Source organism: Spea bombifrons, chromosome 6 (genome assembly GCF_027358695.1).
Source record: "Spea bombifrons isolate aSpeBom1 chromosome 6, aSpeBom1.2.pri, whole genome shotgun sequence".
Taxonomy (NCBI): Eukaryota; Metazoa; Chordata; class Amphibia; order Anura; family Pelobatidae; genus Spea; species Spea bombifrons.
Window position 1 is genome coordinate 14,288,111 of NC_071092.1, and position 72,089 is coordinate 14,360,199.

Below are 72,089 nucleotides of genomic sequence, written 5' to 3' on the forward strand. Positions count from 1 at the left end.
TTATAATAAAGCAGTACAATATGTGCAGAATGGCGTTTTCACCTTTTTGTACAAAGCACATTTTCACATTTTTACCTACAAGAAATTTGCAAACCTTAAAACGTAGATGTTCTTTTAGGAATTAAAGCTCCTACCTGCTCCCTTCGGTGTCCCTATGCTCTGAACTAGAGGACTGCATCGGGATTGTATTACATTTGTGAACATAGTTTCAAAAGAAAGCCCTACCTGCAGTTTGCATTTTGTATCACTCTTGGCAATAAAATGTATATTTTTAATCTACCAGTAATAAAATGTAGGTTAAAATACCAGGCATTCTTACATAATCATCTGTGGCATAGAATGGGTTAATACAAATGTTGTGAATTCTTTGGTAATGCCTATTGCAGATGGACTGCTGAGCCAGCAACCAATCAATATATATCACTGCAGTGGGACTGTGGCATTCTGCAGAGGCCACTGTAGCAAACCAGGGGACCAATATAGAAATAGCTCACATGCTTTTAATTCCTCAGCCACTTTGGTCTCAGGCTTTTAACTTGACAGTTGGAAAAGTGATCCTGCTAGCAGCCTGCCAGCCACTCAGGCTCCTGTAACACTTGCCATCAACAATTATTATAGTTATATTATGTTGTAGTTATATTATGATAGAAAGGTCATGTAATTAAAGAGTATTAAACCAGAAGATTCCTAGAAGGTGTTTGCTCCTTTTTTCCTACATATTCTTTTTGATGTTGGTTTATTAGCATCTAAATAATGTCTTATGGAATATGTCTTTATTCTTAAAAGTAGAGTCATCAGTGGTATAGTCTGGCCAAGGCTGACTAGGTCAGGGGGAGAGGCATCCCCTCTGCCACAAAAGAAAGATTACTCTATAACCTGCTGCTTCTCGATGTGACGGTTACAGGGGAGATCTCTGATCTCTGACGCTGGACAACTTAAACTATGGAAGAATGTGCCAAACTGGTACAGGCATACCCCACATGAATGTACATATTGGGCCCAGAACATGTATGTAAAAGGAAAATGTACTAATGTAGTGAAGCACTGCCTTTTTTCAGTTTTGAATGCATGTACTGCCCTGCAATCCTCAGGTCATTTCCTCCACGAAACACGAAATTCTCAAAAGACAGACAGACTGTTATGTGTCTTGCGTAGTGAGTGTACATGAACAGGGGAATGGCTGTGCTGTAACTATAAAGTTACATAAAGTGAAGGTCCTTAAAGCGAGGTATGCCTGTGTAGCCTCCAAAGCACACTATATCCTGTACCTCAAAATAGGAACATGAAATCGGACAACCAATGCGCAAACATATATCATGGAAGTATTCACCCTGCAACTGAATGCCCGATAGTGAACTAAGTTCCTTATCAATTCCATCATTAACTGCCAGGTAACATAGATGATGAATCAGGCGATATTTCCCCCACTCTTTCTTGGTTATCAAACCGAGCAGTGAAACCCTGATATTTTTAAATGGTGGGGAAGGGGCCCGCAACCCTACCTGCCAAAACCTCCTTCATCAACTTGTCAACCACAACCGAACTCAAATTTCCAGCAAAACTAATAGCAGAATAAATAGAATCCAAAATCCTATACTAAAATCATTCCTTAATAAAAGGGCCTATGTTACTGTTCTAGCCATGGGAGTATCTTTTTGACACTCACTGACATCCTTGTCTCTTCCAGAGTTCTCCTTACTACCCTGGTTAGCTGATGAAAGCTTTTCTTTCTTGATACAACAGACTTCTGGGTGGGCTTCCCCACAAAATGAGCACTCATGCATAAATCTACAGGAGCTTCTCGGCCTCGCACACCAGCAGACCTGATCCGGGAGAACTCTTGCAGCACCATCCGAGTACTTCTTCATGTTGAATGGGTAGGATTAGTGTTTACCCTGCGAAGGAGGCCTTGGTCTCCTGGCCCTCTGTCACGGAGCTGGATAGTCCGACTGACTACCTCCGCTGACTTGTGCTCCCTTAGCCGGGACCAACACACTCTTTCCCCTGTTTCCCAGTCACTAGCCGAGACTCAGTATAGGGTATAACCAAAACGAAGACTACTTTATTTTTCACACACGTAGCTGGATAAAGCTAGCAAAGCACACATTAACATAAATCAAGATATTGGAATACAATAGGTACACAACTGCACCCTTAATCTCCCTCCCAGAGAAAACAGGGTCAGTAATGGGATTAACAACACAGTGGAGTCCCAACCTCCACTATCTATTACTGGCCAAAATAAGTTCCAGGGACGGCTTGGCCGGGGTAAATGTCTGTAGTCGTAGAACTGGGGGGGAGGGGCTGTGCCCTTCCCAGGATCTACAGCAGGGCGGCACTGTCATTTTCAACTATGTATTCTTTTACCAGGGACTCAATTTGAGCATCCACTGCTGTAGTACAGGATTCCGGTCCAGAAGGAGCTAGACAGGACAAAGGTCCACCTTTATCCTCTGCAGATCTGCATTCTTGCACCCACCAATGTTAGGACTGCTGGCATACCCATACTCCATGCCTAGGCCAGCAGTCATATTCACACTTTTCTAACTGCCCCGGGGGGGGGGGCTTAATTCACCATATTTTATACAAACTTTAACATACAGTTTTCACACAAACTTTTTTTCAGTTAAGAAATTGCATCAGTTTCTCAAAAGAGAGAAAACATAAACAGCCAGTTACACAGAGTGAGGCCTTTACCTGGAGACAACCTTATTCACTATTTACTACTGCATTAACCCCCTAAAACTAATAAAGATAAGAGTTTTCTTTATTTTTGTAATCATACTTATAAATAAACAAAAAAGCTCCAGATTGCCAACTAAATTGTGAATAGTCTCCAACGTGGATCTCCTCTGTAAATTTGGCCACTGCTTCGCCACTACAGCTTCCACAGTATAAGAGGGGACAATAAGAGGGAGAGAAAGCCATGTCTCCCAGAGAGAAAGGGAGCCCCCACCTCTAAACTACTTCATCAACTCTGACATAACTATGTCAGACACCGTGGTGTCCACAATTTGAGGAAGGCTTCATAAATATCTTCCCCTTTCAGCCTTTAGTGACCCTTCCAGCCTTTAGCAATAATAATTGTTAGAGGCTTTTTTAGGGATCCTGAACTGATTTATTCAATTATTACCGTATTTGCTTGATTATAAGACAAGTTTTTTTTTTAGAGTTTCTTGTTATTCCAAATAAAATGAGTCACTAATCTCTGAAGAGAGACTAGCATTGAACGTGGAAAAAGCCACTGGCAGAGACCAAAAGAGGCATAGGAGTTTGGGAAGCAATGTCATATTCCAAGCTGACAGGATACCCAACCATTAAATATTTAATTTTGACCATTTAATAGAGACATTTAAACAAGTGGATAATGTACGGTGTATAAATCTGAAAATATTAATACCTAATATTTGAACAAAGGAACAGAGCCGCTTAAACTCAAAATTTATATGATATCGTTTTCTGTCTATGCAGGAAGAGAGATGGCGCAGTGCATGAGAGATTAAATTTAAAATCCATCATATTATCTGGGCTTCCTGTTGTTGAATAAAACCCACCTGATCTCATAGACTTAGCTTCATTTAATTTCTGTGGCACATTTGAAATGTGTTTGGGTGTGTTATAACAAACTTCTTATATTTCCTAATGAGAGTAAATGAAATAACCAGGCAGAAGGTTGGGGCCAAAATATGTTGTGGTTAATGTTGGTTGATTTGCCTAGGAACAGATCAGCTGGTTAAATTAAGAATTGTAATTATTCACACATATATATAATTTCTGCCTGTGTTAGGATTTTGTTAACCAGGCAATGTATCAAATAACGGTCAAGTTTCTGATTTCCATTCATCAATAATTCACAAAAAATAAATATATAATTTTGCTGGGTTATCCATACATTTGATTGAATAACCTATAACACAGGTATGGGGGGGATTCACACACAGTCACACACTGACATACCCAGACACACACAGTCACCACACTAACATACCCAAACAAACATAGGCACACACTAACAAATATGCAAACTAACAAACCCAAACGCCAGGACCTAAACTAATGAGAGAGGAGAGAGAGGAGAGAGAGAGAGAGAAGAGAGAGAGAAGGATGAGAGGGAGATGATATATATATGGTATATAAATACCTCAATGTTTCAGGTTATTTTATCAATGGAATACGACAGAATGACAACCATACCTTATTAATGAAGAAATCATGTGAGATGAAAAAGTGATTAAGTGAAGAATGATTATTCACCCATACCTACTGACAGGACAATGCACGAACATCACCTAGTAGTCAGGGGAGTGCAGCAAAAAAAACTTTTATTTAATTCTGTACACCCTCTGTTGTCAGAGTGGTTTGGTCTGCTCTCTTCCTCTACCTCTAGATAGTCTCCTCATCTTCACTCTGGCAGCTGCTCCTTTACAGATACAGCCTGAGCAGAGACACAGTTTGATGCTGGAGACACAAGGTAGTTTAGTCCAAACATGAATTGCAGATTGAGACTTAATTTCAGCCAGTCTGGTATGTTAAGCATCATCGGAAAGTGAGTACCCAACAACTGGAGTGCCAAAGGTTAGCTTTTATATCATTTTGGATTGGTACTGCAGCTGCTGTGTAATGCCCATCTCATGATTCTAACTCTAACTAAATGGTAGGTACTTCTAGTGACAAATGTTAGCTACAACTCAGGGCTGGTGCATGGATTTTTGCCACCCTAAGCAAAACTTGTATACTGCCCTTGGGGGTGGAGTCATGTGAATGCATTATACACATGACCTGCCCCCCCTGTTGACGGCACCTACATTGCAGGCATAGATCACAGGTCACACACCTGTCATATATATATGATAACCAAAATGCAATTGGTGGTATATATCTATACATTCATGCATCTACTGGTTTGTTTGAGCTCCATGAGATTTAAATATACAACAAAATTTGTCCCTACCTAATGCATAGTTAATGGTAGTAGATTCTTGAATAAGATTCTTACAAATATAATATGCGAGGCTTGCTCAGCCTTCACTCAGCATAGTGAATTCGGCAAACACACATTTTAGTGAATCCATAAATGTGGACAATTAGATCAAAGAATAATTACATTGTAAAAGTAAACAGAGGCTGGCCAGATGCTCAGGTGCTGTTTATTTCATTATCGTTCACATTCGGGGGAATATAGAGAAGTGGTAAAAGTGAAGATTACAAGTAAAGGTATATTTTACACCTGCACATGTTCGGTGGTAGGAAGCAGAGCTTGTTTTCTGGAAAATCTTGATACTTCACATATTCACAATGATTTTAACAGTAAAAAGATGGTATGAACATCGCTCCGCGTTCAGGGTGGTGCCTGCATCTCTTGGGCTGAAGCTTCTTCTAAAGTTGTTCATATTATTGTTTTCTTTCAGCAAATGGATACATATTAAAGTACTTACAAAGTAATTTAATATGCATTCTTCATTGCTGTGGCTGCATGCGGCAGTGAAGTGTCCCTTTAAGACTGCTACCTTCATGACAAGGTCATACACTGTAACGTTATATAGACTCATCGATAAGACCGGCTGTACAATTTATACTGCTGAGTCACCAAGGTTTAACTGCTGTCAAGGAATTAGTCATCACAAGGCTATCCCACTACAAAACTCAGATCTAAATATTAAGTAATTACGTTGATATTTGTGGTTAATTGTCCTTAGAACTTCATATTGAGGTGTTTTAGGTTTGTTCGAAGCACTGAAATGAAAACATCACCTCCCAAGTAAAAAGATTAAACAATTAAAAAGACATCAACGTAAGCAAAACTGATACATGGTATCGATTTTTGCAAGTGATGATGTAGATGATGATATTGCAATATGCAGGCACTATTAATAATGAATCTGAGTATATAAACTTCACTTTAAAAAACAATAAAGCTCATGTGTAAACTCAGCCAAAATGGATTGGTTATTTATTGACAGGGGTAGACAACAACAGGTTTTGTGGCAGACATTTCGGTAAATATCAAACACTTGCACAAGTCTTGAATGGACCATGGTGTCCAGTGTTGTTTTTCCCTTTGGAGCTGCCTTAGGGCTGAATCAGGCCAGCAGCAGCTTTTGATGCAGTCTATGGAGACCTGTAATAAAATATGCTAAGCCATTTGGTTTGTCATCTCCCTAACTAAAAGGTCATCTCACAAAACAATGTGCATCAACATCATGCCCTCTGATGATCATACATAAGGAAGCTTGTAGACCATCACAGACGTTTAGAGGCAACCATGATGTTTGAAAGGAGGTATTTTACAGTATCTGCCTTTACAACTGTAGAAAAAAAAATATCTGTATGATATCAACATAGACTAAAATAAATGTAACATATTAAATGTACACTTTTCCATTATGGTGCACTTTATTGGAAGGTTGGAAAAATATAATAGGGTGAGAAATCAGGGTGAGAAAAAAAGACCCCTAGTTGTTATAGATCCTGCTGTTATTAAGCATGCTTTATAGTATTTTGCTACCCTATGCGATGCATTCTAGGAGTGGTACCAAAAAAAAAACAGGGTGCAAATGACAATGGTGTAAATAATAGTTTGATATATACCGTATTGGCTCGGATATAGGCCGCCCCCGTATATAGGCCGCACCCTAAAAGTTTGGTGCTTTTTTAAAGAAAAAGTTTTTTTTCTTTAAAAAAGCACCAAAAAAAACATGCTGCCACTTTGTCCCCCCCCCAGATATGCTGCCACTGTCCTCCCTCCCCGACATACGCTGCCGCTGTCCTCCCTCCCCGACATACGCTGCCACTGTCCTCCCTCCCCGCGATACGCTGCCGCTGTCCTCCCTCCCGCGATACGCTGCCGCTGTCCTCCCTCCCCGCGATACGCTGCCGCTGTCCTCCCTCCCCGCGATACGCTGCCGCTGTCCTCCCCGAGATACGCTGCCGCTGTCCTCCCTCCCCGAGATACGCTGCCGCTGTCCTCCTCTGCCCCCCCCCCTCGACTTACCGGAGCAGACTCCCGGGTGTCTTGCGGGGGCGGCGAGGGACATCTAAGCAATACGCGTATGCAACTTCCGGTACCGGTACCGGAAGTTGCATGCGCGTATTGCGTAGATGTCTACCCGCCGGCCCCGCAAGACACCCGGGAGTCTGCTCCGGTAAGTCGGGGGTGGGCAGAGGTAAAACGCTTAGATAACCTCCCGTGCCGGCACCCCCCCCCCCGTGGGAAGTGCTGGCAGGGGAGGCTGTCTGAGCGTATCGGGGAGAAGGATGCAGGTCCCCTGCACCGCTGCGGGGGATCTGTATCTTAACCCCGCTGCCTGCCCGGCGCCCGGGACTGCATGTCCCGGGCGTCGGGCGCTAGACCCCGAATATAGGCCGCACCCCCACTTTAAAAACTTAAAGTGGGGGAAAAAAGTGCGGCCTATATTCGAGCCAATACGGTAATATAAAAGCACATAAGACTGCCTCGCAGAGAAGAACCTTGCTGGTCAGGGAGAACTGGATAGTATTTGAAGACCACAATATTTTGAATCTATCTACATATCTGACATTCTATGCCAGTATTGCCAACCATATTTCTTGTCTAAGCTCCAGCTCATCTGAGGGGAGTAATACCACTACTCAGTGGAACAAGAGGACCAGAGTAGTACAGGGACATCCCACCTTACCGTAAATATATTATTATTGATTGATTTATATAGTGCTTTCACGTTTCCTGAAACTCAATCTCTCCAAAACCGAACTTCTCATCTTCCCTCCCTCCAACGCTAAAATTCCCCCATCATTTTCCCTCAATGTTAATGGTGCTATCATCTCCCCATCTCCTCATGCCCGCTGTCTTGGTGTCACCCTTGACCTTTCGTTCACCCCCACATTTATTCTGTCTCTAAGATCTGCAGTCTCCATCTTAAAAACATTGCCTATGGTGTAAATACACCCTAAATCCCTATAGATTGTCAACTCGTTTGAGCAGGGCCCTCCTCACCTGTTGTCTCTGTAAGTCAAATTGTTATGTTACATACTACTTGTTGTGTCCTGTCCTCCCATTGTACAGCGCTGCGGAATCTGATGGCGCTATATAAAACAATAAATAATAATATTTAACAGTGCTGTACAGTTGGTAACCAGTTGTGAATCACATTACAATTTGTACTGCAAAGCTTGCAATCTAGAAAGTGTTTCTTCTACTTAAATTCCATGTCTTTAGGGCAGCACAGCTACACAGAGTCCATCTTTAGGGACCTATAACAAATCACTGATATGTCCAACAACCACTGCCATTTGTGTTTTCACAATGCATGTTTAATAGCCACGAGGATGAAGGACTGAGGCTGCCTCACATAATTAAACCTGTGCAGGGCCAGCTCATGCCTTCTTACAATTTACCCTCCATAATGCAAACTCCCCACATTAACTAGGTATCATGAAATGCCAACTCAACCATACCTAGGGCTGGATCTTTATAACCTATAGTGAATTTAGTAAATATGAAATGTTTAGCTCATCTGCATGTTTCACGCTTGCTCAGCCATTTCTAGACCCTTATATATTTGTATGTAAATGTTTGCTGTGCAGATGGCTATTATCAGGTTAATCTTAAAGGTTTAGCAACACTTTAACATGACTAGAAGTGGCAGTCAAATAAAGGACTTCACATCTGTGCATGTCAGGTGGTACTTACTTACTCTACTTCTGTGGGGTATCATACATTTAATACAGTACAATATTAATCTACATTAAGCTTATACAATATGAAGCCTAGTCTCATGCGGTGGACGTTAATTTAAAAGTTATATAATACTGCAAACACTGAGTCGGGTTTCATTTGGAGGCTTCTGAAAAACAGTTGAGGGGGCTTTTGGAAACTGGTGGACAAGGTCATAAATAATGCTTCATAAAAAAAACATAATATTAATTTAAAAAATAAGATCCAGTAAATGAATTGAGCATGACATATGCTGCTGAACTGTTAATTTGCTGCAATATATTGTGGTCATATTTAATGACATAAAATAATTCCCTGGACAATATTTAGGTACTTTTTAACTTATGTACCATGAAATTAGAGCAAAAGTGAACTTGTATTTACCTTTTTAACTGAGTAAGCTCCATGAATATTTTTTTCAATTGATTCCAACCCAGTTTTAATGGTTCCTTAAGATAACCATAATTTCTATTTAAATCAGAACTATAATCTGAAATAAATCTAAATCAAGAGTAGATGGGTGGAAGTGAACTCATAGTGACTTGGCATTAGCCATTTCAAAGTGTTGCACTCCAATTGCACAGTATCTTTAGCACCCTATAGATGTATAAGGGACACCAATACCTAAAGCAAATTATTTCACTCCAAATAACGTTGCCTTTATCAAGATTTTGCTCTATCTACCTAACATTGTCTGTGCCTAGCGTACTTTGCCTCCAATACATTCTGCAGACTTGGCATCTGACTACAATGTCATATTTTTAGGTATGCAGCCAAAAAGAGCCAAAATGCTTTATGAATCCCATCACCTAAGTGGAGAAATGGACTTGAGCTGAGTAGATTGTCCTAGCAGCAACCACAAAATCTGATACATCCTATTATGTATGAGTTGGAGAAAACTATAATTAATTAGATGCTTCATTCCCTGAATTGTCTATGCCGAAAAATGTAAATGATTGTTTAAGCTTTGAAATAAAGATCCCAGAGAATTTAGATAAGATTTTAAGTATCATCCTATCATTTTTTTTATAAATGCTGAAAAAAAAACCCAAATCAAGGTGTGTTTAGTGTATTCCCAAATCAAGTCCAGTTATGTGTTAATGGGGGAAGGGATTGCAATTGCTATTTATTGCCTTGCTGCTCCCAGAGAGTCACAGTATCAGATATTGTAGACCACATTCCATACCTATTTTTAATCTGTCTAATGACACTAGGAGGAATCCATCCTGCGCTAGAGCACTATTGATATCCATTAGACCTCTCATAGTTCAGAGTGCAATTCCATGTTTGCTACAATTAACTGAATAAAGGGTTCAAGTCAAAACAGCTTTCTTCGTTAGTGCAAATCCATTAGGCTTTTATGAATGTAGCCATAATTAACATTATTAATGCATTGCATAACACTTAGAAGATGGTGATAGATATTATACATCACTTTATTATTTTATTTATAGATAATCCATCCCAGATTCAATTTATGCATATGTCTGATATGTGTAGCTGTGTGGAAATAATATATGCAGTTTAGATGTTGTATCTACAAGCATCTCTTCTTCTCTTTGAGTTCAGTCTTGTGTGGGTGTTCAAAGCAGTCATGCATGCATTTTACATCCATTTAACCACTCGTTTTCTAGAAAGAAATCATCGGTAACTGCTGGAGACGTCCTTGCATCAAATGAGTCTGGCAGTATGCATGCTAGTGCATCAGGGGATTTAAACCTTCTAATCCTAGTGTGGCCGCGAAGGGACAAACCTGTCTAGCCGGTAAAGCGATTTGATTTTTAGGTAATAGCTGTGGTGAGGGTTGCATTATGGACTTTACACATACAGGTACTAATGATAACAGGATATACATAACAAAGAAGGGCGTGTATTGATGATGCGGAGAGTTCATGTCTAATACATCCACTAAACCTCCCAAAGCTAGAGCCTGCCTCCCCTCCCCTGGCAGAGACACAGAGAGGTGCATGTTGGTACTGATTGCTGAGGATCATGCGGCGCATCTACGGCGTGTGTGTATCTGGGGTCTCCCCAAGCCGTTTTCCTGGCTCTATGACAGCACGGTGGGTGGGAGGATCAGTCTGAGAGACCCCCCTCCTTTCCGACACAAAGCAGCCGAGACAGCAGAGAATAGGCTTCAGCAGCAGGGAGATCACCAGCTCCCGGCCACCTGGGACATGACAAGCCCTGGCCATCCTAGCAGGGCAAAGGAGGAGAGGCTACAACTGGCCTGGGGAGGTGGGCAAAGGTGGGGAGGGGGAAGTAGAGAATTAATTAGGGGCAGGTGCCACTGGAAGACAGCATGGTAGGGAGATCAAGATGAAGAGGAGGAGGAGGAATAGGGGAGGGGGGTATCCATCCTTCAGTGTGCAGTATAATATTACCATCTGCCTAGGACCAAGTGAAAAGAGGCTGCACACGCGAGAATCATCAGTGCTGGATTTAGAAGACATGGACACATATGTTTATACATAGTCTTTTGAATTAACCAGTAGGGTGGTTGACATACAAACCATTTTTACCACTGCAATTGCCCTTGTCGGTTTTATTGATGCCTCTGCCCTACTGCCCCCGACCGAAGCACCAATTATGGGCTGTCTCCAGAGCCTCACCTGCAAGTCCCGCATCAGGAGGGAGAACATCATAGTTTATGATGTGTGTGCCACTATAGACCAGTGCCCTACCTCCATAGAGGAGAACTCACCCATTGTCTTAAGGTATAAAACCCCCTACTTTAAAGCCTCGGCCCGAGTAGTCATGCCACCCTTGCCCAGGAACGAGACCTGGGTGGTTGGATGGATACAAGCCTGCAACCAAATGGAATTCTTCAACATCTACAGCGACCTGGGAATGTAAGTCACCCTTTTTGTCTTTTGCCAGGGTGGGATGGGTGCTGTGGGACAATTTGACAAATGCCCCAGTTCTGCTCCATCAAGGTTAGGTTCTTGGGGTAGTGTTTTTAACCCCTTAAGAGCCAAAGGTACTCCGATAATTTAATGCTACATGATCTTTTTATTCTGAATGTAAAAACATAATTGTACGATAGCAATTGACAATGATTTTTTTATATAAATACCGCATTTTGCTAGATCAGTATAGTCATTTTGCCTATTTTTTTTAATTGTATTACATTTGAAAATCACAGTAGGTAGGTCATGTTTTTTTGTTATTCAAATATATACTAAAAACAATAATGAAATATCAGTTGAAAGTTGAAGTAATTTTCTGATTTTGATGCATACAGAGGATAATATTAAGCTGATCACTATTATACATCAATTAATTAACAATCGTTGGCACTAAAGGACAATACATTCATAACCAAATGGTAATTATATTCTAATATTCTCAGTATTAACTGCAGATAAGCATATGTAAAAGCTGTTTCAGGCTAAGGACAAATAAACAATTTAGGTTTCAGTAAATATATTTTATGTTTTCAAGGTTCTAATATCTGCATTCTGTAATCAGCAGATTCTTTTAGTTGCAGAAAAATAATTCTATGGTTATAAGATACTGGAAATGGTGGCATTTTGAAGTAGAAATTATATAAATAGGTCCTTGTGTTTTATGATGGTCAGAAGGGTTAAATACTGAAAAAGAAGTTGAAAGTGGGTTTAAGTGTTTCTAGTAGTTTAAGTCTTTCATGGCTGGTGTGACCTAACATACTCTTTTCTGCAGTGTGTTGTGGGGGTTAATTATGATCAACACACAAGTATTGTCTGTCTGTCTGTCTATCTATCCATTCATTCATCCACTTACCTGGTTAACACATGCACATATAATGTGTCAGAACTATGTATCATAGTAAACACTTTAAAATGGTCTAATTTGTACCATGATTTAAACGCATACATCACTTAATATGAATTTTAATGTACACATTACCAAAGAGAATTTGTTAAACTTAAAAAGTGAAGTCTAATTTTCCAAACAGCCTCACCAATAATTAATGCATACTAAAATACTCTGTAGGTACTTTAATAAGCATTTTTCTGTTACTCACCCTATCTGCCGCTCCAGCCTGCCCACATGTTCTTGATTTCTATGGTAGCACTTTCTTGCCACTGACTGGCTGCTTCAGCAGCCAATCAGAAGCACAAAACATTGGGACACAGAGGAGATGTTCAGCTGCAGATCTGGAGCTGCAGCTTGTCCTACAGTTACATTATTATTTTTTGTTTGTTTTTTCCTAGGTTTCAAATATGAATATTTAAGCACTTACTTATTCTTTGTTGAATATACAGTATGAGACACTGGTGTGTCCTCTAAATGCTTCAGCTCCAGAACTCAAAGCAGCCAGTCAGTCACTAACAAGAAAGCTATCATAATGATATCCAAATGTGCCTAAACAAGTGGGTTTTGTTAGACCCCTGGAAATTTCATCTGAGCCAGCACCGGAATTAGCAGGGGTTGAGCATCCAACTGTGCACAATAGTAAGCAGTCCATTGAATGCATCTCCTGCAATGCACATTGCTGGGGGGGGGGGTATTTGGATAAAAAAGTAAAATACCAGGTGACACAGCTATCATATTCTTTAAAGTACATTGTTTTTATTACTCTAAAATGCAGATGTACTTAGAGGTACCCTAATTGTAATATTGTAATATACATAAGCCTCACTGCCTATTTACATATTTATTTAAAGTTTGAATATTACCAATACTCTTCTTGGCATTCTGATGTTTATAAACTACAGCTTCCATAATGCTCAGTCAGGTGCTATGACTGAACAGCTGGAATGCCACATGTTTCATATCTCTTCGCTGAATGTGGGCATCTGATGTGATACACGTTGTAGATGCAAATTTTCTGATCCTTTCAAGACTAATTCACAAGCTCATGTTTGCTGGCCATCAGTAGTCCCTATAACATTTTAAGTTGGCCCTCAGGAAGAGTCATTGGGTTTGAAAGAGATAGCATTTTTCTGTCTATGGGGAGCACTTTTGTATATATCCTTTTTCGCATGATTGCATTGCTTGTTGCACAGAGCATGTGTGTTTTTCACCTTTTGATTTTTATGAAAATTTTATTGATATTGTTTTTTGTACACTGAACAGCCAAGGTGGAGCTGGCTCACCTAAAAAGGCCCATTTTTTCTGGTGAGATGGGGAGTTAGGTAGCTCTTCTTGTGACTGCTCCAGTAGAAGATCCAGGACCCCCAGTAGGTCTTAAGGAAGGGGCTGCATATCCTTGAGTGTGACCCCTGAAGAAAATGAAGAAGGGGACATGGTGTCTACCACGGCCTTATGGCACGTTGGCACTAGCCACTTTTTTCTTCACTTTGGAGCCACTGACCCCAGGGCTCAAACAAAAAAAAAGATATGTTTTGTTTTCAATTCATGCTATCCCTATTTATTTTGTTTTTGGACCATTCATCATATAGGATAGAGTCAACTGTTTTATGCCTATTAACTTCAGTCATTTCTCAAGTTAATAGGCATAAAACAGTTTGATAGCTAACACTATTTCAAAATGTACATGGAATTGCCTTACTTCAGCGAATGAAAATAAACAGGTACATTTTTTGAGTATTTAGAAAGTCCCAAATATGAAAAGGACACATGTTTCATAGGAACTTGATTGTTTAACCCCTTAATGACAAAGCCCGTACATGTACGGGCTCAAAATGCATTGTTTTCAATGGGTTTAGGGACCGCCCATTGTCCTTAAGGGGTTAATATTGTTGCATAGTTTCCCCTATTTTGCCTTGAATCATAAATGGTGTTGAGCTGGTGTGGTCTGCACTGGCTCACCAGGAGCGGAGAACTACGAGCCAGAAGGTAGAAGCAACACTTGCTCCACTTCTCTCCTTGGGTCTATACATAAGTTCAGGATGCCTGTTCTGAAATGTGTGTGTATCTGAGAGTTACACTAGATAATAAGTTATACGGTATATACAAAACTACCATGTTTACTTGGTGAGTCAATCCCTGGTTTGTTCCGAATTCCATATAATGAATGCACTAAACCACCAAGAAAAAAAGGCAGAAAAGAAAAAAAATTCTTACATGGTGATTTTGCAAAAACAATACTCAATAAAATCAAATATACCGTTGGGGGATCCAGTCAGAAACGTCTTTGTGAATGGCAGGTTGACTTTGAGCTACAGTAGAAATAAAAACCTGTTGGAAACCCACATGAAAAATGAAATGTTCCTTCAAAAGCATTATTGTATGTATTGTTAGGAGGACCCCTGCTCTGAGCACTTTATCATAAAAAGTGCTACTATACAGCACGGGTGGCGAAAATAGAAGTTTTGTCTTTTAGATGTATTTATGAAACCTGGAGTTTTCACAAAATACATTTCACATTTCAGCACCCTGTTATCACAAAGTCTTATGAAGAACCAGCTGCTAAAAGTTGGACTTGTGTGATTAAAATGGATATTCGGTCAAGGAAATATTCCAGCCATCATAATGCATATGACAGCTGAGTGGTCCCTTTACATTTTCATGTTTTCCGTTTGAATGGTAATTCTTCAAATGCCCCATATGCATTTACCCCTCAGCTGCGTACATGTGATATACTCCAGGAAACGCTGGTCAGACCTTGTGCGCATTGCTTTAAATGGGAGTATTTCCTGCCACTGATTGTTTCAAACAGACAATCAGTGGGAATAAAAGTCAGACCATAGAGGGGAGGACAGCTGCTGCAGCAGGGCTGCATATTCTGTGTCAAGTAAGTACTTTATTTTTTGTCTTAGAAGAATGCATATTAAAGTACTCATAGACTACTTTAATATGCATTTTTCTGTAGAGAGGGTGTCAACAACATTAAAGTCTATCTTTAAGCTCCATTGCATACTCCCAATTTAATAACTACAAGCAATCTTTTGCAATTCAATTTGAGATATAATCATTTTACCCAAATGTGTTCTAGCTAAGGTAAAACAAATACAGAAGGTGTTTGCCTGTTGTGTTCTCAACAACTCTATACCACTGTGCCTTACCCAGGGTAGTGCCCCCAGGCCAATGTCCTCTATGCTGAATGCAGACATATGACATCATATGCCAGCGCACTGCATTTTAAGGATGCAAGGTGCAGAGTAACATGCTATGCAGGTTATGCTGGCTTGGCACAGTCTTCCATAGTGTAAATGGAGTTACAAGAGATATCTCTGATATACCCAACTGCGCCATGGTGCAGTGACACACCAAGAAGCCTGATCACCCCGGTTATGCTGCAGAGGAGCTGCACCTCCTGGAACTGTTGCCACAATACATCACTGGCAAATGAGAAAATCTGTTTGCATAAGCTGGGTAAGAAAAGTAGACTTTGATTAAGTACAGTCATAACGTTGTGTGGGTGAAATTTAACTGTTGCCATCGCAGCTTTTTAGCAAAATATAAATCTGGAGGTTTTTTGGAAATATTTCCATGGGGAAGCTGAGACCTGAGCACAACTCGCATTGGGTAACTAACAACTAACAACTTTTACAGGAGAGAGGAGTAAATGAGAAGGATTAATCATGCAGCTGCTGTGAACAGACAGTTAATATGGGTGATCTCCTGGAATACACATTTAGTCCCCGTACATCACTTATTTTAACATGTAACTAGCGTCACATTTGTTTATTTGGTGTATAAAACTAGAACATTTAGGAAAAGTAGAAGATCCGTTTGAAAGCCAGACCAAGAAATTACTATTTGCTTTCCCGAAACTTCACATAGAAATCAATGTGTATTTGTTAAATATATTATTGAGTAATACATTTTTCTTAAAGCAGTCAATCAGTCTCAGGGTAGCAGCCAATTAAGTTACTCCAAATTAATTTATTAAATCCACCTATAGCTCGTACTTCGTCTTTTGGAATTCTGCAATTGTTTTGGTGATATTTGCATTTGTTATGATGTTATATGCGGCAAAATGTAGCAAAACTACAATGTCTTCTCAACTTCCTACCGTGAATTTTATGGGAATTCCCACCATTTTTATTAAACCTAGCATCAGATTACATGTCCAGATTATTGTACGGTTTTCCTTTTTCTGTTTTCTAGATTTTGTTCCTAGGCGGTTGCCAGCTATTTATATGTGTTCTATCTTACTGAGTGATCTACTAGACTAATACCCTAAGCCCTTATCATACAGTCTCTGGTAAATGATAGAATGCCTCACACTCTGGAAGAAAAGACTTTATTAGCATTGCTGTATAGAATCACCTCAGTGTGGTGTCTGAGCAGAAAAAGTCACCTAAATATCATGCGACTAACAACAATGGCAGCCTCCAGGTCTGTAGATGAAGGACTTTTATTGGAGCAAAATAAGATAAAACCAAGAGTTTTGTCAGAGCTCACCTATATTACTGTATACAGCACAATGTTTTGTGATTAAGGGGAAAAATAATTCCCCCCTGCAAGACTTTTATAAATAATCATGCGAATCAAAGTTAAAATGGCCTCTTCCATGGTGTGGACATAACACGGATTTTTTATATATATATATAAGCTATTTTATAATAATCTGTACCCATGTGTAAACATAGGGTTATTAACCCCTTAAGGACAATAGGTGGTCCCTAAATCCATTGAAAACAATGCATTTTGAGCCCGTACATGTACAGACTTTGTCATTAAGGGGTTAAACTGAAATGTAAAATGTAGTATTTTGGAAAATGACATATGCACTATGAATGTGGCAAATAACTGATCCAAAGCTGAAGGAAAACACACTTATCCAGTGACCTGCAGAGCGTGCCGGACAATTCTATAAGGAGATGAGGAGACAGACAGCAAGTGTGAGAACAACATTCCTTAGAACACCCAAAGAAATTTGCGGAATGTACAAAGCAGCTTTGGAATTTGCTGTCACCTTTAAAATTCTACTTGAAATGAGCATTTGAGCAGCTGATCCTCACATACTCTGATGTGCCCTGGAATTTTTGTAAACTGTCCTGTGATAATTCACGACAATGTTTCTAAAATGAGGTCTCAAACAAGTGGTTTTAGTTTAAAATAGGATGTTGTCATTTTAAAAACAAATATCCCTTTACAGTTGTTTTTTTTTTATTTTTACACACGCTCGTCTATTGTGTAAAAGCAGATTATCATTCCTATGAAAGCATCCAGAGTTGAATGCCTTAAAATCTCATTAATTTGGACTGAGTATATTTCCTTGTCTTTTGGTATTTTTGAAATTAGCATGATTTAGATTGTGGTGGATGAAAGAGTCCCAGGCACCATTGTGTTTTACCAACTGCAGATATTTTTTTGTGAGGGGACCATGTTCATATGTTCATGATCTCAGAATGTGTAGGGCATGTTGGCTAACACTAAGTCGTTGACCACACACTATATGCTAAATTAGAACTCTTTAATAATCCAAAAATGTATACCAGCATATTTTCAGACTGTAACAGAAGATAAGGAAATATATTCAATAAGCAGCTGAGTAGGTAAATATTTAGGTTGGACACTTCCCCTGACTTAAGTCTACCTCTGGATCTGCCTTGTGCCAAGCACTTTGTGTTCTGGGCGGCAGGGCGTCATTTCCCAGCCCTCCACCTCAGACAGATGTTCCAAGTACAAGAAACTACGGACAGTATGCCAGCTAGACAGAGACCCCCATAGTGTAAATAGGCCTGTTATAAGGGAGATCTCCTCAGGTAGCCCCAGTGGTACAATAGGGTGATTTGCGTCCGTGTTAGGCAACATAGGCCCATGTACACTGCTACAGGAGAGTTTGCAGGAAATTTGTGGAGTACAGCTAAACTTGCAGCAAAAACTCACTGGTTTTGCACCTTTATAATCTACAGTGAAGTTGATAAATTGAAACTCCAACTCTCCTGCCAACTCTCACTTTAGTGAATAAACTCCAAATTATTTGAAACAGTGAGCTAGAACAAACCATTTATTTTGTACTTTTTATTATCTAAAGCATTTCCTGAGCAGGACATGCATGGAAAAGATAACAAGTGTTTGAAATGTTTCATGTTCTTTCAGTGTATAAACACTTTCACAAAATCTGGTTTCACAAAAAAACACATATATATGATTTCTATATTTGTAATTGTTTCTTTCAATTTTAAGAGCAAAAATGGCCACAAATTAAGTGTCTGTTTTACACCTCACATTTACACATTTTTTGCTGATTCGAATTGCAATTTGTAGTTTATTTTGTATGGTAATACATAATTATATTTTTGATATTTTTTTTTTTTAAAAAAGAAATTTGCGGAATGTACAAAGCAGCTTTGGAATTTGCTGTCACCTTTAAAATTCTACTTGAAATGAGCATTTGAGCAGCTGATCCTCACATACTCTGATGTGCCCTGGAATTTTAGTAAACTGTCCTGTGATAATTCACGACAATGTTTCCAAAATGAGGTCTCAAACAAGTGGTTTTAGTTTAAAATAGGAACGCCCAATGACTTAAATGCAGCCAACGGCTGGATATGTACAGCTGCACCTTACATTTTTATGCTTCTGTAGTGTGCAGCCGGGTATATCCAGCTGCCCATTGTAGATGGCAGATCTGGTGAGTATGGGGCGATGTCAGCCAGCGGCCAATCAGGCATCTGCCTTGTCTGCCAGGTGGCCAGTCAGGGTCTAAATCTTAGCATAGAAAGCCACTCTAAGATGACTATATGGCAACATAACTTAAGTATATTTAAAATTAACCTAATTCTAGTTAGTAGAAAACACAACAGCACAGCAAAGTAAATGAACTGTTTGTATAATTCTATAGAGAGACTCAAACACTGTATATAAAAACAAGGCAAATCATACATATTGATGTATATGTATCAATTGCTTCTGACTCCCTGGTGTCTAGTGGGGGCAGCCGATGGAGGTCTGCGTGATGCGCGTAGACAGCCTCTGCTGCCCGTTAGCTCCGCCAGAGCTTCTATAACTGAGCACTGGAAGGTCATGTGATGCCGGTGCTCCATCATAGAAGAGAGCAGCATTCAGGTCCCCAGGGGAATCTTCCTTTCTGGCAGCCGGTGAAGGTCTCCGCTGCTGCCAGCACTTCCGGAGGGCTTTTATGATCATACCGGCGCTCTGTCATAGAAGCCCGGGTACCCTGCAGCGCTGCAGGAGATCTGGATCTTAGTCTTGTAGTCAGACTTTGTATTATAATCAAGCAAATACGGTAATAGTGGGTGTTATACCACCCTTAGTGTCTGGCTTACTATTAAATGATGCGGCTACACAGTACCATTGTCAGTGTCTGGTTTGCTATATATTGATGGGCGGTATGCTGTACAACAGTCATTGTCTGGCTGAGTTAATGGAATTTATGCAGTACAACGATCAGTGTCTGGCTGAAATTATGGTAATGGGATTTATGCTGTACCACATATGCCAGGCTCACTATGAGCTGCACAGTATCATATGTACGTCTGGCTAATTCTATGCTGATGAGGGGTATGCTATAACGCCTGTGCATGCATAAAGGGGATTATAGTTCACATCCTCTAGGTTATTTTACTGTCCCATTGTATGTAATGTCCCATTAAGCTTATACAAAACACTTTGTTCACACCACGACCAGCACAAAATGTGAATAAATCACTGGTTTTGGGGAAGTTTTCTTACCTTATTTTTTTAATTCTCTAATTTAGTTCTAATATCATTTATTTCCTTATTATGTTCACCTGCCTGATATAGATGCTGTGCTGCAAATGTATCTACTGCATTCCAAGGATGTATGGTAGTGTTGGTGGGAATTTGGTGATATAATCTGAACCATCGTTTCTAGACAGAGCTGAATTGGGTGGAGTTGGCGGGGCTTTGAGACAGTGGGTGTGTTACATTTTCAAATAGTTGATACCTGTGCTGCAAAGTGTCCCTGGAAATTTTTTTCCAATGTTGGCAACTATACATACTTGAAATTAGACAGATCACTACTATAAAGCTAGAATCCTGCAATCCTCATTACCCCCTCTCTGTGCACAACCCATAGCATTCATATTGCTAGATAGCTTCTCTCATATCATTATTTTAAGTTGCTTTATCCGCATGCTTCAGTTTAGAATTTTGCTACACCAAAGAACACTTCAAGAGTATGGATCCAGAGTTTTGCTCCCCAGATAGTTATTTTGAACCATGTGATAGGGAACAGGTATGAGCAGAGGAAACCAGCTGAGTAAATTTAGCTTTGGGGAATCTAATCCAAGTGACACAGGAACCAGGGCGGCCCAAGGCAAAATGCTGCCTGGGGCGAATTTTAAAATGCCGCCCCCCCCCCTTATCTACCCTTCCTCTCCCTCCGTCCCTGCCCCCCCCCTTGTACTTACCTTTCAGCAGTCCTGCGGCGAGTCTCCCTGTTCGGTCTCGGTGCCGGCTTGTAATGCTGAGCGCCGGAAATCTTCCGGCACTCAGCATTACAAGCCGGCACCGAGATCGAACAGGGAGACTCACCGCAGAGGAGAGAGAGAGGGGCGCCGAGCGGGTACTGACAGCTTGGTAAGTGAAAACCACTCGGCGCCCCTTTCTCTCTCTTTCACTAAAAAAAAAAAAAAAAAAAAAAAAAGGGCTTGGGGCGGCAAAGTGTCGCCCCTTCAAAAGTGTCGCCCCTTCAAAAGTGCCGCCCCTTCAAAAGTGCCGCCCCTTCAAAAGTGCCGCCTGGAGCGGTTGCCCCGCTCGGCTCCATTGTCGGGCCGGCCCTGACAGGAACACACTTAGCAATCGACACAATCATTCTGCACTATCCACCCCGTCTAACACAAGTTCACCAAGCATAACTGTGCAGAAGTAGGAAGATTGGGAATGCCTCTAGAAACTTAGAAGCATTTTAGAAGACTCGTGAGACATAAGACTCAATGTTAGCTTTCACTCTTTACAGACTTAATGCTACCCACCAATTTGTATTCTTCATGCCTTTCTCATTTTACAAATGCCCACTTTTCTCTTTTATTCTATTCAATTTATGATTCAATAATATCTGTATAAGAATTGTGATTCATTTAACTGCCTGATCACACCCAAGAATGAATCTTCTGTATTAAAAACTATTGAAGCATTAATTATATCAGTTTACACGCTCTCCATCTTTAACTGCAGTCATACACAATCTCGGTGCCAACTGGCTGACTTTTATGCTATTTTCCCCTTGGTTATTTGAGTAGCAGGCTACATAGCATTTAATGTTTAGTTCATAGAAAGTACAATTAACCATTTGAGTGCAAACCACATATGAGATAAGTGCTTGGTCAAGTGGTCCAAGGAGGCCAATCACATATCTCATACGTGATAACACTTTAAGCCCCCTTCTCTATGATCATGTTCTATAGTACTATGCTCGGCAAATAGTTGGCAGCACTTCTCGCTTAGACACATTGGAAACCTTGCATGTATAATGTACACTTCTGTTATACATAGGAGCTCAATTGCACAAGCAAGTCGAGGATTCTGATGAATGAGATACATGGTTGAGATTTAACTGATCAGCAGCCTCTCTCAAACTAAAAAGAAATACTATATGACCCCTTTACTGGTCATTCTAACGTGGGACTTTTTTAAAAAAAAATTGCAAGGCTAAACCTGTTCTCCACAATCGTAAAAATGTTCAGTGTGTACCACTAAAAATCAGATTAAAGTCTATTAACTGTAATCACTAAGAACTGGAGTTCGTGAACCAACCAATAAAGACTAAATAAATCCAAATTTGCCTTTCACAGCTCAACTAGGTTCTAACCCAATAGATCATTAATATCAGGATTAGGAAGATCTGTTTCCCATCCTGAAATAAGACTCACTCTTAATGGATAAGTTGTGACCGACCTTAGGTAATTAATAGATAATTAGATTGGTTTGCATACTACTTCTGTATTCAGTAAGCCAATGAGAAAGGTTACATGTGAAATACAAACCAGGGAGTTTACGTACAGATTGTGTGACTGTCGAAACACTAAAATGGCTGTGGGTTATTAGGTTAAGTGAAAAATATCTGGAACATCCATCTCATCAGCTAGAAACGCTATTAGCAGCAGCACACCACAACTGCTAAACGTCAATTGGTGCTTGTGTATTCTTTATGACAGGTGCTATTTTAATGCTATCACCAATGCTGACCATAGTAATATTATGACATATTGCAACATCACATGTATCCAGGAGAAGCATTATGTTCATGTTATACATAGCAATAAAATGAATAACGCAAGTGCATGAATTCTATAAATTATATATGAAATACTAATTTCTTAAGTTTGCATTTTCTTTCATTAGTAATACATTTCTCTGACGTCAGAAGAGTTGATATGTGAATACAGAGAAATGTTATTTACATGTTAATTTTTAGTAATATTGAATAGGGGAAAATACAGAAAATTCAGTAAAATAATTTTTGGGTGGCATAATGAAATGTATTCACACATACTCATGGTAGCAATTCATGTTGTCTGTCTTTAAGGTTGGTGGGATGATGCTTTTAATCTGTTAAGCGGTGACTGTAGGTCACCATATTGCCCATTTTTGGTCAATTTCAAATAGGATTAACCCGTTTTCTCCAGGACATATCCAGTCATTTCTGCTGACTAGAATATACGGTATAATGTCTGTGCTATACTGCAATATTTGGGATGTATAACAAGTAATTGATTACCATCTGTGAATCGATATATCACATGTGTTGCAGAATATCACATTACATGTGCTGGTCAGCAATACTTTAAATGCATTCATGCCCTGAAAAAATGGCCAATGGGGTGATCCTATTTTTAGAGGGGTTACACAAATAATGGGGAGGGAGACATTACTTACTTGTCTTCCACATTTATGTTGCTGGCAGCACATGGCTCAGCATTTTTTTAATTTAACAAATCATTTCTTGTGAAATCAAATATATTTCTATTTCCTATGTCCTATCCCAATAATGGCCACACGTTATTCTGCTCCATCCTTTCTTGGAACTTGGGCAACTTCCTTTGTGGATAGTATTTCCTTAAAATTAAGTCTTCACACACAACATGCACTCCTAGTCTACTTTTCTATACTGACCATATAGATATGGCAATGACATTGTTCTTAAAGCCTTTCCGTGATATGCATGATGTGCATGATGTGTCTTCATTCACAGACAAAGAGACAGTGGTACACATTGGTTTGCCTTTTAGACAAACATGGACACTATGGGTGGGTATCTCCGCAAACATACTCCTTGATCCAAATTTCAAAAGGAAATATAGAGTGTCTTTATTTTCCTGCTTTCGTGTGGGTTTCTTTTCACAATCATTGTATTACACTTTGAATATGATATCATAAAAGATGGTGGTTGGACACACATTTCATTTACAGTTTTCAAAAGCAGCAAGGTTTCCCTGCAGATCCATTATGTCCGAGTCCTACATTGGCAGAGTTTTGGATTTTTTTGTCATATTTATCTTATTCATCTCTAATAAACTTAAAGGGGACCTTTCATTTTTTTAAAAATTAGTTGCATAATAATTAAGTCAGGCTCTTAATAACATGTGCTTATTTAAGTTGGTGTTAGGTTAAGCAATGAGCTAAAAAACGTACCCAATGTTTTCCATGAGAGTCTTTAATTACAGGTCTTTGAAATGTATAGTGTAGAAGAAATACGGGAAATATTTTTTTTTTCCTGGAGACACGAAAAAAAAGATATGGTAAATACAATAGACATCACCATTATTACCATGACCATATAGTGTGAAAGAGCGGTTAAAATGATAGGAAAAAAAAATAAAATGATAGAAAATAATATTATTATATTCTTCTTTTTTTCACTTAAGTACACAATGCCTGTCTGTCCTCAAGAAGTCAAGAGTTATTTGTAAAGCTTCACTACACATACAGTAGATCCATATGGTTGATGTGTCATGCACTGAGTATACAGTTGTATTGGAATACTAATTACTTATGATGAGACAGATTGCATGGGGTATAGCTCCCATCTGGCCCCTGTGTTACATAGCCATGCTGAGTGATATAGATCATGGGCCAACTCTAATTGTTCAAAACTGAAGGTGCACAAATAATTTATGGTGCATATAATTTAATCCCTGAGGGAGTTCCATTAACACTATGGAAGCGGTTTTACAGTTTATAAACATTATCTGTTTTGCTCCCTATTCTTCTCCTTTCTCTATAAATAGCATATAGCCAAGCAGGATAAATAGCCAGGTCCTCTTTTTACCAAATAACCTTTGTTATTGACAAATAGAGCCACATCATATAGTCCTAAATCCTTGCTATTACCAAATAAAAATTAATCAAATAATTGTTTAAAAGAATGCTTATATTTAATGTCAAAACAGTATCCTGAAATGCATAATAATACATTTTATATGTATATTACAAATTTTATATTAGTATAGCCATCATCTTTGTGTGCCTTTTTAATCTTTTTATGACAAAGGAGAACTAAGAAAATTGAAAAGGGAATTCTAAATGGAGGATGAATATTGGGATTTGTGAACAAAATAATTCACATTATAAAAATACTGATTTGGATATAACAGCAGTGATTATTGTGGACTTTAAATTAAAATTACCATAATTTATTGCATGTTCTTTGCTTCTGTGTTGTAGTTTTTTGAGTAATGACATTTTCAATTTCCCTTAGAGTGGTAATTTTGAGTAACTTTTATTATATTAAGTTACTGTGCAATGTTTTCAAACTTATTACAGACATTAATGATGAGCCTTTTGCAAAATTGAACCTTGTGTCTAGTTTTGGAACATTTTGTGGAAAAGTTGGCTTAGGTCCCTAGCCTTACGCTTAACTCTTCTTCCTATAAAATATATTAATGAGGTTAAGGGTGCCCCTAACAAAGTAACCATTTGGGAAGATTACTGGTCTGCTTTTCCTACCTTTCATGAAAGAGAACTGTAGAAATATAGTACACAAGGCCCCCATCATTATATGTTCATCCATTTGTTCCTAACATATTTAAATAAAAAAAAGAGAATATATTGTGTAGACAACTAAGCGGAAAAAGGCATCCCAACAGTGTAATGGTACACTATGTTAAAGCACTGGGGTCCATTGGCAATGTCCATAGCATACCCACTGCTGGTTTATATTGGTATTTGAGTGTTATCTCTTAGAGACGTAGGTAATTTGTGTAATGTGTGTAATTAATATAGTATTGTTACTTTAGATTTGTGTATATTCCTGTTTTTTGTGTCTATTTTTTTCCTCTTTAAAAAACCATATTGAATTTTTGTAATAGTAAAAATTGAAAATGGAAAATTGTGTATAAACAAACCTATATCGGGCCTGTGATCTTTAGACTCGGACTTTCTGGTTTACTCTACTTAATTCTGATGATTTCCATAAGATTGCAAACTGTGCATATCAAAAAAACAAATATTCAGACATATTAAATGCTGGATAAAGAGTGTAAAATCTATAACATTATGGTTGGTGTCTAATTGTAAAAAAGCAGTTTTAGGGGAAATTAGAGCAAGCAACAGGAACATCCAGTATACAAATTGTAAGCTTGCAAGGAGGGCCCTCTTTAATTTGCCTTAGTCTGTCAATTTGAGCGTATGCATTGTAAGAATTGTTGGTGCTATGTAAATAAAAGACAATAACAATAATTCTAATAATAGTAATACCGTATTTGCTCGATTATAAGACGAGGTTTTTTTCAGAGCAAATGCTCTGAAAAATACCCCTCGTCTTCTAATCGGGATCGTCTTCTAATCAGACCTCAAATAGAGGTCTGATTATGAGACTAAGATCCAGTTCCCCCACACCGCTGCAGGGGACCTGGATCCTCCTGTCTCCCCCCATTTAACACCCCCCCACACACACTTACCGGTGCTTCCTGCTGTGTTGCCGGGGCAGCGGGTTGACGTCTACGCGATACACGTAGACAACGTCTGCTGCAGCCGGAAGGAGGTGTGGCTAGCAGCGGGGGCTTGTCTGCGTCCGTCGCGCATACCTTCCCCGACTGTCAGAGATCAGAGTTCCCCGCACCAGTGCCGCACCGGTGCGGGGAACTCTGATCTCTGACAGCCGGGGAAGGTATGCGCGACGGACGCAGACAAGCCCCCGCTGCCAACTCCACCTCCTTCCGGCTGCAGCGGAAGGAGACGTCAACCCGCTGCCCCGGCAATACAGCAGGAAATTGGAAGCACCGGTAAGTAAGTGTGTGTGTGTGTGTTAAATGGGGGCATAGGGCATTTCTGGAATGCCTTATACCCCTATATGCCACTCTGGCACTTAGGGGGTTAAAAGGCATATTATGGGGCAGAGTGGCATATAGGGAGGTATAAGGCATTTCAGGAGGCAGAGTGGCGTTTAGCGGGCATTTAATAGAGCACTCTGCCTCCTGAAATGCCTTATACCTCCCTATATGCCACTCTGCCCCATAATATGCCTTTTAACCCCCTAAATGCCAGAGTGGCATATAGGGGTATAAGTCATTTCTGGAGGCAGAGTGCTCTATACAATGCATTTTAACTCCCTTATTGCCATTCTGCCTCCTGGAATGCCTTATACCTCCCTATATGCCACTCTGCCACATAATATGCATTTTAACCCCCTAAATACCAGAATGGGATATAGGGGTATAAGGCATTTCTGGAGGCAGAGTGGCACATAGGGGGTCAAAAGGCATACCATGGGGCACTGTGGCATATAGAGGGTTAAAAGGCATATCATGGGCCACAGTGCCATATTGGTGTGGCAAGCCTGGGGGCAGATGTGCGTAACTGGGGGACAGGTTGGAAAATACAAGGAAATAAAAACAAAATAAATATTTTTCTCAATCATAGCTTTTATTAAAAAAAATAGTTTACATGAATTAACATTTACTGGTAAAACTTTTTTCCTTTAGGGTCGTCTTATATTCAGGCTTTTTCTTTTTTTCCTATGTTAATATTCAGATTTTGGGGGGTCGTCTTATAATCGAGCAAATACGGTAATAATAATAATATACAGCACAGTATTTTATGCTCAAGGGGAAATTTTTCTTTTAACTTAGAGAACAATGATTAGTAACTATTAGAACACTACTGTACTGTATCACGTCATTGCTACCATTCTATATTAAAACACATGTTGCTTAGTTACTCATGTAACTATGTTGACTAGTTGCTATGTTACTGTCTTTTTTTTAAAAAGATGTATCATCTTCCAGGAACAAGTCTTCACTTTGAGTTAATCCTAGTTGATTTTAAACTGAGCAGGCTGAAGAAAATTACAATGCACTCCAGGACTACAGAGAGTTAAAGGTCAAGTTCAGTTTTAATGAATGTCACTGCAGGTGACCTGAAAAAGTGTCTGTGTGTGGATAGCTCATTTCTGCATGCATGACATTAACAGTGCCCGCGCACGTCGGCTATGTAGCAGGGATCCAAAAATTTGTATTAATGTGCAGCTGTTAATTGTGTTTGTGTTTGTGTTTGCATAACACATATATTTAGGAACCTGTAACTTTATTAGAGAGAGAAAGCCTCAATATGCTTTTCCTACAGTGTCTCATTCACACACATTTCTAAACTCTTACTCACAATTCATTGCTATAATTTAAAAGATATTACTTAAAATGTAGAAGCAGCCTTTAACGGTGTAATGCATTACTAATAGTCAAACGTGTTTTATTATTTTAGTGAATACCCTTTATATATACTGAAAAATGTATTTATATTTCATTTACAAAGCCATTCTCAAGAATGAATTGGCTTATCTTCTCTGTTTGGCATCATTTTATTCCATCAGAGCCGTCAAGAAATACAACAGACAAATCCTCACCATAAGCCCACTGGCGAAAGTGGCTGAAAAGCGATTACATATTAACCTTAACAATGTGAAGAAAAGTACAATAGTTAACATCTTTCTTTGAAATAATATAACGTTGCTTTGGACCACAATGTTTCTGTGGGTCAAGGGAAGGCAACATGGTGAACTAAGCCTAAGTTGGATTCGTGAGTTTTCTAGCTTAGTTAAGAGCAAGCAATAATACAGTGTGCAACATCTCACAGATTATGGTTATTTGACCTTTACCCAAAGTAATATAAACATTGCATTCATTATTCAAATGACGTGACCCTGACACCCGGGCTCTTACACAAAAGCTGCAGCCCTGCTACTGCAGCTGCCCTTCTCCATGGTCTGATTACTCTTGCCACTAATTGGCTGCTTGAATCAATGGGAGCGCTTTCCATGCAGGCACACAGGGAAATGAACAGACCCAAGCCCAGAGCCTCTACCGAGCGGAGTATGTCCCATGCAGAAAAGAATACATGCAGAATCCCCCATTAATTTGCAAAAGGGACAACACAAAAAAAAAATTAAGGGATCAAGCATATGCTGGCTGGAGTATCCCTTTATTTTTTGTGTTATGTGTAAGAGATCAGGACAAAGAATGTCCTTTTATACAGTTAGCTAAATGTCATTTAACAGTATGTAAAAAATAATGATGAACAGAGACAAAATTTCCCTTTACATATAAGTTTCCTGGTGTACTGCATGGGGAAAGTTGCAGTATGTATCATGACATTATAACCACAATTATCCTTATCTAGATCTTTAACATGTGCACGGATTGATGTACTCGGATGTCCTGGCAAAGACTGAGATAAAGGCTTCGTTTTCCAGAGCTATGGGTTATATTACAGAAACAACCCACATAATCATATGACAATACACAGAATAATCAACGGTATTCTCCACTGATTAATGAAGCAAGTGGCACAAAATCACATTCCTAACAAATGCATCATAAGCATCAACAACCTGTTAGTAATTATTAGATTTTGTCTAACTACGGCATGTAGCATTTTACTACAAGACTAATAAACACTTTATTACTACAAGTGACACAATACGAGTTACTGTGTGGTATGACAATGTGTTACAGAGTCTGCAGCACAGAGAAGATTAGGGGATTGACGGGCAGAAGAATCTAATAATTCTAATCTAGAATCTAGGAAGTCATGCTGCAAGGTAGTTGAAACAGGCCACAAGTTGTTTAATACATTGTCGCTAGTTAATGAACTGAATGCAGATCCATCTAATTACAATCTTATTAAGTTCGCTAGGATTTTAGCCTACATTGCAAATGAGACTGAATGCCAACATTGTAATTTCTGTATCTGCATATCTCTTTTAATAAATTCACTATTACTTGATTGAGTCACTCATATTAACGTACATGCTTTAGTTTATTTGACCAGTTTGAAATTCACTGCTTTATATGCTTACTAGTTGTGAGGAGTGTTTTATAATGTTGTGAAAGGTATATAAACAATAACATTGGTGAAAATGTATCCCCTGCTCTTGTATACACCCCCGAGCAGCTGCTTGTCATGTTAACTCATCCACTCTGTAATTATCTCTACGACTTAGGAAGTGGGAGTTGCAGTCTCCTTCAACACATCCTTATTTTCATGCTGCTCAGAATGCTAATTATCATCTAATCATTCTCAGTTAATGCAGCATTTCTTTTCTACTTCAGTGATCCTTTAGTTTGGCATCAATCCTCTTTCTGATCTGGGGTAATATGCACGGAGTAGTTGTATCCAGAATCTCCCAAATACACTCCTTTCCACTATGGTGGTAGATATACACCGATCAGCCATAACATTATGACCACTGAGAGGTGAAATGAATAACACTGATAATCTTGTTATCATGGCACTTGTCAGTGGGTGGGATGTATTAGGCAGCAAGTGAACTTTTCGTCCTTAAAATTGATGTGTTAGAAGCATGAAAAATGGGCAAGCGTAAGGATCTGAGTGACAAGGACCAAATTATGATGGCTAGACAACTCCGAAATTGCAGCTCTTGTGGGCTGTTCCCAGTCTGCAGTGGTTAGTACCTATCAAAAGTGGTCCATGGAGGGAAAAGTCAACCGGCAACAAGGTCATGGGCATCATTGATGCATGTAGGGGGCAAAGGCCGGCCCGTGTGGTCAAATCCAAGCAAGCTACTGTAGCCCAAATTGCTGAAAAAGTTAATGCTGGTTCTGATAGAAAAGTGCCAGAACACACAGCGCATCACGATTTGTTGAGTAAGGGGCTGAGTAGCCGCAGACCAGTCAGGGTGCCCATGCTAACCCTGGTCCACTGCCGAAAGTGCCTACAGTGGGAATGTGAGCATAAGAACTAGACCACGGAGTACAAGAGGAAGGTAGCCTGGTCTGACATATCATGTTTCCTTTTACATCACGTGGATGGCTGGCTGCGTCCCTTACCTGGAGAACACATGGCACCAGAATGCACCTATGGAGGCCCCACCTCGCAACTTACAGGACTTAAAGGATCTGCTGCTAACGTCTTGGTGCCAAATACCACAGCACACCTTAAGAGCTCTAGTAGACCCCATGCTTCGACTGGTTAGTGTTGTTTTGGAGACAAGGGAACCTATACAATATTAGACAGGTGGTCATAATGTTTTGGCTGATCGTGTATATGGCATGCAGACAGATCACTTAATGTATGTGTTAAATAAATAATTGTATGTTAGTAGATACTTATAGTCGGTCAATTACTCCCTTATTCAGTCTCAATGTAGTAAAAATGACACAGTGTGTGCATAATGCAGAAATTGTTTACGTTCACTATGTAACTGTTTTTCTTCTTCAAAGTGTTGTGGATGTTTTATATATATATATATATATGTTACTGTGAAAGACCGAAATTGGTGAATGTCGACTTTCACCGGTGAATGTCAACACATACCAAATACGTTGGTGAAAGATCGAATATTTCATTTCATGATATGATATTCGGACACTCACCGGTGAATGTCGACAATCACAGATATGCTCTGGTGGAGGTCGAAAAGAGTACATTCGGACCCTCACCGGTGTATGTCGGAGACAAATAGGCGACTGGCTGTCTCCCGCTGCTGTCAGTCCGTATGCCAAATCCTTTGCTCTGCTGTCAGTCCGTATGCAACTCCCGCCAAATCCTTTGCTCTGCTGTCATTCCGTATGCCAAATCGTTTGTTCTGCTGTCAGTCCGTATGCAACTCCCGCCAAATCGTTTGTTCTGCTGTCAGTCCGTATGCCAAATCCTTTGTTCTGCTGTCAGTCCGTATGCAACGTTTGATGGTGCGAGTAACGTTTTCTACATTTTTTACGACACCCTTATTTATAATCAATGGATACCGCAGTGAATCGTGATCTTTTTCTTGAAAAGTTAAATGCATTAATTGCGGAAAAACGAGAAGACAATTGTTTTTATTTTTCTCAAGAAAAGTACTCTAAAATACTTTCTGAAGTGGTTTCTGCTAAAACTAAGTGCAATACACCTTTGGATTACAGACGATTAAAACGTTTTGATGTTTTAAAAATTAATGATGAAGAGAAGTTAATTGTACCATTAAAACAAGGAGACACGAATATCCAGTATTATGTTACCAATGAGGAATTGTTCAGTATACTATATGAAACTCACACCAGAATAGGCCACGGAGGAAGAACACGTATGCTGAAAGAATTGCAAGTTAAATACAAAAATATTACGTATGAAGTTGTCATGTTGTATTTAAATTTATGCAAACAGTGTCAAATGAAACACAGTGCACCTAAGAAAGGTATTGTTGTGAAACCAATGGTCAGTTCTGAGTTAAACTCAAGATGTCAAGTTGATCTGATAGATCTACAGTCAAACAGCGATGGCGAATATAAATTCATAATGGTTTACCAAGATCATTTAACTAAGTTTGTCCAGCTACGACCTTTGAAAACTAAGAGAGCTGAAGAAGTAGCGCATCACGTTCTTTCAATATTTTTAACATTTGGTGCTCCAGCAATATTGCAATCAGATAATGGTAGAGAATTCAGTAATCAAGTCATATCCGAACTATGCGCTATGTGGAAAGATGTTAAGATAGTCCATGGAAAGCCTCGTCACAGTCAAACACAAGGCTCAGTTGAAAGGGCCAATCAAGATATACAGAATATGCTATCCGCATGGATGAACGATAACGATACAAATAAATGGTCAGATGGTTTACCCTTTGTACAATTTGCCAAGAACACTACATACCACGAAGGAATACGCCAAAGTCCTTATGAAGCCATGTTTGGCGTTAAGGCTAAAAGAGGCATAGCATCGTCTTTTTTGCCTAGCGAACTAATCGCAAATATTGAAACCGAAGAACAACTCAAAGAAATTGCCAATACTTGTGAAACCGAAAAACAGCATGAAGAAACTGTTGATACTTCTGAAAAAAATTTGTGCGGTGGTCTTTCGGAAAACCATATTTCAAGGAAAAATATTGAAGAGGACCTGCATTCTACTACGTTTCCACATCAAGCTCTAACTGGAAAACACGAGTTAATTTCAAGAAAAAGAGCGGCCGCGAAAGAGAATCTTGTACTGCAAGCAAACAAAATGTTACGCACCTCACAAAAACAATTTCCTCCTGCTCAAATTGGCGATAGTGTACGAATACAAGTGCCTGATGTCGACCGTGGTCGTACAGATAGCCGAAATGTGTTAGCGGTTGTTGTTGGGATAGAAGACTCCGACTTCTATAAACTGGCAAATAAAAATGGTACCCTCAAGCAGCTTTACACACGTAACCAGTTCGTAATTTGTAAAGAAAAGTTACTTTCCATAAATGAGATTTCGGCTCAAGAAATTTCGCTGAGAGAAGCAGCTGCAGCTAATTCGAGAAGCGGCGGGCAAGGCTATACACGCTGTCATTGCAAAAGGAAGTGTTCCACAAATAAATGCAGTTGCAAAAGCAAGGGACTTCTGTGTAATTCAAAATGTCATAATAGTTTCAGTTGTTGCAATAAATAAGTTAATGTAGTTGCAAAAGCAAGGGACTTCTGTGTAATTCAAGATGTCATAATAGTTTCAGTTGTTGCAATAAATAAGTTAATGTAGTTGCAAAAGCAAGGGACTTCTGTGTAATTCAAAATGTCATAATTGTTTCAGTTGTTGCAATAAATAAGTTTCTAATCACATAATTGAATCCTTTTATTATCACCCTTGTGATATTTTATCGCCGCTGAAATACGGAGAAGAAAATAGAAATCTCCGACATTCACCATTAGTACTTGGTGAATGTCGACATTGGCCGGTGTAAGTAAGAAATAAGGGTATTTAGCAATTATTTTGGACATACACCAAGCGACTATGTGAATGTTGTGACTTGATTACTGGACATACTGGACATACTGGACATACTGGACATACTGGACATACTGGATTACTGGACATACACCAAGCGACTATGTGAATGTTGTGACTTGATTACTGAATTAGATCTATCAGATCAACTTGACATCTTGAGTTTAACTCAGAACTGACCATTGGTTTCACAACAATACCTTTCTTAGGTGCACTGTGTTTCATTTGACACTGTTTGCATAAATTTAAATACAACATGACAACTTCATACGTAATATTTTTGTATTTAACTTGCAATTCTTTCAGCATACGTGTTCTTCCTCCGTGGCCTATTCTGGTGTGAGTTTCATATAGTATACTGAACAATTCCTCATTGGTAACATAATACTGGATATTCGTGTCTCCTTGTTTTAATGGTACAATTAACTTCTCTTCATCATTAATTTTTAAAACATCAAAACGTTTTAATCGTCTGTAATCCAAAGGTGTATTGCACTTAGTTTTAGCAGAAACCACTTCAGAAAGTATTTTAGAGTACTTTTCTTGAGAAAAATAAAAACAATTGTCTTCTCGTTTTTCCGCAATTAATGCATTTAACTTTTCAAGAAAAAGATCACGATTCACTGCGGTATCCATTGATTATAAATAAGGGTGTCGTAAAAAATGTAGAAAACGTTACTCGCACCATCAAACGTTGCATACGGACTGACAGCAGAACAAAGGATTTGGCATACGGACTGACAGCAGAACAAACGATTTGGCGGGAGTTGCATACGGACTGACAGCAGAACAAACGATTTGGCATACGGAATGACAGCAGAGCAAAGGATTTGGCGGGAGTTGCATACGGACTGACAGCAGAGCAAAGGATTTGGCATACGGACTGACAGCAGCGGGAGACAGCCAGTCGCCTATTTGTCTCCGACATACACCGGTGAGGGTCCGAATGTACTCTTTTCGACCTCCACCAGAGCATATCTGTGATTGTCGACATTCACCGGTGAGTGTCCGAATATCATATCATGAAATGAAATATTCGATCTTTCACCAACGTATTTGGTATGTGTTGACATTCACCGGTGAAAGTCGACATTCACCAATTTCGGTCTTTCACAGTAACATATATATATATATATATATATATATATATATATATCCCCTAAAATCCTGTTTACGCCTGACATAAAACAATCTTTTTTCCAGTTCATCACAATGGTGTTCGATAGGGTTGAGGTCAGGGGTCTTTGCCGGCTAATCAAGTTCATCCACAGCAAACTTATACAACCATGCCAGGGGCCTAGATAATCTGCAAGGAGACACTAGAACAGACAAACGTGAAACCTACTGAGTGATTAAAGTAGCTCTCGTACCAGATCCCCACCCTCCAGGTAATTGGGGAGTTGGAGAAAAATGTATATGCACATCCCTTTAAATGGCAGTCTGCGCATGCGCAGAGAGTACCCAATGGCTACTGGGCAGTCGTGTTGGATTGTACTGGGCTCCGGAAATTGTTGCAAACCTTCATTTCTGCAGCTAGTGGTGAGACAGGCACAAAGAAAGATCGAGCTTATATGACATGTCATTGATTTTGAAGGACCGATTTATCTAGGTCCTAAGATTTAGAAGCTTGAGATGTAAATGTTTTATGGAAAGCCACACCTAATCCCCTGTATGGAGAATAAGGCCTTCAATCTGAAGCTGGTCAGGTGCCCTTTTATGTTTTAACTTAGTTGCTACAAGGAGAGTCTGCATATTATGCCATGTTGGGTGGGTATCTTGTATTTGGGGTTGGCTGTAGGCAGAAGGTGTCAACCTGGGAGGCCAAATCAGAAGATTATATTCCTAAACGGCATCGAATGGGGTAGATTTGAATGATAAGTGAAGGTTAATCCCAAAGTGAGTACACAGGATCTTACAGAAACAGGAAACAAAGCAAGAGCCTTGATCCGAAATGATACATTGAAGCACTTCCTTGAAAAAGACATGATGAAGACATCTCCTTGAAAAATACAGTAGGTAAAACCTTGCCAGAGGGTAGTTTTCCTAGAGCCACAAATTGTGCCATTTTGAAGAGAAGACCACCTCTAATATGGTGATTTTACTTTCGGAGGTTTGGTAGATAAAGTCCATTGCTATATGACTCCAAGGTATGTGTGGAACAGGAAATGGACTAGGGCTGCAACAACTAATCGATAAAATCGATAATAATCGATAATGAAATTCGTTGGCAACGAATTTCATTATCGATTAGTTGAATCGATTATTATCGATTATAAAATTAGGGTTTTTTCAGAGCAAACGCTCTGAAAAATCCCCCTCATTATATAATCCGTTTAGTCTGACTCACCGTCTCACAGCAGCAGCTCCTACTTACTCCCCCTCCCTGTAATCACTGTGACAACTGGCCCCGCCCCTTCCTTCTCCAGGCCAGAACCACATGGTTGTGACACTCATCTAACTGTAAGTATATGTACACATATATATATATATATATATATATATAATGTGTATGTGTGTGTATATATATATATATATATATATATATATATATATATATATATATGTGTGTGTGTGTGTATATATGTATGTAATATATATATATTTGGGCTACTGAAAGTTAGGGGAGGTGGGGGTTAATTTAGGGGCAGTTATGGTTAGTGGGGTGTTTAGGGTTAATTTAGGGGCAGTTATGGTTAATTGGGTGTTTAGGGTTAATTTAGGGGCAGTTATGTTAATAGGTTGTTTAGGGTTAATTTAGGAGCAGCTGTGGTTAATGGGGTGTTTGGGGTTAATTTGAGGCAGTTGTGGTTAATGGTGTGTTTAGGGTTAATTTAGGGGATGCTGTGGTTGATGGGGTCTTTAGGGTTAATTTAGGGGATGCTGTGGTTAAGGGGGTGTTAAGGGTTAATTTAGGGGCAGTTATGGTTAATGGGGAGTTTAGGGTTAATTTAGGGGAATCTAAATCCTGGGGGCAGTGAAGTGACATATCTGGGGGTATAAGGCATATACAGTATATAAGGCATATGTGGGGAGGGCAGTGTGGCATGTCTGGGGAGGACGGAGTGGTGTATCAGGGTGTATAAGGCATATCTGGGGGTAGAGTGGCATATCTGGGGGTAGAGAAGTGGCATGTCTGGGAGGCAGGGTGGCATGTCTGGGGAGGATGGAGTGGGGTATCAGGGGATATAAGGCGTATCAGGCACAGTGGCAGATGTGGGAGGCAGCGTGGAGTGGCAGATGTGGGAGGCAGCGTGGAGTGGCAGATGTGGGAGGCAGCGTGGCATATGTGGGAGGCATTGTGGAGTGGCAGATGTGGGAGGCAGCATGGCGTGGCATATGTGGGGAGGGCAGTGTGGCATGTCTGGGGAGGACGGAGTGGTGTATCAGGGTGTATAAGGCATGTCTGGGGGTAGAGAAGTGGCATGTCTGGGAGGCAGGGTGGCATGTCTGGGGAGGATGGAGTGGGGTATCAGGGGATATAAGGCGTATCAGGCACAGTGGCAGATGTGGGAGGCAGCGTGGAGTGGCAGATGTGGGAGGCAGCGTGGAGTGGCAGATGTGGGAGGCAGCGTGGCATATGTGGGAGGCATTGTGGAGTGGCAGATGTGGGAGGCAGCATGGCGTGGCATATGTGGGAGGCAGCGTGGAGTGGCAGATGTGGGAGGCAGCGTGGTGTGGTATATGTGGGAGGCAGCGTGGAGTGCTGTGGTAGGCAGCGTGGCATATGTGGGGGGGCAGCATGGCATGTCTGGGAGGCAGCGTAGCAAGCCTGGGCTCAAATGTGCATATATTGGGGGGCTGGTTGCGAAATAAAGACAAGAAATTTATTATCAAAGTTTTTTTATTCTGCTGTTTGTATTTAACATCATTTGTTTAGTAAATTATTTTAAATAAATGAAAAATTTACATTCATTTTTTTTATCCGATTAATCGATTAATCGAAAAAATAATCGGCCAACTAATCGATTATTAAAATAATCGTTAGTTGCAGCCCTAAAATGGACAAAGAAGACCATGACTGAAATCTCTGGGCACGCTGAAGGCAAAACAATCTGTTAAAGAAGGCTTGAATTAACAACTCAAAGGATACACTAGGTAGAGATAAAAGCTTCATTGTTAATTACAGTATATTATCAGTTTCTTCAAATTAATGGGATAGAGCATCTGCTTTTACGTTTTCTGATCCTGGCCAGTAAGTGACCAGGTAATTGAACCTGGTAAAAAACAATGCCAGTCTGGCTTGTCTGGAATTAAGCCCTTTGGCATTTTCTCTGGGTAAGTAAGGTTCTTGTCACCTGTATAAATGGGAACAGGTATTTTCGAACCTTCCAAGAGGTGATGCCATTCTGCGAATGCCATTTTGATGGCTAAAGGTTCTCTGCATAAGGTAAGGTGGGGGTGAAAAAGTATCTGAAATCAGGCCTCTAGAGACTTTATTTTATTCAATATTATAATGTGGACTACAGAATGAAAACCTACAAACTTTAAGATGAAAACATATGAGCAGGTTTGTCTGGGCAGCCCATAAAATGCATCACCCTTAAACTACGAGTACAGCTGTTAGAAAGAAAAAACTGACAAATAGACTGCCTTATTCAGGATGGAAGATGTCATAAATTATTATCTTGCATGTATACATGTGAACCACGATCCTGCACTGAAGTGACACACATCAGTAAATAGACTACTGTTGACAAAGTCCAGCAAAACATCAAGCCAATTGCCCTACATCTTACATAAGTGACTTTTTTACATTCCATCAATATCTGTAAAAATCACATTTTGTTTCATGAGAGCAAACTGAAAAAAATGAAGGAAGAGAGGGCTGGAAGGTTACGGTAAACAACCAAGTGATGAGATGCTGAAGAATGATATTGAGTGTAAATAAAATAGGAGGCCAGTATTGCAGCACATACTTTAAGCATCACGTCCTCAGCTGCACTCAGTGTAATTACTAAGCTGCATGTGATGGCCTGTGTTTCCCCAGTCATTGCTATGTTCCCTCTGGGTGTTCAGGTCAGATTAGAAGAGAGGTCTGCATTGACTGCCCAACAGACTCACATGTTCATTATAAAGAAGGGCTCACATAATCATGAAATAAAAGGGAGGTCCACAGAAATCAACTTAGATTGCTTGATAAGCTTGCATGTATTAGCAACTGTTAACAAAAATATACTATTATGCATTATATAGAATGTTATTATATTATTGTGTTATATATAGATGTCTAACTTAAAACTAACTAGTAGTCTTCTAGCCTCATCTCCTAATACCATTAGCAGCAACACTCACAAATACAGGCAATCATAAATGCTAGCACAATTGCAGGTCCTTCACCTCTATCATTTAACATTTAAAGTTGTTTTAGATATAAGAATTATGAGCCATTTGGTAGCGAATACTACTGACATTGTTTATCATTATCATCAATCATCATGATTGTTGTGTTTTATTATCATCCTCAAGACACCGTCTAAAATTAGCTAAATGCAACCAGCCTACGCTCAGATACTATATAACAAGGTAGCATTAACAACAATGTAATGTGCAGAAAACATGGGGCTTCTGCCAAATGGAAAGAATGACCAATACCAGGGCTCGACAAATCCCAGGTCACCATGGCGACTCAGAATTTTGTCATGGCGCCTAGGTCAGGGGTGTCCAATGTGCGGCCTGCCGGACTTCAATGTGCGGCACGTGGAATGGCCCTGCTCACGGTGCAGCACGGTGTGTGCAACTCTGCCACCTAATAAAATTAAAGTAGCCGGCGTGCACACACGGCGGTCTTGCCACCTCACCTCGCAGCCGCACCACGTGAACGTTTGTCTGCTGGCCCACGGACAGGCCCACCGGTTGGGCTGGCAGACCAACGTTCATGTAGTGTGGCCGTGAGGTGAGGTGGTAAGACCGACGTGTGTGCACTCCTGGCGCTTTAATTTTTTTAGGCGGCCACTTTGCACACACCGTGCTGCTGAGTGGTAGTGCCTCAGTGAGGCTCTTTGTTCCGCTCCTTTCAAGACGTGACACTCAAGGGGGCGGGCTCACAGAAGAGTTCCTCGTGACGGGGAGAGGATCGTCACATCGGAGGAGAGCAGGAAAAAAAAGAAAGCAAAAATGGAAGTATTTAAAACAATAGGGGTTCGAGGAAAGTGGACCTATATTTAAGGGAGAGGGGGGAATTCCCTTGAGATATCATTAAAACTTAAATAATACGAAAGGGGGATGGCTGGGTTTTGAAATTACAGAATCAATATAAACAGGGGTGTATGTGGCTTGGCCTAATACACATAGCAGTGGGGGCATCAATAAACAAAAAGGTGGTTGGGCAACACATAAGTTAATACTAAAGGGGGGGCATCACATTAACCACTATAAAAGGGGTTGGGGCATCAATACACAAGGGAGGGGTGTTGGCTAGGGGCAACACATAAATCAATGCACATGGGTATGGTGGCATAAATGCACAAAGGGGGGCAATACACAAGGTTGTGGGGCGGAACACATTAATCAATACTAAAGGGGGGCCTGGCTAGGGCATTAATACACAAGGGGCAAAAATATAAAAGGGGGGTTAATGACAAAGCAGTGACAAATGCAATGACAAAAACACAGCATCAGTATAGTTGAAATGTTCTTGACACATACAGACCTTGTTCCATTTGCAGCAAAAAATAAAGTTTTAAAAAGCAAATTTAGTTTATTATTTACTGAATAAGCTGTATTTTTATTTCAAGCATGATACTTTTATATACATTGCATTTCATGTTCCCAGTGTAACAAAATAATGTTACATTTGTAAAACTACTCCACTCAATTTTTCTGAAAATTTCCATGGCTTCAAGATTTCTGGAAAATTTACATCTCTAGTCTTGACATCTAGTGGGCCTCTCAAAAAAAAAAAAGAAATCCAAGGCATCATCTGGATATTGTTAAATTTCTTCCAATTCATTTCATTGTTGCAGTTTCTAGCCAAGCTACACTGTATGGACACAAGTATTGGGACATTAATATGAAGTTGGTCCTCCCTTTTCAGTTCATCCCAAAAGTGTTCAATGGGGTTGAGTTCAGGGTTCTGGGCGGGCCAGTCAAATTCTTTCCCACCAAACATATCCAACCACGTCTTTATGGATCTTGCTTTGTGCACTGGGACACAGTCATGCTGGAATAGAAAGTAGCCTTCCACACACTGTTCCTACAAGGGAAACAAACAATTCTTGATTGTAGGTCTTCTGAGATTTCACATGAATAGATGCTTCTCGAGAATAGCAAACTCAAAATGTTTGACTGTTTTTTATGCCAAGGTAGCTCTAAAACACACCTCCAGTACCGTTACATTGATTGGACTCCAGGTTCGCTAACTCCTGACTCCAATGAGCTTTTATTAAAGTAATTAGAGATTGCCATACTCTTTTCAACCCACACTGTGAATATTTAAACAATGTATTCATTATGAACAAGAACAATACAATAACCGGTGTTATCAGTTAAAGGAGATTGTGTTGTGTGTTCCTTATTGTAACTTAGATAAAGATCATATGTATTCATAAATGCTTCAAATTCCAAAGGGTTAATTTACTATATATAAAACATATGTATAAAAACAACATTGTAAAAATAAAATGCAGACAATTTAAAGAATGAAAGTAATATATATATATGTAAGCCACCGTTCTAAAGTATTTCTAATCCTCCGTCTTCTAGGCACCTTGCACCTGTGAAAAACCAGACACTCTTATGAGACTGCAAAGCCTTACATTGCCTTAATGTAAGGCTGGCAAGAAGTCACAATCCTGACTTAAATATAGCTCTCAGACTCAGTATGTGCAAAGTTAATCTAGGATGGTGACAATACAAAATAGATAATACACAGCCATTCAAATTACCGTATTTGCTCGATTATAAGACAAGGTTTTTTTCAGAGCAAATGCTCTGAAAAATACCCCTCGTCTTATAATCAGACCTCAAATAGGTCTGACTATGAGACAACTAAGATCCAGATCCCCCGCAGCTGCAGGGGACCTGGATCCTCCTGTCTCCCCCTCCCCCCGCCCGCCCCACTTACCGGTGCTTCTGAGTCCCCGGTGTGTAGCTGGGGCAGCGTGTAGATGTCTACACGATTCGCGTAGATAACTTACTCTGCAGCCGGAAGGAGGTGTGGCTAGTAGCGGGGGTTGTCTGCGTCCATCGCGCAGACCTTCCCCGGCTGTCAGAGATCAGAGTTCCCCGCACCGGTGGGGGGTCATCTTATAATCAGGGTTGTCTCATAATCGAGCAAATACGGTATTAGTAGTAGTAGTATATTTGTTGTATACTGGCAGATTCAGTAGCAATACATTTGACAGCAATTTGAGTCTTCTTTAACTTTTAATGTTTATAAAAAATGCATATAATCATAGGAGTATAGAATATGATGGCAGGTAATTAAAACTTTTTCTTGCATTACATCTACACTTCTGACTCTTTTTTAGACTATGACTTCTTGTTCTAACATTTCTTCCTTTTGAGGTGTATTTATTACTGCTGATCTGACAGATACAAAGCACCTACTTTTTTGTATTATTTGGTTAAATAGTAATTGTCGCTGTGGGTATGCTTAATGCCAATAGCATGACGTTATCGCCCCATGCCACCAATGAAGGAGAAGGTTTCCCATATTGAAGGAGCATAGAGATGAGTTCCATGAAGGAAGAAGTCAGCTGCTCCCACCATTAGACTCATGGTTATGGAGGCTCCTTTTATTATTTATTATAATCTTTTATTTATTACGCGCCAACAAATTATGTAGTGCTGTACAATTTAAGTTGAGCTGTTAACTCACATATCAAATATACATTAATATATACAGACACATGAGGCGTTGAGAACCCTGCCTGTAAGCTTGCCATCTAGCCTTATGGTGCTTTTATACAAAGCTCCTGGCAGAAATGGTGGGCTTTGAAAGCTCTAAAGTAATAGTAAGGGTAATTGAAACAAAAGGAGGGGTGAAAGAGGGAGTAGTAGCTTTCTTGTAGCGGTAATTAGTGGTTTCAGCATGGAAAAGAGGATGTATAAATAAACTGAACAGAGGGGTGTACAGGTTTTAATTGAGAACATGAAAGAATATTTTTTACATGTGTTGAGTTGCTACCTGTACTCTTTCCTGGTCCTCTAAATTTAGAATTATTTTTGACCAGGGCTCAAACCTTTGTTATTAACTTATGTAAGGCTTAATTGGCATATTTATAAAGATAAAAAGCACTTGTTACTGGATTTATTTTCTTTAGGGAGCAATAATTACGTTTGGTCTCATTAAATGACATCTAAGCGAGTTCAATAGTTTATTTTCTTTGAGAAATATAGAACAAAGTCCCTTGAACAGATTTATAATGACTTTTATGATGATTTACTTAAGCATGGCAAACGCATTGACTGAATATCAAGGAAAAAATCCCTATTGGTAGTAATTTGACTGAGAAATATTATGTTGCAGTCTTGTTTTATTGCTTTTTAAAGCAAATCTTATATTTATTGATTTAAAATCGTTGTCCTACAAAGGAAATGTCATTGTTATTTTGTTGTGGAAATAAAAACTGAGCTTATTATCTTCAGTCGTGAAACTGAAACCAGATTGGAGTTATGGGAGAAAGTTCACCTTAAGGCAGTCTGCAAAACACAAAAGTGAAACATTAAAAAAAACACATATAAATTATAAAAAAATTATAACTGGAGGCCTGCAGGAGTAGATGGAGATCGGCAGACATAGGTAGAATGGAGTACTGCATCCAAAAAGAGTAATGAGGTATAGGTGGTAAACAATGCAAATTTTTTTTATTTCACATGAAGAGCAGATTTTAACAATTTTGTAATTAACTGTCTATAGTACAATAGTGAAAAGAATCAAGGTGTTGCAATGGCCCAGTCAAAGCCCAGACCTCAGCCTGATTGAAATGCTGTGGTGTGACCTTAAGAGAGCTGTGCATAAGCAAATGCGTGCAAACCTCAATGAACTTAAGCCACGTTATAAAGAAGAGTAGGCCAAAATTCCTCCACAACAATATGAGAGACTTGATAAAGTCATACAGAAAATTATTACTTCAAGTTATTGCTGCTAATGGTAGTTCTACAAGATATTGAATCATAAGGTGTACTTATTTTTTCGGACATGGCTTCTCCATTTTGGTTTTATTTTTGTTGAATAAATCATGACATGGTGTAAAATGTCAGTTGTTCTTTATCTGAGTTTTTTTTAGCCTAATTTTTAGACCTGCTAAGAAACAGATGTGTGTATATATATATATATATATATATATATATACACACACACTTTCATTTATCAAAGGCAGAATTCAGTGCATACCCAGTGAATATCAACCTAAAAAGCATAAAATTCACAATTTCATTTATGTCCATAATGGACGAAATGCAGCCAAGTCTTAATGAAGTTGGACAGACTGTGGTGTGTCTCCCAACTTTTTATGTAGGTTTTGTGAGTGTGAATGTGTTTGGACAGGAATAGCTGTAATGTTTATAAAAACATTAGATTTTACAATTCAAGAACAACTCATACATGGGAACCCTCAGAGAATAGGCAAATTTTAAAGTCAAACAGTCGAGCTGACTTTTTTCCGTATTGTTTAATCTTAGCTGAGAATCCCTGTTGGTGGTTTTCCTACTTTTCAAAGCTGAGATCTCTGCCTGAATGGAGGCAATTTAATTCAGAATACCTTTATTACTTGACAAATAGTGTTTTTCAATGAGGACCTTTATTAGTAGCATTGTGTAGAACCTTTGCAATTAACTGATATTTAACAATTTTAAGAGTTATAAAATTACCAAATATTGCATCTACCTATGTATATTATGTATCTAGCATTAGTTACCATATATAGGTTTTTCCTTAGGCGGAATTAATAAATGCATTTTAGTTCTTCATACCCTGAAACATTTTTACATGTGCTCATTTTATTATCATTGTTATAAATAGCCTTTCCTTTTCACTAAGTGTTTCAAAGATAGGAACTGAGGATGTCCCCTGCCATTAACCACTCATCTTCTGTCCTTGACAAAAAACAGACAGAGCTCTATTTCTGGCACCCAGATGATCACAGTACTTTGATTAACCCCTCTCAATCTAGCATAGAGCATGCAAGATATTTTATTACAGACAAGTTCACATGTAAAAACTGTGTATTGTAGTTTCATGCTTTGATTTATAACCATATTGCCTGCTGTTTATATACATTTTATTATACATTTTTGGGCTGTAAAACACTGTCATACTCTCGTAATCACCAACAATTCTGAACTCTTAGAGACACAAGGATCTGCATGCTAAAGAGGGACACTTGGAAGGTATGCATTTGTATGATTTTAGATTGTATTAGATTATTATGTTAAATGGTTAAACTGTATCATCTATAGAGTCAGTAAATAATACGGTATCTATTTTTATCTAATGCTTACAAAGAAAACAACAGAAGGAATGTCTATTCCACCTTCAGCAATTCTTTAATCAATTGCTTTGTTAAATATTTGTTTAGCAGTTTAGGCACCTGGGCAATTGTGAGGGTACTTTCACATAACATGCACTTTTTGCTTGTCTATGCATGTTGATTTAATCATTATGCCTTTGCACCTTGATGTTTTTCTGCAACCCGCTCTTTTATTAACACTTGACACTTGTGATGACATTTATCCTCACACGCATTAATGATTTAACAGAAACTAGGATTCTAGTGGCATTAAGTTAGCAGAAATTAAGCATGCTCATCCAGATTCATAACGTTTCCGCGTATATAAACTACCACCTCTGCCATGTATTTGACTAAGTAATTTAGGCTTAATGTTCTAGTGGCTGTACATTGTTCTGTGACTGTTTTCAAAGAGTTAACATGCTATTTCTTGCTTGACTGTCCCCATTGTATATGAATACTGTATTTAACTTTTCATGACAGGATTGTAAGGCATGTTTGTTTTGTTATATGTTGCAGCTCTGGATGCATCCTGCCACATAGTATTTGGTAAATAATGTGCAACACAAGAGGAATTATAGATTTCCAATATTCTAGACATAGCTTATTAATATTGTATCACATGACTATAGTTCCTCTTGCCCATTACAGTGACACAAGGAATTACCAGGCATCTGTTCTAAACACTGTGATACTAACATATAAAGTGTCAGAAGCAGGAGGGTGCATGCTGTGTCAAAAACTGCACATGAGGTAGCTAAGCAACCATATGTAAAATGCAGAGTTCCTTTTATAAGAGGTAGGACGCATACGTACTACCATGGATACTGAATGCTAGTAAACAAACAGTGGGGGGTGCCACAAACAGCTAAAAGGAGCTAGCCACACAATAAATGTTGGCTGAAAAGGTGTAACAGATTATTTAGTTAAATAATATAAAAAAATGTCCGCCAGAGCCGTAGCTAACTCCTTTTGCGCCCAAGCCCCCCAGCTATTTTTTTTACAGGGGTTATTTTTATTTCCGCTGCCCTTACACGCTGCCTTTACACACACCTGCCCATTAATACGCATATATGCATACACTGCCCTTAAACACGACTGCCTTTGCATACATATACACACACACCTGCTTACAAACACACAAATACCTACACTGCTCTTACACATACACTGTTCTTACACACATACTGCCCTTACACACACACCAGTTTACAAACACACACATATACACCCCTTTCTTCCTATCTTTTACTTTTCCCATCTTCCATCATCTTCCGTCATCCATCATCTTCTATCGTCCATCCTATGGTTGGAGAGCGAGGTCTGTCACTGCAGGCCTCTCCTTTACTGCTCCCTCATCACTATGAGCCGACGTGTAGCGATTAGGGAGCACAGAAGCCGAGGTCTGAATTGACAGAACTCGCACTCCCTAATGTTGGGCCAGTAAGAGGGGGATTACGATCTCCCCAACCAGCCCTGCTCATCGGAGACACCTCCTCCCCAGACCAGCGCTAACTGGGGAGAGCACAATCGTGCAGCTGCCTCGGCACTCTCCTGAAGACCGGCCCAGGGGAGGTGGCCTCTGCTCGACCCCTCCCCTATATATACGCTACTGTTTTTTTAGGGGCTTTGTGGTGAATCACACTGCTGGCAGCAATGTGATTCACCATGGGGCCCTGTTGATCTGGTTAGAGAGATCCGTGATCTCACCAACCAGTCCTGGAGGCTGCAGCTGCTGAGGCAAGTGTCTCTCTCGCCTCACCCTTCCTATTGCCCTGATGGCCGCTCTTGTACTATACTTAATGTAAATCATATTGAAACATTGTATTCATTATTATGATGTTATTACTATTAATTAAAATGGAACATGGACAATAAAACATACATGTCATAAATAATATGGCGCCTACATGAAATATTCATTTACAAATTGCATTTTTGTTGCAAGGCTCTAAAAGATGTTTTGTCATGCTGTTCATGGAAACTGGAGCAAACCACTGGTTGCTATGTGGGTATCACAAATAACATTGCTGATGGGCTAGATTATATGTTTTTAATAAAATAAATTACAGTAAATAATTAAATAGCAATCCTCAAATAGATTGCAATGGCAAAAAAGATAAAAAAACAATGTACCAAATTTATCTTAATGAATCAATGCTGATATTCTCTTATATATCTATATGTTTTTATCTCATTTTATTCAATTAATTGTGATAGATTTATCTTTGACACTGAATCCACCCCAGTATGCCTTTTATCTATGAAAATGTTACCAAAATCTTTTTCTAAATCTTTTTGAATGAAGTTCAATAAATCTAGTTTTTGAAGCTCTTGATGTCTCGCCAGGATTAAAGAACCCACACAGACAGATGATAGCGTAAACCAAATCAGATGAAATACATGTAATGAGCAGTTTAATATGAAACATTTTACAAATTAAAGTGGTAGGCTTGTAATTCTTAAAATACTGATCGAGGCACCTTGCAACGTTCTAATCATGCTGACTGGTCCAAATATTTACCATTATATAGCCATGGATATTATAAGATTTGTTACTTATATCATTTGTATCAAGTTTTATAGTAAATACCTGTATACATCATAGTAAATATCAGTATACATCACAGTATTTGCAAAAGTTAAACTAAGAGGGCAGACCATAATTTAATGTGTAGTCTTCGTTCTGGTTGTCTAGTTTACTTTTCTCAGAAAACAGATTTTTGCAGATGTCATCCCAATACATTAGATCAGTAGATGTATAGAGAGGTATATTAAGCTGTAATGTAACCTTTACAGGGAGAAAAGTAGTTTGAACTATGGGGCATAATTGTCATGTGGCTCAGGACAATGATCACAGTTTTAGCACCAATAATCTACATGCTTTGTGACTCATCATGTGCAGCTGCAACCTCTGTGAACCCTAATGTTGTATTACAGTTTGGTTGCTGTTGTGTTTGTAAATTTATGTGTGACATTGATGACACTTATATTCCGCTTTTCTATCAAAATGTATTGTATGGAGCGTTCATTGTTCCAAAATTGCTAGTAAGTAGTGTTCCTCTTTTTTGTTCTTTGTTTACTGAAGTTTGTATCCCTTGTATTAAAGGAACATCCGTGTTTTTAGACATGGCAGCTCCATTTGTAGAACCAGGGGCCTAACTAGAAACCACGGGCCTCTGGTGCAAAAAATGGCCCTGGGCCCCCAACTTCAACAGCTAGTCAGTGCCATCATTGCCCCCACACAACTGGTCTGTGCCTTCTTTGCCCCTCTTCCAACATACAGCATATTTGAACACACTTACACAAATTACACACACTTACTCATACTCACTAACACACACTCCATCTCACTCCACATACACAATTACACATTCAAGCTCATACACACACAGAAGTACACATGCATGCTCACGCACACAATACACATGTATGCTCACACACACAGGTACACATGTATGCTCACAAGTACACATGTATGCTCACACACACAAGTACACATGTATGCTCACACACACAAGTAAACATGCATGCTCACACACACAAGTACACATGCATGCTCACACACACAAGTACACATGCATGTTCACACACATACACACAAGTACACATGCATGTTCGCACACACATATACAAGTACACATCCATATATATAATATATGCAAACACATATACATATATCCCATCTCCCATCCGCCCCCACTTACCTCTCGCCGCTCCTGCACCTTTCCTTCTGGCTTCTCGTGCACATTGTGCGAGTCGCCTTGGTTTCCCTGTGTGACGTCAAGTCACCCTGAAACGTTCCTGTCTCCCCGTGCCGGTTCAGTTTAGAAAGCGCCCTTCCGATTTGATCTCTAAAGAATTTTGAACCGGTACAAGGAGACGGGAAGAAGGGGTTGCAAGGGTAGCACCAAGAGGCACGGGGCCAGTTGCAGCTGCGACTGCTGCGACCCCTGTAGTTACGCCAGTGTGTAGAACTCTTTTTCCCTGTTGAGTATTTCTATGTGAAAGACTTTGAAAGGAATATTCGGTATGATGGCCTATTACCCTGGCAACATCTCTCATTTAACAACGCTCGGCCAGATTGATTGAGTTACATATGCCTGACGTCTTAGACACAGCTTTAGAACAGTCTGAGCATAACATCTAAAGACGATATCAGATAGGGAATGTTGGAGCTGCATCTACCAAACAATTATTGGTACCGTTATTGGTGTGCCTATGTTTTTATTAAAAACAAGTTATTTTCAATTACAACATAGTATTTATGCACTTTCCCAAGTGTATGGAAGTTAATACTCCTAAATCCTTGAGTCATCATCATACAGATTGGCACTGGAGTCCCTCACATGCTGTTCATGGTGCATCCAGAGTATCGGCCCAAGAGACCAGCTAATCACTTTGTTATAGGGCTTCAAAATCCTCCCTATAGCTTACCAGCTCCAAATCCAGGCAGCCAGTAACTTTAAAAATCCCATGAAGACCATGCTTCCCAATTCCCATGATATGGTTTGAAGAGAAATCCCCTGATCCCAATGCCTTGTCCTGCTGCATCAGTCAAGGAGAGTTGTAAATTTCAGTTTATAATTTCCTGTGGATAAATAAAGGTAGTTGATGCCTGGATAATACACAAGTAGAGGTGGCGCTCAGATAATACACATGTACACAATTCTTTATGCTTGTTTTTGCCTAGTGAGCATCTCATTGTAAGCTTATTTTAATATGTAAAGTAATTATTTAATGTAGCAAACTCTAAAATATAAGATTTAGGAATGAAAGCTCCTCTTTAAGTGGGACAACAATGTTAAACATTTTGTTCCCATTCTCAATAAATTTATGGTAAAATAAATAGTGTTTACTGCAGCAATTCTTTTCAGTATATTACTTTAGGGGACCACCCTGTAAATGTTATATTGGGTCTATATAGTATGATCTACATAACACAATGTTGGTTAAGACTTTCCTTGCTGTAGTCACAAAGTTGAATACAAAATGTTACAGTCATATATTTAATAGCAGGTCTTAGATTCCTTCTATTACTTTCACGTTCTCTTGAGGGTTCTTTATGCACTTGGGAAGCTGGTAACATTTAAAAAGTGCAAATATGGCAGTAATTCTTGCAAATTTCCAGTCACTTAGTATTTCCTGTAGCTAGTTCCCTTAGATTTAATAATATACCTTCCAGTATAAATTCCTTGGAGAATGTTTTGTAACACGTCTGTCAGATAAAGAAAAATCTTTACTATGACAATTTATTCCTTAAAACTGTATTGTATTCCTTAAGGAATGTGTTTGGTGATTTTGAGCCTTTTCCCCTGAAAACATGTACTGTGCCATACTAGGGTTAGAAATGTCAGTGAGGCAAATGCACTTTGATGCATATGATAGCTGCTTGATTTTGCATTTCCGCGGTGTCTGTTTTGCAAATTCATGGGGGGATTCTGCAGAATTCCCTCAAATACATTTGCCCCTTTTCATTCCTCCCACAGGAGATGTGTTAATGCAAACACATTTCCCTGCATGTGATTTACTTACCTCCAGTCAGATCCGACACTATCTAGGGGAAGACTATTTGCAGGGGACTGTACAGACAGGGCCGGCCCTACCATGGAGCAGAGTGGGGCAATTGCCCCAGGCGGCACTTTTGAAGAGGCGGCACTTTTTTTTAAAGTGGAGGAGAGAGAGGGGCGCCAAATGGTTTTCGCTTACCAAGTTGTCAGTACCCGCTCGGCGCCCCTCTCTCTCCTCTGCAAGCCCTCTAGCTCAGTCTCGGTGCCGGCTTGTAACACCGAGCGCCGGAATTTGACGTCATTTCCAGCGCTCAGCAGTGAAGCAGTGTGCAACGTGGCAGAGCAGGGAGACTCGCCGCAGGACTGCTGAAAGGTAAGTGAAGTATAAAGGGGGAGGGGTAGGGTTGATAATAAGGAAGAAGGGAGAGGAAGGTTAGATAATGGGGAGGGAGAGGAAGGGTGGATAATGACCCTGGCGTCGGCAGAGGGGGGGCAGCATTTTAAACTTTGCCCCAGGTGGCATTATGTCTTGGGCTGGCCCATTGACTTCAAACATCCAGTCAGTGGCAAGTCAGATAATGGAGGAGGCAGTGGGTAGCTGCTGCTGCAGGACTGCAACTTGTAGGCCAAGTTGTGGAAGAAAGCATCTTACAAATAATTAATATGCATTCTTCTATAGTGGTGCTGTCGGGGACACTAAACTGTCCCTTTAACGCTAACATTTTAAGCTTCTATTCCTTTCAAGAGAGACTGTAGACATCGATATATATGCTGAGACCTGTGTCTTTCTGTGGCAAAACCAGTCAAGTGCTTTGCTTACACATGGGGAGATTTTAATAAAGACACATTCCTTATTTTGATAATTAAAGGAATTTTCAGTCAGAATATTACACTGGACAATACTCAGTGAGCCATTTTGACTTTAAATATCAGAAGAGGTATACCCAAATATCTAATGGGGCTGTCCTACTGTGAATAATGGAGAGCATATTAAATTGCATGCCATTGTACAAACTTCTGGGCAAAACTTGTGTAAATAATGCAGACCTGTCATGTGTATAGACCAATAGAAGGCTCACCTGTAGATGAAAAAAAACGTTATTTTTTTAGAATGAAAGGGACTTTATGGGCAAAAAATAATCCTACCACTTTCATTCTGGATGACCAGGGAACCTCATATCCTGATGATAACCCAGGAGACAATGGCATCTCCTTTCCAAAATCATAAGAAGTGACCTTTTAGTTCTTGTTTAACCTCTTGGGACTTCATGCTGGCAGACTGTTGATCCAGGTGGTTTCTCTCTGTTTTAACATACACTCTCGATAAAATATATAGTACCTTTGAATGAAAGATAATGTATTAATGACAGCAGCTTTGACATTATCCATATTGCATATATTACAGAATCTAGGAACCAAGCAAATCTAGTATCATAATTCTTACTGCAGTCTTACCTTTGAGCTAAAAGCATAAAGAGTTAAGTTTTATCTCTCTCCATGCATGCTGTGAGATCAGAACTCTTATGGTGCTAATTGAGTAAGATTATGTGCAGGTGGATATGCCTGCATGTATAAATAGCAGTGTGGAATGCAGAGTTGATCCAACACTTGATTAGATGGCAGGGGGGGGGGCTTGTTTACCTGGTACGGAGAGGGAAAGAGAGAAGACAGCACAGACATTAAACTGCAGACAGGGGAGTCATTAACATATCACAACTTTTATAGGTGAATAGGTTAAATTGCCTTCATGTAATTGCTACTTATTAGCTTATAGCTTTTTTGTAACAGATAGCTAGATATTTTTGAAGCGTATACTGCACTTCATATTTTATGGATAGAAACACAGAATTTCACAGCAGATAAAAACCATTAGGCCCATCTGGTCTGTCCTTGGTCTTGTTTTAGGTCCAGATTAGCCTTATCCATTTTTAAATTCCTTTACTGTACTACTCTCTATTACGTTTGCTGAGATACTGTTCCACCCTCTCAGTAGAATAAAGCTTCCTTACATTATATCTATACATGGATATACCGTATTTGCTCGATTATAAGACGACCCTGATTATAAGACGACCCCCCAAAATCTGATTATTAACTTAGGAAAAAAAGAAAAAGCCTGAATATAAGACGACCCCAAAGGAAAAAAGTTTTACCAGTAAATGTTAATTCATGAAAAAAAACCCTCGTCTTATAATCGAGCAAATACGGTATTTGTAGTCCCAAAATGTCATTCATTAAAGCCACAATAGCTTGTCACATGAATAAAAACATTTGCAAAATATTACCTATGCTTTTTGTCAACCGAAGTTTTAGACATAATAATATATATTTTAAATGTTTTGTCTTATGCCAGCTGAAATTAGCAGTGGTCTAGTACTATCTGATAGAGTTTCCTCAAGTTATCAATGTTGCACTGCCCCCCAACCTTAAAAAATATTGAGGCACTTTCCCCAAAAATTCTAGCATGTCCAAATAGACCAAATAATTACAAAAACTGGGTATAATTAAAATTCCCTCTGAAGGAGGGTGATGAGCCAGATGCCAGTGGAGGTAACCTGGTTGAAGTCACTGCTGAAGTCAAGGTGGTCAGCAGAAATCCATATGTTCTTTGTACAAATCAGTGCATAGCTGTATATTTAAGTTACATTGTGCTGGAACCAGCTGCCCATTGTCAAGTGGTTAAAGCCTAGCCTCAGTAAATAGATGCTTTTATGGTTACATTTAGATTGTAAGCAGGACCCTCTTTACCTTTCATTTCTGTAACTCTGAATTGTTATGGTACACAGTACTTGTTATGTCAAATTAAGTAAATTTTTCAAGAGCCTTAACTGACTCCATGTATTTGACTTCAAATTTTCAACTAATTACTGGTTCATGCCTAGCACTGCCCCAATTTTGGCATTGGCTGGTAGAAAAATATACTACACAAATTCCCACAGACACATGGCTGTTGTAGCAGCAAATGGGGCAGGGGGACTTCATATTAATGGCTATGGTTTTGGAATGAGATTTGGAAGCTCATATAGGTGTGATGGTGTCCCAATACTTTTGTCTTTATGCAGATGGTTTGTGCATATTTATCCCACGTATTATTTGCAACGTTTTAAACTCCTAGCAAGGACAGCTAAATTCATCTGACCTATTATTTTTTCCAGAAGAACCTGTCTGCTGAGTCCAGAGGCCTAAATATCAGACAATTTGAAACTCTAGAATAAACTGCAGTTTGTAGAAAAGTAATGAATAGATATGTTATTCTTTCCAGTTTCTGCATGATCTGTAATGTGAAATCAGCCTAAGAGCAAAAGCAAGAGATTAACATATAAAAAAGTATGAAAATATGTTTAATGTCGGTTTAGAACTTACAATTTGCTACTAGAAATGTATGTTTTGTTTTGCCTTCTTTTGGATGAAGAATAGCAAGGTTAGGTAGAAGGGTTGAACTTGATGGACTTAGGTCTTTTTTCAACCTTATGAACTATGTAACTATGTAATTTTACATCATTCTTACTTATTTTCTATTTTCTCTATAGGTCAAGCTGGGAGCTTCCTGATTTAAGGGAAGGAAGGGTAAAAGCAATCAGCGATTCAGATGGTGTAAGCTATCCATGGTATGGAAACACTACGGAAACTGTGACTCTCATGGGACCTACCAACAAAGTATCCAGGTTCTCAGTCAGCATGAATGACAATTTCTATCCCAGTGTGACATGGGCTGTGCCAGTCAGCGAAAGCAACCTGCCTTTGCTCACCAGGATCAAAAGAGACCAAAGTTTCACCACTTGGCTGGTGGCTATGAATGCCACCACCAAAGAGAAGATCATTCTGCAAACTATTAAGTGGAGGATGAGAGTAGATATTGAGGTGGATCCATCCCAGCCACTTGGTAAACGTGCAAGGTTGGTGGGAAGGACTCAGCAGGAACAGCCAAGGATTTTAAGCCGCATGGAACTTATTCCACCCAACGCATTAGTAAAGCCTAATGCTAATGATGCACAGGTTTTAATGTGGAGGCCTAAAAGGGGACAGTCTGTAGTAGTAATTCCTCCAAAGTAGGACTACAAAGGCTTATATTTAGAAACAAAATGAAAGGTCCATGTTTTGTCTAATGTAGAAAGACCTTAAAATGTTTTCAAAAGACTACAAAACTTTTTGCAGTGTTTATTATTTAACAATGTGAACTTTTGGAAGGTGTAGAGACATTTTATACATCATATTTATTTAAATCTAGTAACGTAAATGGCATTTGCCATAAATATTTCCTAGTGCCTGAGGCCAAACAGAAGTCAACATGCTTTGAAGATCTGTGGTACATTGACTTCTCTTATTTAAATCATGCTCTATGATCCACATATATGTAGTTCCGAGAAATATGTGGATCGGTTTCTTAGTCCTGCACTTAGATATAACAAAAGAGAGATTCTGTTCAGTGTCTAATTTTCCACACATTAAATTGTGTAAAGAATTTTTTTTTAAATATTGTTTTTTTTTTCAGTCATTTTTAATTTAAAGGTTGTATCCATTAATAAAATATGATTAATATATTAATATGGGGAAATGTAGCCAATCACGATACAAATATTCAATTTTAGATAATTTATTATTTAAACATACATTTGCACATTTCATATCATGGTAAAATCCTTGGTAAAAGTTACTTCACATGCATTCATTAAGTCAATATAATTGACCACTGAAAGTTAGTTTTAAAGTAATTTTGACTGTTGAGTATGAATAAAAAGTTGGTGTCTCATTGGGCTAAAAATGAGCAATGTAGGTATAATGGGAAACTAGTGCACACTGACAGACTGTGCCTTCAAAGGTGATAGATTGTATAACCACTTATTGATATTCTTAACTTTTTATTATAACAAACTTTAAGTGGCCTGTTAACAGCTTTTCTACTCACCTAAGGGGGATAACATTGAACATGGCTATGAGCAAACACTGTTGGTGGGGTTTTCACATCTCTGCAAACTTGAGTCCCCATAGCTACACTGTAGTAGAAATTGTAATGAACTTGCATTGACCAAGTTATCACCATAATCCTATTGGTCAATACATTTGCTGTTGACGTTAGTTCTGCTATAGTTCTTCTAACCAAGTTGATCATTCTCTGATCTGGAGAACCACTCTAGAACTGGACTATGAAATAGATTTAAAAAAAATATTTTGAGTTGGAGAAAATGTTAAGGAAAAATAAATGATAACCTTAACTGCTATTATTTTCAATGTAGTTGTCATTTTAGGATTTACCAGAACATCTATGATACAGAGTGCTCTTTTAGAGATGTAGAATTTTGGGATCCCTTACGGAAAATTAAATCAGCGCTGAGCAATGTGTATGTGACTCTTGGCGAATGAATTTGTATACTTACGTTTTATATGTGCATTATTGTGTTCTCCGAAAGAAATGTATGTGTGAACTGTAAGATTATCAATATCTCATGTATCCTGACTATATAATACATTACATGCTATTATATCAGTAATATATTACAAGATAGTAAGGGCTGTGGTTTGAAGGAGATCAATCAATTGGCTGCTCCCAACATTATTCTCATTTCAAAATATAACTATTAACACAAAAATATGGACTGAAACTGTACATTCATACACTTAATAAGATTTAGATACTATAGATTCTGTGGGGCTCCAACTATCAATTTCGCTTCAGAGTCTTTAAAAAAACAAAAAAAAAACATGTTATTTCCATCACTATATTTACACTGTGACGGTAACAAAATGAACACTAAAGGGTATACAAAACACTACACACATATACAGTATGTGTAATAAATATTATGTTTTTGAATGGTAAAGAATGTTCTCTATTATATTGATTCATTTTCCAAATATCATGTGAAATAATCTGCAAAGGTTTCATCCACTTGTGGACTAAGGTTGCCACCACTCCAGGTTTCACCTGGACAGTCAAAGAATGAAGAGGTACCAGTTCCTTGTTTTCCCTGTTTATGTCCCCAGAAATGCTGGACCAGTGTCTTACTAGTCCACATTCCTGGGAAAGGGGAATGAACTGCTGCACGAGCAGGGTCATTGAAAGTGGTGGAATACAAATGCTTGGGGATTGTTCTTACACCATATTAATAATGTTTCTTTTTCTCTACTTTGATGACATCTATTATTTACAAAACAACAGAGATAGCAAAGAAATTTGGTTGTGGCTTCCTATCTGTACTGACTGCATTATTCTGGGGTATTTTTACATTGATGAAAAATGAATAAACTTTTGCACGAAAAGTCCCAGCTATGGCTTTGGAATAATATCAAGGTGAAACATTGAAAAAATAATGACTTATTAGGAGACGTTCCATATCGTAACACTTTTAAACTCCTTGTCCAACTTAATTTTGATTAAATACTATTTTATTTCACTAAAATTTCACTAAAAGGGAAAATGTAACAAGGAAAAAAGATGAGTAATATAATAATAATTAAATATCTAACATACAGTAGAGCAGCCAATTGTCCCATGTGTCAGCCATCCTTGATAAAGCCCTTGTTACACGCTGATATCTATGTGTTAAAATTCAAATAGCTTCTGACAGTGACCCAAAATCTTTGAAACAAGGACGGCACATATTTACCAATATTCCATTGAAGCAGAACTGCTAAAAGCAAGTACCACCTGACAGATTTACTGAATATAAAATCAATTAGGACATGGATGACTCATTCATTGTGCCATGACGGCAAGCCATTTTTGAAATATGTCAACATCAGACAAGGATCTGTTTTGCTTTCTAAAGGAACATAAAGCAATCTATGTAACTACTTGTAGTTAAAGACCCTGTGTGAACTATATGATAAGATAATAATTCATATAAAATGGCCTAATGGGTTAGTGTAACATCTTGATGAAAAGAGCTTCTGCAGATCTTGTAACATACTGGAGCATAAATTCTCAAATATATCAAAATGTAGATGCATAGATGTTCCATAGTTCAAAAAATGGGTCAAGATATGGAGTGTGAATACGTGAGGAAAGAGTGAGAATCATCAAAAATATACAGGGTGCATGAATGAAGCCACACCATGGTACCCTTATACAGTGGGGCAAAAAAGTATTTAGTCAGCCACCAATTGTGCAAGTTCTCCCACTTACAAAGATGAGAGAGGCCTATAATTTTCACCATAGGTACACTTTAACTATGAGAGACAGAATGAGACAACAAAGTCCATAAATCACATTGTCTGATTTTTAAAGAATTTATTTGCAAATTATGGTGGAAAATAAGTATTTGGTCAATAACAAAAGTTCATATCAATACTTTGTTATATACCCTTTGTTGGTAATGACAGAGGTGAAATGTTTTCTGTAAGTCTTCACAAGGTTTTCACACACTGTTGCTGGTATTTTGGACCATTCCTCCATGCAGATCTCCTCTAGAGCAGTGATGTTTTGGGGCTGTCACTGGGCCACACGGACTTTCAACTCCCTCCAAAGGTTTTCTATGGGGTTGAGATCTGGAGACTGGCTAGGCCACTCCAGGACCTTGAAATGCTTCTTACAAAGCCACTCCTTCGTTGCCCAGGCAGTGTGTTTGGGATCATTGTCATGCTGAAAGACCCAGCCATGTTTCATCTTCAATGCCCTTGCTGATGGAAGGAGGTTTTCACTCAATCTCACGATACATGGCCCCATTCATGCTTTCCTTTACACGGATCAGTCGTCCTGGTCCCTTTGCAGAAAAACAGCCCCAAAGCATGATGTTTCCACCCCCATGCTTCACCGTAGGTATGGTGTTCTTTGGATGTAACTCAGCATTCTTTCTCCTCCAAACACGACAAGTTGAGTTTCTACCAAAAAGTTCTACCTTAGTTTCATCTGACCATATGACATTCGCCCAATCCTCTTCTAGATCATCCAAATGCTCTCTAGCAAACTTCAGACGGGCCCAGACATGTACGGGTTTAAGCAGGGGGACACGTCTGGCACTCCATGATTTGAGTCCCTGGCGGCGTAGTGTGTTACTGATGGTAGCCTTTGTTACTTTGGTCCTAGCTCTCTGTAGGTAATTCACTAGGTCCCCCCGTGTGGTTCTGGGATTTTTGCTCACCGTTCTTGTGATCATTTTGACACCACGGGGTGAGATCTTGCGTGGAGCCCCAGATCGAGGGAGATTATCAGTGGTCCTGTATGTCTTCCATTTTCGAATAATTGCTCCAACAGTTGATTTCTTCACACTAAGCTGCTTGCCTATTGCAGATTCAGTCTACCCAGCCTGGTGCAGGTCTACAATTTTGTTTCTGGTGTCCTTCGACAGCTCTTTGGGGTTTGGAGTGTTGGACAGTTGTGTTTTATATACTTAACACGTTCAAACAGGTGCCGTTAATACAGGTAACGAGTGGAGGAATTTACCAATGAATTCATTAGAAATCCTACAATGTGATTTCCTGTATTCTTTCCCCCCATTCTGTCTCTCATAGTTGAAGTGTACCTATGGTGAAAATTACAGGCCTCTCTCATCTTTGTAAGTGGGAGAACTTGCACAATTGGTGGCTGACTAAATACTTTTTTTGCCCCACTTTATAAGTGTGAGCTTAATCTGCTAAATGGGGAACTAATGCTGGCAACAGTGCCAAAAAAGGCCCTAAAGGGATTACACTTCATAATATAAGTTAAATTCAGTTTGGGTTGTCTGAATGCAGAGGAAAAGAACTAGGGGAGAAGAGGGCTGGCATCTTTTGGGCCAAGACATGGGGAAGTGGCTCACTGTCCACCCATTTGCTCCCTCACTTCCAGCAATCCCTTAGAGGCTGATACTCTTCTATTGTAGGGCCACATAGCATGGTGACTCTGCTAAGCATTTACTTACCGCAAAAGGAGGGCCAGTCTTCTGTGACACTTAACATCTGTTTTAATGTTGAGCTGACCTTTTATAACTAAATCTCCAAACTTTGGGATTATTAAATTTAGTCCTTTCATTATAGATCAGCACAAATTCATTTTTATGTTTCCAGGTCATTGTGAGAAATCCACAAATGTTAAAAGCTAAAGATTAAAACCAAACTCTTTAAATCCCTGTGTCCTCGCAGTTTATAAAATGCATCTAGAACACAGGGCCAGTAATAATGTATTTCAGCACTCGATACAAAAGTATAGTACCTCAGAGGCTGAAAGTTAATTCTATCATAAAATTAATACATCTGAGGTCTTATTGTTGTAGACAAATGTCTTGCAAGCTCAAAGTGGCAGTTGGAATATCAGCTAGGCAGTGGCGTATTCTGGCCTTGGGCAACAGTCTTAGGCGTGGAGGCGGCAGCAGCCCCTTTGTCGCATGATTGGGGGCAGATCACAAAACCGGGCGATTAGGCTTCCAGCGTGCCACTGCTTCATGGGCTGACTGTGGAGATGGGAGATCTTCCCTATAACCTGTTCATATACATCTGACACAGCCTACATTGCAAACTTAGCATCACACATACCTAAAATGTAGCTTGTCAGCATATGATGTCTGAGACACTGCCATGAGTGGCGTTCAGACAAAATATGTCAAAATGCAAAGTACTGCAGCTAGGGCTTTATGTATGCATTAGGACAAACTGTGTTTTATTTACATACACAAGTTAATACAACACAATTTAGACCTATGATTTGCTTATTGTATACACTTATTGTTGTACACTTGTGATTTTACAATGATTCTTTCATGATATTCAGCACTTTATTCACAGACCGACAAGCATCAGCTTTTTTTTGTACTTGTCATGTTATATATACCTGCCAGTTTTGCTAGTTAAGTACTCTGTAAAGTAAGTAAAAAGGAGCAGTTGTCAAGGAGAGATGATTTAAAGCAGACATAAAGATTTTTAAATCATTAGTGCAAAAGCCTATTTAGTTTGTACAATACACTATTATATCATAGCATAAAACGTATCAAAATGAACATGAAATTACCTTATGCTTTGATTTAGGTATTAGTGTTGCAAAAGTCCAGACGTCTACCTCTTTGCTCTCTTGTGCTTAGCGGGGTAAAACCAAACCCCATCGAAATGTACATCTGGAGTTGTTAGTTCCCTCGTGCAGAGGGAATGTTCCTCACGTTTCGGTTCTGGACGACCCTTTTGAGCACGATCAGACTGATTTGTAGATGAATATTTTTTTCTCTGTAATGGCACAAGAGAGCAAATATTTGAGATGCTACCAAGTGGGGATGCACCTTAGCACAGGTTATAAAGCAGATGTCTGTTCTTGGTGAGCATCTCATACTCGTTTTGTATGGCATTTCACCCTTCAGGAATCTCTTGGGGTTCACCTCAAGTGTAAAGGTGAGTGAAGATGTGGGCCTCATTGCTCTCTTGTGCCTAAAGGGATGCCACTGATGAGGCCAATTTAGGCTGAAATGTATGTATGGGGTTGTTGTTCCCTCGTGCAGAACAAATTTGCCTCACGTTTTGGTTCTGGACCGTCCATTTTCTGCAGGATCAGACTGATATGTAGATGAAGATTTTTTCTCTGTAATGGCCCAAGAAAGCTAATATTTGAGATGCTCCCAAGGGTGGATGCACCACAGGACAGGTTATGAAGCGAATGTCTGTTATTGTTGAGCATCTCATTCTCTTTTTGTATTGCTGAGAGGAAAGGGTATAAGAACTGACAATTGGCTTAACTCTCAATAGCAAATATTATTTGCTTCCTCTACTGCTGGTCCATGAGCTAATGTTTTTTACTGTAATAAAGTGAAATAAATAGGGAAGTGTGTGTTTGTAAGATAAAGCAGAATCAGCCAGCCATAGGAGTTTTAGGTATAAATGTTTAAATGGACAAATCCCTGCTTACCAGAAGGCATATTTCTCAGAATGTATATTAAAGGGTATTTCATGGTGTATGTAGAGAAATATTTTACTCTACAACCACCAGAAAGAACAGCCAAAACTTTAATGACAATTATATTAGGGGAAAAATAGATCCATTATTTTGTCTCATTACTGGGAAGCCTATACTGAAACTTCATAAATGCATTAAGTAATAAATCACAATTGCCAGATCCTTTTTATAGATCCTTCAAACCTAGCAAGTACACAGCAAATTGACAATTTGGAAGAATTTGGAAGAATTTATTTAAAATCATTTATCAATCTCTCTATTGATATCTCTTTTGGGCAAATAATATATACCAAGGAAAAACAATAGAACACATAGACACACTGCTAGATTGGCAGGGAGGTAACAGACAATCATGGGCATAGGAACCCATAAAATTCTGGGGGGTATTTTATTGGCAGGGTATATTCTTGTTCAGTAAACTGGGTATTGTTCATGGCAAATTTTGTATAAATTTATATATGTGTGTATGTCTGTGTGCAAGTATCAGGATCAGTTTTCAAAGAAAAGTAACAGTTCTTTATTAAACAAAATCAGGTCACAGAAAATTAACCAAAAGAATCCTCGTGTTGAGATAGCTTGGTGAAGTGCAGAGCGCAGCGGCAGTGGAGTAGGGCAATGTAAATTTAATTGCTCCTCTGCCTGCTGCCTCTGTAAAACAATATATACCTCATTTATCTGGGGGGATTTCTCCATTATCCGCCCCCCCGCATGAATTCCTGGGGGGGGGGATACCTCCTGTCCCTGTTCCTACGCCCATGCAGTAAATAACTGTTTTTTTATTTAATTTGTGGTACAAGCTTAAATGAGTTCATTACTACAGATTTGATGTAATGATCCAAATTTAAAATGAATCAGGCATGGAAAAATGTGTTTACATCTAACTGTAAGGCATCATACATTCATCGATGTAGTTATGAAATGTAGTTCACCAAATGTTTCAGAGATCCCTTCCCATCTCACCCAGTCTTTTTCATCTACTCTTGTCCCTACTCTAGCTCACATCTTCAACCTCTACTACTACTGGATCTGTCCCATCCTCCTTCAAACATGCTACCATTACTCCAATCTTGAAAAAGCCCTCCCTTGACCCGACTGATCTGTCCAATTACCGTCCCATCTCTCTACTTCCTCCCATCTCCAAGCTTCTTGAAAGAATTGTTTATACCCAATTAACTAAGTTTCAATCTGGTTTTCGCCCTGAACACTCTACTGAGACAGCCCTTCCTAAAGTTACAAATTACCTGCTCACTGTTAAATCAAAGGGCCGCTACTACATGCTAATCCTAATGGACCTCTCTGCTGCTTTTGACACTGTGGACCACCCTCTTCTCCTTCAAACTATTCATGCTTTTGTCTCCGTGACACTGTTCTCTCCTGGTTCACTTCCTACCTCTCTGATCGTACCTTCAGCATCTCTGTCTCCAGTAACACTTCCCCTCTCAGTCAGGTTACCACAAGGCTCAGTTTTAGGACCCCTCTCTTTACATTTCATCACTTGGCAAACTAATCTCATCCTTTGGCTTTCAATACCACCTGTATGCTGATGACACCCAGATCTATCTGTCCTCTCCTGATCTCTCTCCAGCTGTCTTAGATCATGTAACTATCTCGCCTCTGTCTCTACATGGATGTCTGCACGTTTCCTGAAACTCAATCTCTCCAAACACGAACTTCTCATCTTCCCTCCCTCCAACGCTAAGATTCCCCCATCAGTTTCCCTCAATGTTAATGGTGCTATCATCTCACCATCTCCTCATGCTCGCTGTCTTGGTGTCACCCTTGACTTCGACCTTTCAGTCACCCACGACATTCAGTCTGCCACTAAAAGCTGCCGTCTTAAAAACATTTCCCGCATCCGTCCCTTCCTAGCACAGCATGACACTAATTTCAGTGTCCTCTTACTTTCAAAGCCCTTCACAGCGGTTCCCCTACTTACATTTCCTCACTCATCTCTAAACACTCCTAACCAGTCCCTCTGCTCATCCAATGATCTCTTTCTATCCTCTCTTTTGATTTCTAGTTATCATGAGCACTTACAAGATTTCTCAAGGGCTGCCCCTATCCTCTGGAATGCCCTCCCCCGGCCTATCCGTCTTTCCCCTGCCTTCATTCCTTCAAAAAATCCCTCAAGACCCACTTCTTTAAGGATGCTTACAACATTGCATATTAACGCCCTCCCATATTCCTTTAGCTCACCTTTCCTAGTCCCTCTCCTGCTCCATCCCTAACAATGGCACTTTTACCTTTTACCAATTGTGTAATACACCCTAAATCCCTCTAGATTGTAAGATCGTTTGAGCAGGGCCCTCCTCACCTGTTGTCCCTGTAAGTCAAATTGTTATGTTACATACTACTTGTTTTGTCCTCCCCACCCATTGTACAGAGCTACAGCTTTTTTGTTTTTGTCCAATTCGTGGTAGTGTCAGGGGGTTCAGTGTAGCTGGAGCTAGAGAGTTCCCTGATATGATGCTTAGTCATCCCTAGTCCGACCTGCTAGACATGCCGAAGTGCGCTGCTCTAGGCCCATCCCAAGCTGCCTCCTCCGTCATCTTCTCTGCATGTTGAATGTGATCAGCTAAAGGGATGATCAACTAAGTCAATAAAGAAAAATATAGAAAAAGAAACAGCAATAAAAAAATAAAATTTTAAATTAAAAACAAATAATTATATGGATGTGAGGATTTCACTATGACATCTTCAGGGGTACCATCTGGTTATAGGAGACATTTCTGATGTGTATAAAACCCCAAAGCAATCTCTAGTCAAAAACATGTTACAAAAAATAAACAAATTAAACAAAATGTACAGGAATCATGCACCACTCCCAATACAAATATACAATTAAAACTTGCTTCCTGAAATCTTTTAAAAATAGTGCAAAAGTATAGTTTATACATAAAGGGGCCTACAAAACCTGTATGTATATATGTATTAGTGTACTTCCTCACTATCCCCTACCCCACTTTCTCCCCATCTCTTTTTTTGCAAATATGTACAATAATTTATAACTTGAAACACTGGTGATAATAATGTATGTTTAATGCATTAAATGTAGGAAAAAACAGCTAATCTTTGTAACAAAATTTTTTTTTTTAAATATTGAAAAATTGCACCCTAGGCAAGGATTTCCTTGGGCCCCGCTCACGCTTCCTAGCATGCAATCACCCCCTCTGCTCCTACACCCAAAAAATATATTTGCCACACTGACCATAGATTAGGGGAAGACTGTGAGAGTCAGTGCAGTCTTCCCTCCTTCTGACCCTACCATGAAATTGAGAGGTCCTCTCTCCCGTAATCATCCCCAGAGTCGCTTTGTCCCCGTATTCACTAAGCCACACCTCTCTTTTACGTGCTGTCTGTAGTACAGGTATAGATCAAATAAACAACACATGAAACAGCACGTGCATGTATAGATCAACTGGATAAGACACAAACCCTATATTTGCAGATATACATAAATAATGTATGGAATCATAGCTTAGGAGATACAGATCAACAGAATAACACATAAACCCAGCTTTGCAGGTATAAATCAACTGGAATTCACATAAAAAAATCAGCGTTAAAGGTATAAATAGAAACCCCCTAAATTACAGGCATGGATCACAGGTTGCACACCTCAAAGCCCAGCTCCAGATTTCACAAACAGATTACAGTCCAGAGTGAGCCAACTTTGTCCCCAAACAGCAGAGCATGAGCCATCTTTGTCCCAAAACAGCCCGCCCTGCGCCATCTTTGTCCCATAAATACCCTGCTTGAGCCATCTTTGACTTTCCCTGAATCACATCCTTGATACACATATCCATTAATGCATTCTCACAAATAATTCAAACAATTCATCCACATGTTAATTCATTATTTCACTCATTCACAGAATTCATCCACACATTAACTAATTCCCTCATTCATTCACACAATCCATCCACACATGGATTAATTAATTCTTACTCACTCACACAATTCATCCACATATTAATTCATTCTCTCTAATTCTCACTCTTTATTTCAATATTCTTACTACCCCCTTCCTTACTTTCTATCCCCTTTTCTCACTATCTACCCCCTCTCCCACTATCTACCCCCTCCTCACTATCTACCCTCTTCCTACCCCCCCCCTTATAGTTCACTTACCATGCTGAAGTCCTGTGGTGGGAGCGCAAGGCCTCTGTCTCGCTGCTCTGCCGCGGTGCGCACAGCTTCAATGCTGAGCGCCAACATCTCCCCCCATTCCCTCCGGTTCCTATGCCCATGCTAGTTGGCACAGCCTGCATAGCACACTACACCTAGTGTTGTGTGTCCTTAGCTGTAAGGTGGTGGCTAAGGGCAGCGGCCAACACAAATATTTCACTGCATACATTCTGTATGAATGTCCATGTACCAGTTTGGAAGGTAAACAAGTTAACAGCTAGCCATTTACCCCTTAATTATCCCATTGAAAAATGACATTACAGTTTGCATAATTCCTTTTTCAACTCAGCAAGTATATTTTTTAAGTTTACCCTTCATGTGCACTACCCCTTATTGATCTTGTCTGAAGCTCGTGTTTAAGTTTTGTTTTAATTGATTTTGTTTTAAAATTGAAATAATTTGTTTTATGATTTTTATTATCAGTATAAAAGGGTAATCTTTTTTTTTTCTTTATCATTTTCATTATCATTTGAAAAAAAGAGAATTAAAAGAGTAACATATTATTAGTTCAATTTTATAACAAAGATGCAAACTTAAGCATGCATGGGATATCCCTGAATATAATACAAGACCAAGGACCAGTTAAGATTTGAGTCTTTACAACGGCAGAATAGATGAAAGGTTCTTATCGTCTATATGTGTAATGGTAGAATTAAAAACGGTAAACTCTAAGGAAGGTTAATACTTAAGATATGTAATCTCAATTAATCTTCTTGCTCTTATTCCTCTACAAATATTGCTCTTGGTTTATTCTTTGGCCTTCATAAATATACAATATGAATGGCTGCAGCTTGTTGTGGATCCAGTTTTATGACAAGCTAAAGTTAATATCACTTCTTATAATAATAATAATAAGAAGAAGAAATATTAAATTACCACATCAATGAGGTGTGGATGGTACATTGACTAGCATTAAGACCTTGTCCGAGTCATCCCCTAAACACCCATAAAAACATGGAACTTTATGCAAAGATCTTATGGGAAATCTGATCCTGTAAACCGAATTACCAAAAAAACTGGATAGGGCTTTAAACTTCTCAGTGTCAGCGGAGAGATGCAATACTGATATTCACATGGACAAATACCGGTACTGGATTAACATTCCAGATACAGTGGCACAAAAGGATGGGGGGAAAAATAAGGGGTAATGCATAGACATGAGTGGGTCAGAGCTGTCTGAAGCCCATTACCCTTTGCATCTTGCTTGGCTCCTAAAAATCGTCCTCTCGGCACAGGCCTTCTTTGTGCCGAGAGGAATCATTCTGTGCAAAATTGACTTTTATTTGTAGAAATATATCACAGATTGCTAATGTACAAAAATTGTCACAACATTTTTAAGCATTTGTCAGAAAAAGCTGACACAACATCGTTATTCAAAATAAATATTAAACATACTTTTAATCATTACACAAAATAACAAAATGCATATTATATCATTTTTTCAATGTTTTACTTTTGCTCCAGACATATTTTCCAGGTTAGAATGTAGATTATTTTCCCTTTCTGGTATATTCTCTTTCTTTTCTCTTCCTTTGATATTCAGTTTATATATTCATATTTTTGCTAACATTTTGGCTTTTAGTTGTCAAATTATACCTCCTTTTTTCCAGAACCAGTTTATGGTGGAAAAATTGTTCCATTATTACAAATACAAATCTTTTCCTTATTTTCAAAAATTTTGCGTGAAAGATGGCATGCTTTGATTTAATTTCATTATTAGTTTAGTTTCAATTGGCAAGCATGCTAGAAAATAAGTACGGTAATTTTAAATGGCCTTTTCCAATACTTCCTCTGTGGCACCTTTCCTTTTTTAATTTTGGATCAAAGAAGGCAGGGCTAAGTATTGGTATTTACCAATTTAAATGATGTTTTGAGGGTTTGGGGTAATGTTAACAGGGCTGCAGGCAGAAGGGCTGCCCTGCAGAGAGGGTTTTAAGGCACTTAAGCTGTAAAAGGCTATAATCAGATCTGAAAAGCAGTTACTGGGATTGACCAATCATGTCAAAAGGCTCATTAGAAGCACTTAAAAGCAAGACTGGGCAGCTGGAGATTAAAGGTTGCTGGGGGCTAAATGTGTGGGGTGGGTGAGTACAGAAGAGGGCCTATGAGACTGGAAATGGAAAAAGTGGTAGAAAGCACTAAAACCCCAACAGGGAAAGTAGGTGTCATCTATAATATAATTTGCATAGGTTAACTGCCTATAAATAACGTCCTGTTTTATATATATCCAAAGAAATCTGCTCGCTCTCATATTTCAAGTTGCAAAATCACTTTACATGTCTTGATTTTTCCAACACTCAGTTTTGTAGTTTTTTTTTTACTCCGTCTAACTTTTTAAATCTTTTTTTTATCCTCTCTTTTATTACAGTTGGACCTAATGAAGTGAAAACATACAGTAACTGTGAGTTTTATGTAAGTTTTGGAAAGATGAAAAATATCCTCTCAGCATGTTTACCAAACATTATAAAGGACAAGTTCAGGACCGTTTTGAACCCCTTTTGTTACCCTATGAACATACAGGTACATCCACAAAAGGTGTGTCAAGACTACCCTTAGGACGTCCTGAGTTTTTCAAAGAGGCAGGGGCATCTATTGACAGCCTGAACTACCACCTGTCAGCAGAAGCCAGCATCAGTGGCTTTGTGTCACGTGTAACGGCAGCTGGTACACTGTTACCTAATGAATGCCCGATCGCGCATTCCCTTCCAGTAGGTGTTACTGTTGACACTCACTGGAGCTGCCCCGGGGTGGGTGTTTGGTATCGCCTCACTATCCAGGCATTTCAGTGTCACCATTGAAGCTTAAACGCTTTTAAAATGGGCGGACGGGGCCACAGATGGTCCCTGATGCCGGTCTCGATGTTGTTGAATGCCTCGACATCTAAGCTTGTTCAATGCGATGACGTGCACATCATTGGTCGTTAAGTGACTGTTTTTCCGTGACGTGCCTGGCACGTCACTGGTTGTTAATGGGTTAAAGTAAGAACTGGCGTATAGCCTGGGTCCGGTCAGTCTCTATAGTTGAAATGTTGTAGTTGTTCCATTTGTAACAAAAAAAGTTTCAAAAAGCAAATTTAGTTTATTATTTACTCAATAGGCTGTACTTTTATTTCATGGATAATACATTTATATATACTGCATTTCATGTCCCAGTGTAACAAAATAATGTTCAATTTGTAAAACTACTGCACTCTCCGGAAATTTCATATTTCTAGCTGGCCATAAAGTGCCAAAGCTGATTTTCCCCTGCATATACTCTAAAACACATTTGTACAGCAACTTTTGTCTCAGGGAAGAATATATACAGTGCCAGAAATTACTGCACCCAGCCTGTGTACACCTGAAATGTGTGTACAGTTTACCTGTGGTCCTTGTGCCAATAAACAGTTTTTCGCTTAATTTGCAGTTGTACAAACAAAATTTACTAAACCTAAAGAGATGTTTTAACTCCTCTGAGCAGGATTATATAGAATAGTATATTGACTAGGGATTTATCACCCTGGAAAGCTACTATATACTGTATATAATATTAAAGACAATAGTGCTTTTTAACATGTAATTGAATTTTAGTGTTAATTTTCCTTTTTATGATCTCACGGTCAGGCAAAAAAAGGATTATTTTTTCAAAGCTTATCAGCAAAACATATAATGTTAATTGTTAAAAATCAAGTGGATTGATTTTTTTTCTAAATCCACACATTAATTTAGGTAATCATTGCAGTGTCTAGCAATTACGGTCATTATTTCAGGCATATATTGCTAGCCCTTGAGTGCCCTTCATGGCCTGAAGTGCTTATGTCTGTCATTAGACGAAGTAGCGGTGACATGGACATGTTACTTTTTAGGACATTGATATCCAAGTGCGCCTTTAGTGATTGTAGCCATGGTGATTTTAGAATATACTTTCCATTAATGCATATTGTCTACCTGATGGAATGTAGTGGATGCTGAAATATGGAGTTATAGTGACATTACATGATGATTTTCTTGACCCAAGGAGAGCTATAATGCAGGTTGCTCAATAAATGATACATTTCAAATAATCTCTTAACAAGAGCAACATTCTTATTGTTTTATAGATTGTTATCATCTAAACCACTGCTTATACATTATCATTTTATATATAATGTTATTGTAAAACAGCTTGGGGAAGGTCCTTTTCTGTTCCAGCACGACTGTGCCCCATTGCATAAAGCAAAATCTATAAAGATATGGTTGGATGAGCTTGATTCAGGAAATCTAAATATAAAAGGACCAGGTAATACAGGAACATTGGTGACACAGACTGGTAGTTTTATATTAACAAAGTAAAAAATGAGAGGAGGAGAACGTCCTGGTACTAGGGTGACCACATGTCCCGGATTGCCCAGGACAGTCCCGCAATGGGATTTTAAATCCCGGGCAGCCTTAATCTGGGACTGTTACAGGGTCACCGTATCCAAGGATGGGTACCCCTGTTTGAGGGCTGAGGAATGACCAGTTAGTACCCTCATACGGATAGCTCCTGCTATTCACGGATCAGTCAGACCACCATTCGTGCAGTAAAACAAGAAAGCACTATTTCAAACACACAGAACATATATAGATCTGTAATTCTATCAACATTCTATCAACAGATGTTCTCAATACACACAGAACCTAACCTCAAATCCCATCAGCTCGGGGAGTATGGGAATTGATAAGGTGAGGGGAGTAACGGATACAATGGGTTTCCCTGCCTGTTTTATCGCCCTGTAGTGAGGCTGCTGTCTGGGCAAACAGGGCTGTGCTGGCCGATTAAGAGCTCCAGCCAGGTTACATGATTGTCCCTTTGAAGGGCTAAAGCTGCAGCCACATTCAGACCGGCTATTAAAAACACATTATAAAATATTACCGGGCCAGAGCAACAGAAACAAGACACAGACGCGCTCCCAGACCCGGCCACACACAAATCCCCAACAAAGACTTCCAAAACCCCCTCACACAATGAAACACTTTTTGCAAACTGCCCCCAGATAACCCGACCCAGTGTTCCATGAGAATGTCTGTCTCTGCCCTGGGACAGGAGGTCCGGGACAACTCCCGTTACCTTGGCCCTGTGACAGGCACAGTGCATTTTCCCGAATGAGAAGTCTGAGTGAAGGAGGTCTCAGCCAATCAGGAGGGACTTCTCAACTCTCCTGATTGCCTGAGAGTTCAGAAGCCTCTCCTGATAGGCTGAATCCCTCCTTCACACCAAGCTCTGTGTAAGCTGCAGCCAGCACCAGATATGTGTGTTTGGCTGTGTGTATGTGACTGTGTGTGTCTGTTTGTCACTGTTTGTGTGACTGTGTGTGCAATGTCTGGTAATAGAGGGGTTACCAGACTGAATCTACTCATGTCTGTAATGATTATATGTATATTATAAGTATATTATTAAATCTGAAATCAACATGGTATAGAAGGCTTTCTAACAATGAATATACAATAGTATATGTGAATCAGTGTGTATGTGAGATATATATAATATAAAATGTATTTTATGTGTACAGTGGGGCAAAAAAGTAATTTTTAGTCAGCCACCAATTGTGCAAGTTCTCCCACTTACAAAGATGAGAGAGGCCTGTAATTTTCACCATGGGTACACTTCAACTATGAGAGACAGAATGGGGGGAAAGAATACAGGAAATCACATTGTAGGATTTCTAATGAATTCATTGGTAAATTCCTCGGTAAAATAAGTATTTGGTCACCTACAAACAAGCAAGATATCTGGCTCTCACAGACCTGTAATATCTTCTTTAAGAGTCTCCTCTGTCCTCGACTCATTACCTGTATTAATGGCACCTGTTTGAACTTGTTATCAGTATAAAAGACACCTGTCCACAACCTCAAACAGTCACACTCCAAACAGTCACACTCCAAACTGATTATCTTCGATGAACACATACAGCATTTGACTTTTCTCCTGAAGAAGCCAACGAGCAATTGGCGAAACGCATTGAGAGTACTGCAGACCACTATAGTAGCTGATTTGGGACTGTTTCTGTTTACATTGCGCTTTTGCACACTATTTATAAGTAGCTGTGCCTCTTCCAACTGTAAGTGTATCCAGACTTCCTGGTCCATGCTTGTGATGATACTGCACCATTTCTGGTTTCCTTGTTTTTATAGATTTTAGAAGCCATTAAATTCTACTGATAATCTACTGAATTCTTGACGAGCCTACTTTATCCAGCTTGTTTGTGAGAGGATCTGATACCCTATTTATTTTTCTTTTGGTGTTTACATAATGCACTATTATTGTTGTTTATTTTTTCCCCATATATATGCGCTCCATGGTTTATCATGTTATGTTCAACACTTTGAGGAAGAGTGTTATTGGAAGCTGCTTTTGATTGGGGAGTATTAATATATGTATTTATTTTTATTATA

The 72,089-nt window shown here is 39.2% G+C and overlaps 1 protein-coding gene across 1 annotated transcript; it reads left to right on the forward strand.

The window, feature by feature from the left end:
- The first annotated feature begins 10,950 nt into the window (after positions 1-10,950).
- FAM78B (family with sequence similarity 78 member B) lies at positions 10,951-56,918 on the forward strand. The gene is made up of 2 exons (XM_053469310.1): positions 10,951-11,544; positions 54,191-56,918. Exons 1-2 carry the CDS (start codon positions 11,282-11,284, stop codon positions 54,711-54,713), a joined length of 786 nt encoding a protein of 261 aa, XP_053325285.1. The 5' UTR covers positions 10,951-11,281; the 3' UTR covers positions 54,714-56,918.
- Positions 56,919-72,089: the final 15,171 nt, after the last annotated feature.

Coding starts and splice junctions, on each gene's coding strand:
- FAM78B (XM_053469310.1), top strand. CDS start 11,282: ATGGGCTGTCTCCAGAGCCTCACCTGCAAGTCCCGCATCAGGAGGGAG. Junction 11,545..54,190: donor ATCTACAGCGACCTGGGAAT/GTAAGTCACCCT, acceptor TTTTCTCTATAG/GTCAAGCTGGGAGCTTCCTG.